Raw genomic sequence first — 72,089 nt, 5'->3', positions numbered from 1 at the left:
GCCTTTTGCAACCGGACTTGCCTATCCCGCATCGGCCTTTTTAGCCATCAGTGCACTTGTAGCAAGCGTGGGTAGAGCCCTTCCCATATCTTCATTCACGAAGCCTAGCCATGATGATGATGATAGAGGAGTTTGCTATCCTGCAGATCAAGGGATAATTTTGCTTTTCAGAGTAGGTGCTGTAATAGTTTTCAGAAAAAAATAAATTTGCTCTTAAAAGCCAAGTTCTGTTTTCCAGTAGAATTAAAGTTTTGTTTCTTCTTTTAGTATTTGTCCCTTATAAGGTAATATTTAAATCACAGCATAAATTCAGAGCAACATCCACTGGTTATGTTAGGTCATATTTCTTCTTTGGTCTTTGAACTGAGAGAATTCTGTTGAAGTACAACTAGAAGAATTAGCCTTTCCAGTTGCTTTTCACATGTCTACATCAAACTGCCATTCTAGGAAACAATTCATTGGCCTGGCATGTTGGATCCTGGAAACTTAACTTTGTTTTTGTTTGCTAACAGATTACTTTGTGAATTCCAAAGGTTTAGCAATCACCTTGGTTTTTTTTCCAGCAGAGCTTCATTCCTCTCTTCTATTTCTATATGAATAGATGTCACTGGTCACTGAGAGATAGGACTTTGCTTTCACATTCATACATTTTCTTCTGGCTAATTGTTGGAAATGCTTGATGCCTCGGAGGTACAACAGTCATTGCCTTCTGTGGAGTTTGTGAGACTGCCCATTGGCAATGGATTTAAAAAGTTGATTTAGACATGTTTTGAATTGGTAAAATGGTGTATTCACTGTGGTACATTGGATCTGTTCTCTACTGCCCTTCACAGCCATTCACATCGGCACCAAAATCAGAGCTGACTTCCATCAGTAAAGAAACAGGCTATTAAGGGGAAAAAAATCATAATGCATACTGGACAGATGGAATTCCAGTTTGTGTTCTCAGAGTTATCATGATTTGTTTTTCTGGTTTTTTGTTTTTGTTTTTGTTTTTTTTTACTTTTCTATTGGCTAGATTCTTTTCTTAAAAAGCTGCAGTGCTACTGGCAATCTCAACATTGGGAAGTCAGGTCCCCAGAAGACCAGAAGATTGTCTTGAATATGGTTTATTTTGACTGTTGTCTGAAATAATCAAAGAGATAAGGGAGTTGAGGCAATGACAAGAACAAGTGAGAATCTGGCTTTGTGAGTATGCTTATGAAACTACTTTGAGAGGCAAAAAGATCTCTTCATTAACTCCAACCTACAGCGTATTTGGAGCAAATAGAGAAGGAGGTGCCACAGCAGGGGCTGCGTTTCAGACTTCCCTCCTTGCAGGAAGCCGCCCCTTCTCGCTGGTCTGTAGGAACATAAAATACCTAGTTAAGCTCTTGCTGACTGTGTGTTGTGTAGCTTTTCAGTACAGAGGGAGACAGCTGCAGCAGGAAGCTCAGCATGCCTGGGAAGCATCCCATGACCTACTTGGTGGTGCATCTTCTTTCATACTGAGGTTCAACTCTTTGAAATTGGTAGAAACAAAATTCTGATTTTTAATTTAAATAAAAACACATCAAAAATAACACTATATTTTTCAGCTTTAAGGTACAGTAGGTTTACCTAAGTCTCTATGGTTGTGATGCACAGTAGTCATCAAGCTGGCTGCTGAATTATTTCCTTATAAGATCATTTAACTTCAAAACTTCATATTATACAGGTCACATGTTCTGGTGATATTCAGAAGGGAATTGTCGCTTTCAAACAACTAATATCAGTCATTCTTCTATCTATATTTGGATTGCAGGCTCAGGAAAGTGTGATGGCAGTTATTAACTGCTTTCAAGAAATCCACTTGCAAGATGGATTTATTTCTTGATTAATGATGGAGATTATTCAAGTATTAATTCCAGTTTTTTATATCACAAACTTGATATCATCCTTGTTCTCTCCACCCTTAAAATTACTATGATTACTCTAATTGTTAGAAAGCTATTATTTGATTCAGATTTGCAAAGTAATTATCAGCTAGTAGCACATCTGCCATTTCTTACTAAATTTTGGTATGTATTGTTGTATCTCAATTAACAAAAGATCTACTAACTGAAGCATTGCTGTATGAATTCTAGCAAGGCTTTCAAGCATGACATAAATTTCGTCCTGATTGATTCTGACTCTTACTGTGTGCTGTTTAATTTGTTGCTTTACATTTCAGAATTGTTCTGTGAACCCAGCACTTGATGTTTTATACAATGATTTTTTCATCTGCAGCAATCAGATGTACATCAAGAGGTTTAAACTGTTGGAGGCTCCTTTATGACATTATTTTTACTTCTGCTTTGTGAGTTGTGCTCTCACTACCTTTTTTCTTTGACTCTGTTACAGGCTACAGGGATTAAACAGAATTTCAATTTCTAATCTCATCTTTGAGATAGTACTACTAACGTAATGGGATAATTTTCTCCACGTCTAGCTTCTCTGCCATGAATATGAGGAGCAGTGAAGGCAGCAAACATCCCAGCTATTAATAGTGGAGCATCGTTGATTTGTTTTTTCCACTAGCTGTGCTTCTTGTATAAAGTTGTCCAACTTGTTACGAAGTTATAAACCACTTAAAGGTGAGATTTTGAGAATTCATAAATATGCACAGGTGCTTATGTGCACACCCAGACACACACTGCAAATGTCTCTGAACATTTCTATATGAGATAAAATATTTCAAATTACTACTGAGCTGTTTAAAATGTATCTTGTACTGAAAATATAATAATAGTTCTGCTTATGTGCAATATTGCTTTTTTAACGCTGTAAACTCTTCTGGAATATGGAGTTCATCTTATGTATGTTTTCTGTAAAAATACTTTCATGACACTTTTTAGAAGCTATTATCAGACAAAATCCATTTCAATTTGTCTGCAGGCAAACTGATTACTCTGATTACAGAGGTTTTCTTTAAAACTTATTTCAGAATTTTTTCTTGCTGGGTTTACACATAAGGTTAGCCATGAAAATATTCTTAGAAAGCTGAAAGTTAGAAAAAAAATTAATTCATTTTGTGGAATCCGTATCTTGGTTTTTGTGGAATGTATGCTGTTTCAATTGCATATAATGTCTGCTTTACTTGATTAGTTAGATATTTTCATTCTACATATATTACTGTCATATGAGGAACACCAGAATATTGCTTGTGTATTAGAATATTGCTTGTGTATTAGAATTACTAAATAATTCCATAAGCCATGAAAAGACCGAATTGTGTTCCACAGCTTTAGAATTTTTATGGAAGAGGAGCAAAGAAGGATAATAGATTTTTCTTCTATAGTGGAGCTGTATATCCCCAGCTATAGAGGTTTTGCTTTTTTTGAATCATTATCAAGACTTTTTATAATTTACTGGGTTTTGAAGCAATATGTTATTCTAATTACATATTTTTGATTTAAAAAGCTTATAATTCTGGTCTGAGCACATATGGCTAAGTCTAATCTATTTACAGGAAGGGGGACTACAGGAAAGCTGGGGAGGAACTGTTTACAAGGGTGTGTGGTGATAGGACAATGGGCAAAGGTTTTAAGCTAGAGCAGGGTAGATTTAGATTAGACATTAGGAGGAAGTTTTTCACTAGTTCTCATGTCCAAAATTCCTGTGCATCCCTAGAAAAGCTATTTGGGAGCAGAACTACGCTTTCCTGGGCATGGAGATCTGTTTTTTTCTTAGAGAATGTGAGCACTGGAAAGAGCACTGAGGGTCAGGAGGCTTCAATGTCTCAGTCCTGAATGCCATTTGAGAACTGCAGCTTCTGATACAGTTTGGGTAGTGCTCTCTGTTCCCTTCCTTCTCTAATTGCAAAATTAAATATATAGTAAGTGATGAATAGAGCTTTCCTTCTTTTTTTAAAAAAATAAATAAATCTGACTTTATTGTGTTGTATCTTTACTAAGGCTTTCCCTTACACCCAGTTGGGCAACATAGAAGCATGAAAACAGTTTCCTGGCAGGCAGATTAATGTTTTTTTCCTCACTAATGGAAATTGCAACTCACTGCTTAAAAAGGCAGACTTCTCCTTCCCTAAATAAAACCGATACTCTCTAAAAGAAGACTACTCTCAGGGTATTTTTTGCAACAAATTCAAATGTACCTAATGTGGGTTCTTTTTCCTGATGCTGAGGATTCCTCCATTACTTTTCTACTTCTTCTCTTGGAGATAGGCAGCCATTTAAAATCCATCAGGCCCAGCGCTTTGTCTTGCTCTTACCTGATCGGATGTTCATTCTCAGTTCTAGACATACCAAACCTTAGATGCACTAAGACTTCACAAGGATAAATCACCTGGGGTCTTCAAAGGACACTGGTGGTTAAATTCTGTGTGTGGAACACACACTACTAAAATTAGTTCTTCTTTCCATGGCTGTTGGTAGGATCAGAATCAGGCCCCATGTGACCTTTCTACATTGTTCTTACAGGAGTTGTGAAAGTCTTATTCCACTATGTTGACATAAGCTTCACTCTGTCTCTGAACTGGAAATATTGGGATCCAGTGTTCTGCTTTGGTGGTGTTGGCTGAACCACATATAAGAAGGTAACAGAGCAGGGCCACAGGAAAACCTGAAGTGGGTGGGAACTGGAAGACAGCAAAGTGAATGCAGATGCAGAAAGACAGAGTAAAAGCTGGAGGAGGAGGAGGAAGAGAGGACTCCTCCAACCTAAACAATTCTATGATTCTATGAAATAATTAATGCAGCTGGCCAGGTCCTCAGTTGTACTGAGTACAGATAAGATACAGAGGAGCCTTTCATGGATGTTATATTCAATTTCCTACCTAAACATAGTGTAAACACAGACTAAAACAGCCTTAAAAGGAGAGACTGACCTCCAGCTTTCAGCCATGTCCTTCATGCCAATGTACCACTGATGCAAGGTGGTACATGGGCACTAAGATGGCTTCAGCTGTTTGAAGTGGCCCTTCCAGGGTATTCCTCCAGTGCTTGCATGCCACTGGGCAGGAACCTGTGTTGGCAAAAAGGTTTATAGTACAAACATTGCATGATTTGTCCCATGTCCACATGATAGATTTGGCACATCACTAAACTTTACTAACAGAGATGGAATTAAATTTCTTAGTAAGTATCACCATTTGGCAAACGATATAGATTAAGGATGTTAGATTTTTTTCATTGTTTTAACAAACACAGACCAAATAATACAAACCTGAGATGGTCCTGGTTAAAATTATGCCTCAAAGAAATACAAATGTTTAGTTACAGGAGGGCACATTTAGATCAATCAAACATAGCTGTGTCCTACAGTGTTGCTATATTGCTCCTGCATGACGGTGGTTGGGATGTTTTCATTTTTATAATCACCTTTCTGATTACACTAACTCCTGACGTTGAGTGGTTTTGAGCGTTTCCTTTTTTACTTTTTTCGCTCGCAATGTCACTACAGGCCAAGCCTGGCATACCCTCATGCATCCATGTACACAAACCTTTGAGAAATGGAAAACTGTTGGGTAAGCGTTAATCAATATGCATAAGTTTGACTGGCTATACAGCTTGGAGGCTTCTTTTTCTACAAAACTTTTATTTGTGCCCTGGACAGTGGTTATTTTCAATAAGAAAGAAGATAAGTCTCAGAGTCAGCAGTTGTGCCGGGCAGAAAATGTATCAGAAATTAAGCTGTATACTAACTTTCTGGGCTTTATAGCTTGAGACTTTTTATTGAACTTTTAGAATAAATATTTGTATAAGCTGGTGAAGGTCAACTGCAAAACCAACACTATGATTTGGCTTAAAATTATTACCTGTAAATTGTTGTTAATAAAAGGTTCTCATGTTCAGGCCTAGTTGTCTTACTGCTCATCATGAAGTTAGAGTTTATTGAAAGTCTTAGTAAATGTATGTCTCAGATATAATTTCTTTATGTAGAAGTGATTTTCTTCAATGTAAGAAGAAGATGAGAGCAATTGGCAGCATTTGTTTATGAGAGCATATGTGACCTCCATTCCAGCTATTTATGTCATACACTGGCATTTCATCTGTGTACTCCCAAAGTAGATCTGCTGTAAAAAGATGACCTCTGTCTTATATATGGGCAGAATGGAGGTGGCAATGGTCAAAATGCTGAGATTCTGACTTCCTGTCTTTTTTTTATCAATCCCGGTAACACATTTCAGCTGGAAAATGCTGAAGTTGTCTACATATAGATTTTGGATACTGTGTTCATGTCAGATTTTATGTAATTCTGGTTTTGTAACCATTGTTTTTGCTTCCAAAGGAGTCTCTTACACCACATATACTGTCTTAGACACTCCTGTACAAGCATGTAATTAATCCATTTAATTTTCAAGAGCCTTCCTCTCTTCTTATTAAATGACAATTTCCTGTATCAGAAATTTGCACACTTGGAATTTGGGTAAAACATATAACTTGATTTTTTTTTCTTACTGCTTTAAAATTTTTACTTCAGGTTGTTTGCAGATTAGTACATTGACATTTTCAACACAAAATGACATACTAACCCTACCCCTTCAGCTGTGATGAAAAATATTATTAAGACTGCAATGTCAAGCTTTCAGAAGCTAAGGGGGAAAAAATGGCATCTTGTCTAAATTGTGCATTCCTAACTTGGCGCTAATCTCAGGTGAAGACATAAAAATACTGCCTTCAATTGTATGAAGTGTGTTTTTCCCTTGCCTTATTTAATAGCCAAAGTAGACCTGTTTTATAGATTAATTAAAATCGCATAATGAAGAAATGCTGGGTTTTATTGCAGAAGTTGGAAGGTATTTAGCAAACTCGGCTGAGGTTTACAGGAAGAAAAAAGTTTTTCTATATTGTGGCAGTTGAAGTTTGCCTTAAAGAGATGTATTCCTCTCACTGGCTGTGGTATTTCTGGACAAGTTATCAAAGCCAAACTTTTCACAGATAGTTACTGGTTTCCTTGTTGCTTGGAATAACTGCAAATGTTCTGAACACTCGGCATTGAAAGCCAGGACAGCAGGAGCTGGGCTTTGAGCACATAAAATGTTGCACATGATGTCTAAAGTGAACATTTGACCTCAGTCGTTTTTAAGCCTATCTTTCAGGATGTTCCTCATCTCTCAGGATATTTTGACAATAAATTATATTATGGCTTTCAAGGATGATAATGAAATAGTGATTGGGTAATTTTGTGAAGTGTTTGAACTGTGCACAGTAAGAAATCTATGGATACGTGCTGAAATAAGAAGACAAAATAAATAGTTGCTCATTACACGAAAAGAATCCTCCTCCCCTGCGGCATGCAGGTGCTGTACAAACAAACAAGAAGTTAAAACACATCAAAAAAAAACATAAGAAAGCATACTGACAGCTACATAGTCAGATTGGAAATATCTAAGATGGGAGTTCTCAGGCTATGGTATGTGTACAACTAGTGGTATGAAAACTATTTCAAAGTGGTCTTCAAATAAAATCTGAGCATCTGATCAGAAGAATGTCTCCTGCATGTGAGTTCCTCTTACCACATTCTCACAGGAAACTGGGACTAAGATCTAGAAGCATGTGTATGGTTTGGTACATGCCACAGTCCCACCACCGTCACTCACCTGGTAAAATGCCTTTTTTTTTATTTTTAATTTTTTTTTCAGATAAAACTAAAATGTTTACTCCAGGCTTAAAGGATATCCAGTTAAGCAATAGGTAACATTAGCTCAAGTGAAGTGCCATGTTATACACTTACTGCCCTCCTTCAGCTCTTAGTTAGCGGAGAAGACGAAGTCGAATGGCGCTGTGTCCTTCTAGGAATATCCTCAGGTGCACTTCACAGGCTCTTGCCAAGTAAGCTACTGGAGCCAGTGAGAACAGACAGGAGTAACTTGGTGTCTTCATAGAATAATAGAATGGCCTAGGCTGGAAGGGACCTTAGAGATTGTTTATCCAACCTCCCTGTCATGGGCAGGGATGCCTCTCAACTAGATCAGGTGACACATGGGGACCGAACAGGAAACACATGGGGACCAAACGGGAACTTGTGTAATTTTAAAGTAATTTGCTGACACCTGAAGAACTGTGAATATTAAATTCCATCCCAGACATTCTAGTACATAAACTGTAGAAGGCAGAGACTTTCCTGCCCACTATTCCTCAAACCTGCCCTCTTATCCCTCACTTTCGTTCTCATCTGATTATAATGGCCTGACATTCACAGTTTGAATTCCTCAAGCTCCTCAGAGTTCCTTGCTCAGCAGGTCTGGGCAGCTTGTCCCAACCCCGGTTCACTCTGTTGTGTCCTCAGCCCGCTCTCCCCATCCAGCCCGTGAACACCACCCACCCCCAGCTTTGTCCAAGTCTCAAGTTTGGTCCACATGATAGGGCTCTTCATGACTAAGGCCCAAAGGCATCTTCAGGGCTTTATTACCCAAATCTACGTTTTCAGTGAGCAAATATTTCAAACCAAATTTTCCTGAAAGTTTGTAACTTAGCAAAAGCTGTGTGTTTTCACTGTAATCTTTGTGACACTTTCCTGGTTAAAATTTCCTGTTATAACGAGGTTGCTGGCGAGATACACACATTTGAAAAGTATATTTAAATGAGTATTTTATATCATCATAAATTCTATAGCTACATAAGGAGCCATGTACATACATATGACTATTTAATCTGAAAGTATAGTTACAAGACTAAGCAATTTTATCTAGGTGACATTATTAGAAAAATGAATCAATACAATCCATCAGAATTAATACTGATGAGTGAGTCCTAACTCATGTATAAAATTAAATGAATAGAAGAATATCTCAGTATTTCCAACAGTATGGAAGGCAAAAAGTAGCATTTCGAAGACTTTCACAACCAACAAAGGAAAAATGCATTAATGCTTCCTACTCAGTATAATATAAAAGTAAATATATGGGCGTACGTGTTTGAATATATGGTCATAAAAACATATATATATGTATTAATTTTAATTTAATAGAGAATTGTTATACTGTTATATGATTAATACAAGACAATTTAAAAATAATTTTATTGGGCAGTCAGTGATAATGCATTTACTCTTATAGCGAGTAATCTATACATAGTCAGTAATTCTAGTAATTCTAGTAGAATTACTAGAAACAATATTCATTGTTACCATTTCAAAGCTGATACACCTAGGTCATAGTCATCGGTAGCTACTGGGTTATGGAAGGAGGTGAGCTTTTCTGCTGTCTTTAAACACACACAAATGTTCAAAACTGCGCAATACATATTAATACATTGGATCGTGACAGAGTCCCAAGCTGCCTGCAAAGCAACTGCACTTCAGCTACCTTCTAGTACTTACAGATGTGTCTGAATGCTTCACTTTTCTGCTGCTTTTGAGAAGAGAAGGGAATTAGGGGAAGCCTGTTGAATATTTAGGAAAATATTCTGCTGTGCAACTGAAGTTGCAGGAGATCCGTAAAACCAGTCCACAGAAATGCTGTGTGGTTTATCAGACTGCAGTGGAGGTGAAAACTTCCCGGTGATTAAATCACTGTTTACATTCCATTTTTGGTATTCGTGCACAAACTGCAGTCTGTCAGCGTACAGCATTTTCCACAGAGGATCCAGAAAATAACGTGTTTGGTAAAGCCAGTTTGGTGCTGGGTAGGGAGGATAGTGTCCCCATGGCATGAAATAGTTCACAGCAAGGCAATGCTCTAGCTCCTTTTGACGCCCTCGCTTTCGTGACCTTCGATGTTGCCTGAAATCCCCGTGAACAAAGTCATTTAAGTTTGATGGGTGGATACTCCAGTAGTTTCCTTTGCCGTCCTCACATCTTCCCACCTTAATGAAACAATCATTTAGTGAAAGGTTGTGCCTTATACTGTTCCGCCAGCCTCGACCTTTGTTCCTGTAGAAAGGAAAATTATCTTCAATGTATTTGTAGATAGCGGCTAAATTCAGTTTATTTGTAGGGGAGGAAAGAATTGCCTTTGCAATTAAGGCTATGTAAGACAGAGGTGGCTTTTCCAGAAATCTTGCTTCATCCACAGTCACAGAAAGACTCTTTTCGGCATGTATGTGAGAGCTGGGAATCTGGTGTGGAATCCTGTGAACCAGTTTTCCTTCTTCTTCTCCTCCTACCGTATGAATGTCCAGACTTCCTTCATCGTTTTCAGTAAAGTCTTCACTCATTATAGCAGCACGAAGTCCAGCATTTATTTTAAGTGTCCTGATATTTTACTGCAAGTAGCTGAATAGTTGATACACTGAATATAACCAGCAGGAGAAATGCAAGTTGGAGTTTAAATGTGCTGCTCTCACGTACCTAGATTCCTATTTTATACTCTGCTAAGTCAACATCCTTAACAATGAAAACTGAACTGCCTATGTTTACAAAAGTCAAGGTGCAAGTCCTAGCTGAATGAAAAAAAAAAATACAAAATAATTATGCTATGTTAAGTATGAAGATAAGCAGACCATGACTGTTGGCCTCTCACTTCATTACAATCTGAGAAAACACCCTTCAGTGTTCCCCATTGAAACATAATGATTAATGAGAAATTGATGGTGGCTAGATAGAGTTGTGAACGGATTAGACCCTCCAGTGATACGCAGAACAAATTGAAACCAACATGTTGGTTCCTGTGTCCTACACTTAGTCAAACATGTTGCATATAGTACAACAAACATTTGTTTTACGCTCTAGAAGAAAGTACTCTGTGAAACGAAACCTGCTATCAAATTTTGTAGCTGCAGGGTATCTATTCTTGGTGAGGTGGAATTAAAGCACAACCCCCCCAACAAATTGCTCCCCATTTGTATTCTTAACTCTCTGATGCCAGTTGTGCAACTTTTCCTGCCAAGTACTCATGTGGTGGGTCCTGCTGACCTGGGAAACCACTTGAGGGAGCAAGTACCACTCAGAGCCAGTGAGCGCTGTGCTCTGGGACCCTCAAAGCATGAACTATGGCTTGAACTTTGATGTTGTCCTCAGCATCCTGAGGTCTCACACTGTTAAGGACAAGATACTCATCTCACAATTAGTCAGGGAAGGCAATCAAATCTTTAAATATGTTCTAAAGCAAAATAAAACAAAATGATAGAAGCTTTGAAAGAAAAAATATTTTAAGAAATGTTGTCTTGTTTTGGGTTATTTTTGATGTTCAAAGTATGTATTCCCAAATGAGGTCTATGTTTCAAAGCATTAACAGCAGCCTCAAGGATTCAATCTTTTGAGGCTGAAGTTGTTGTTGCTGAGACTCTGATGGATTCTGAGGATAAACTGTGGTTGCTTCTTTCAGATGTTAATTCTGGGAGAATGGTGAAGAGAGAGAGGGACTAAGGGCACATATTAAACTGATTCCTTGCCCCCTGAGCTTCAAGTTCACATTCCAGGTGATTGTTTGGATTAGGCACCTGCAAGATTTTTCTCATGCTTTCAAATCATTTCAGTCAGTAGTCACAATGTTTGTAGATCAAGAAACAAGACCCATGATGTAATGCTATAGTTCCCATGGGTAGATTGTTAGTTATCCACCGTTTCTGTGTCAGAGCAGAATTGCCACCTACTTGGGGGCAAGATTCAATAGAGGACTTTTCCACTAATCGTTGTGAAAGGGATACACCTGGTGTTGCAATAACCTTGGCTGTGCAAAAATTCTAGTGGTGATATGATGAGCTACTAATCATTTTTCCTGGATCTGAAGTCTCAGCAATCACTTCTTTAGAATGCATTCATTTGACCTGCTTTATTCCCACCAGAAATTCTCCCCAGAACATCCCAGTGTTGCCATAATCTTCCAGGTACTGGTGGCTTTTCTTAACCTTCTGCTGATTAATTTACACAGTTTGTGCTCCTCATCTCTTTATTTGCAGCTGAACAGTTGCTAGATCATAGCAGAAATTGAGGAGATTAGCTCTTGGCACTTTAGACTGTTAATTACTAGTAATCCCATTTCTGTTCCTGCACCTGTACACAGGTCATGTCTAAAGGAGTTCCTACAATAAAAACATAAAAAAAATGTGTTCAATTCAAAATACCAGTTTTGCTACAGGTTATTAGGCTATTTTTACTGAGATTTGTGTTTTTATGGAATACTGCAGTTGCAGACTGAAAAACAAATGCCACTCAGTGTAACAAGGATTATGTGTTCCTTCTTCCATGTCTCCAACAAGGAAATAGAATCAACCACATGTTCTGCTATTTTAGTGCCGACTTCATAAATGGAGAGGATTTTAAAGAAGCACTCAGCACAAAGACTAGACTTAGCCTGCAAACACCCACATTAAATCAAGAATGTCCAAGACTATCTTATTAAGGTTTTCGATTTTAAGGGCAGATTTTCCAAAACTGAGGAAACTGAGATTATTAAAGGGAGCTAGACTGAAGAGTTCAGAAATTTAAATGTAGTAATGGCCCAAAAGTTGAAAGCACCAAACTTGAACTCAAATCCTAAGCAAGAAGAAAGAAATGTGTGGGAAAAGGCTCTATACCTGAACAGATTGAACAATCCTTTCAGTAAGTAAAGGAACATTCTATAGGGAATGAAAGATAAAAGGATGAGCAAAAGAGCTACATTTGGAAGGGCTGAAAGCCCCGATCTCCAAGATATTTTATTCTTTTCAGATATGCCCTCAAGGAAAGTACTCATCCCATACTTCTAGGCATTTTCATTGTTCCTCTTTTCTCTGCATTATTTATGGAATTAGCATTTACTTTCCTGGCTTTAAAACTGACAGGGTGAAATTCTTTCTCTAAAAATGTAATGTTAATTACCTGTTTCTTCCTTATTCTTTGTGGGAATCTTCTTGTCAGTGTCTGAAATGTCTGCAAAGCTTTCACATTAGAGGGAGAACCACTTTCACTGGTTCAATGTCCAGTTTTATCTGAAAAGGAGAATCAGAGGCAGGGAAAGCATACTGTCTTCTCTTGCTATACAGACTTTTTCCAACCCAGGGAAGCAGATTCTTCTTCCAATATCCACACATACCTTACTAAAGCAATATTTTTATAACTTCATTTTCTATGGTGCTGCTAAAACCTTGTAGGAGTAGAGATCTGAGATTTCCCGCAAAACACCACAACAAGGATGGGACTAGCTTTATTAGACAGACGGTTAAATTCTTTTTCATTTTGATTTGTCAATGAATGAAATGTTCTTGAAAAATTAATGAGGAAACAAGAATATTTGTAAATTCTGTTAATGTAATCTGTTCTGAATTTTCATTGTGCAAAGATTGTCTTCTGTCAGTATTTGGTTTCCTGACATCAATTTATGTTAAAAAAAGTTTTGTCAGTGACTTAGCTGAAATTGTGTGAGTGTGGGCTATTCCCTTACAGTAATACTAATGTTTCCTTTTTTCTATTTACAGCCTGCAATTTTTCCAATTGACTCTGTGGAAACAGCATAAATTTTAAAGAGTGAGCTGGTTTCTACTCTGGGTCACAGAATAGACCAGTTGCAGTTATACGGCAAAGTTTCTTAAAAAAATACTCTGACGATGCATACAATCTGTAAATAAAAGCAGAAAACAACTGAGGCTAGATTGGCCCTCACTTAGTCTTTGCTACCAATATTCAACTTCAATCATGTGGTATTTAGAGAGAATATCTTCCTTCAGTGAAATGCTATGCTTTCTTCTTTTAACTCTACACATACTTTAAAAAGGAATTGTTGTTTCAAATTCCTCTTGTAATATGCTAACAATTTTTTTTCCTAAAAACCCATTTTTTCTACCTCTTGGTCAGGACTTTGGACCATTCAACAGTTAACTAGAATAGTGTTCTCTGCAAGAAGAAAATGTTTTTGTACCTTATCCTAATAGATTTACTTAATAGTAGTGAAGTTTGTAATACATCTTATACTCTCAGCTGAAGTGCAGTGTTCTAGGACACTAAGGAATACACCGTTAGGAAGTCAAGTGGAACCAGATTTTCTACTACTCATCTTTGGCCCATGCTTAAAACATGATTATTTTTATTCTATCTCCTTCCAGTTAAGGCCAAGGAAGATCAGCTGGCCAGTACTAATAATAGACATACCAAAAACATAGGCAGGTGCAAGTATTTTTTAATTAAAGGTCTATTTGGTTATTGCTTTTTTTTCCTCTCCTGTCTGTTTAATTAAGTCCCAAGCCTGCTAACTCTGTGATATTCTTCTCTATCATGTTTACTGTGCTGTTCAGTAGAGGAGCTATCCCGTATAGACCTTTCTTATTTTCTAGTCTTCCTCATTCATACCTGTTTTTTCCACTGTTACTCAGTCTTTGAGAACACCTGGAAACCATTTGTCTTGATTCAACGTTTGAATTTGGTGTGTTCAAAAAGAATAAGAAAGAGGAGTCTTTAGAAAAGAAGTGGTTAGAGTTGTTCCCCCATTAAAATGTTCTAAAATTGTTATTATTACAGTCTGAAAGGAAAGTTACTCTCTTGTCTCATTTAGGTATTTTGGGGCACTATTTTGCAAGCCACAGAGAGCAAACTATTATTTTTTTTATGACAATATTTTCACAGTGTTAATACAAATCTTGTATGTATAGCTATGCTTGCTTTGGTGTAACTATGTATACAGATTTCATAAAATACTGGCACTGTCATGAAAAGTTTAACGCAGCACAAACTGTCCAGGCAAGTCCTAAATCAGGTGGACAGCGGACATAAACCTCTACCCTTTTGCACTGAGGAAGATGAAGCTTATGGACAAGAAATTGGTTTCCACAAAATGTGGCCTTCCTCTGTTCTCAGCTATCCTTGTTGGTCCAGCGTTATAACTTATGATATTTCTTTTTTATGTGAAGGCAGGGTCTTTTCCCTCTTTTATATTGTTTATTTCTTATATAACATTTTCCAATTCCTTATTTTAACTCATCCTACTAAGTACATGCTGCTTGTCTCTAGATAATGGCATGAGACTGAAGACTTTCTGTCACTCAGTGGTAGCACTTAGACTAAACTGCTAAATAACCCTTTGGTTTCCAGCTCCTGTGTTTCTTTACATCCAAGAGAGAAATAAAGGATTTGAACTCAATGCATGGCAAGACAGTTAAAGGTGCATAGAATAATCTGACTCAATTAAAGTCACTAATATTACTTGGTTAAAAAAATAAATAGTTGAATACCTCTTTGTTTTCAGAACATTGTGCAGCTCTTATCATGGTATGTAGTCATTTGCTTGATGGCTTGGGTAGAATATCTAATCTAGTACTTGCTGAAGCCAATGGAAAGAGTCTCCTTGACTGAACTGGTGCTGAACTGGGCCAAGACAAAACATCGTTCAGTTTCAGCAATCATTAAGAAAACAAAAATGACAATAAAAAAAAACAAAAGATCAAAACCCTCTTTAACTGAACTTTAGTCTATTTTCATATGATCTAACAGCAATACTAGTTTCCATGGGTTTTATTTTTCTACATTTCTCCTTCCATTTTTAATTGGAAATGAACTCATTGTTAATGCTCTCCTCAGTCTGAAAACCATCCTTCATTCACCCATGAGCAGCCGATGGACAGCCCTCCTCCTGCCTGCACCTCTTACCTCCCTGACCCACCAGAGTCTGCTAGGGAACTTACCTTCCCATTTGCATTTATCTCCACAGAGATTTTGTAAAGAAAAATACAGCATGAAAAAGGGGAAATGGCTTTTCACAGAAACAGGTGTAGCCATTAGGGAAATAGCATCATAAATAAGTTCATCTTGTTTGCATAATTGCTACAGTAATATTTTCTTAGATTATGTTGACAGAAGAAATTGAGTTGCCATTAGAGCAAAAAGCCTCATTTCCCAAACTGTACCTAATTCACACGACATAAAGCCAAAATGTGCATGCGGTGAATCAGCTCTGCAGCTATGTGCAGAACATGAAGTGGGAGCAGGCAGAAATGGTCCTTCTGGGATCCCACTGAGAAGAAAACCTGCCCTCTTCCAGAGGGGAAGCTCTGAAGATCTCATCCCTTTCCTAGACACTCATGAATACATGGCCAGATAGCACTACCATCTATATTTAAACAAAAAATCTTGAATGCTTTTACTGTTGGTGCGTGTTGAAAAATACAACACTGTACAGTATTAGTTCAAACTCTGTAAGATCCCCGAAGTTTATGAGCTGTGGTAGGGGTCATGTAGTTTATCGTAGAAAGCTATTTTATAAATCTCTTCTTGTATGTTGTTGTCTTGACATTTTATGTTACTGGGGAACAGCAGGTGGACAACTATTGAAAGGTTAAGATGGAGAAGCACTGGTAAGACTTGGAGATGCTCTCATGATGTGAGAGGATGCCTCATTAGAAAAGAGGATTCACGGTAAGGTGTGGTTTGCCTTGTTGTCAACATACCCAGATGAGCTTTAAAATTACTAGTGACACTACAGCAACAGGGAGAAGGATTCAAACTGGCTTATAAGACCCAAGCAATTTCAAAAAGCAAATGAAGAATTAGGTTTCTAGCCTGCACTGAGATCTGTGATGATGTCACTAATGCTATCAGCTTCTGAGATGGCTAATTCCAAGACAGCCTTATTTCTTAGCTCATATTGCACCATTATATTGTAGTGTAGGCTTACTCTTTGAGAGAGACACAGGGAAAATCATAGAATCACAGAATGTTTGGGATTGGAAGGGACCTCAGAAGATCATCTCGCCCACGTCCCCTGCCAGAGCAGGATCACAGGAATGCATCCAGGTGGGTTTTGAAAGTCTCCAGGGAAGGAGACTCCACAATCACTCTGGGCCACCTGTGCCAGTGCTCTGTCACCCTCACAGTGAAGAAGCTTCTCCTCATGTTGAGATGGAACTTCCTATGTTCTAACTTAAACTCATTATTTCTTGTTCTATTGCTGGACACCAGTAAAGAGAGATTGTTCCCTTCCTCTTGACACTCACCCTTCAGATATTTATATACATTAAATAATATGGAGGAAGAAGGTGATATTTTGAGTTCATTATATTTGTCTTATAAGACTGCAGCTTTTCATGCATGGAATGTCATGAAAATTGTCATGGTTCAAGCTGACTGGGACAGAGAACCACACGATCTCCAGCTCACTCCTTCTCCCACCCTCATTTCCACAGTAATGTGGTAGGAGACAATTTCAGGTAAAAAGACTCAAGGATTTGAGATTAAGGATAAGGAGGGTAATAATCTACCATTTAAGATGACAAATAAAGAACCAGAGCAACTTGGGGAGAAAAACATAGATTTAATGCATCACCACCATTTATGAGGTAGGAAAGTAAGAGGAATACATCAGTAAATAGGACTCAATCTCAAATATCTTTTGCCCCCTCCCCACCCTTCCTATCTTCCTGGCTACTTCCTTCCTCCCAGTCAGTGCAAGGGGGGCAGGTGATGAGGGGTGCAGTCCATCCGGCCATTACTCAGTGTCCATGGCAGCTCCTCCTTGAGAAAGAGGGCTCCTTGCAGTCTCTCCTTCCTGCCACGTGGTGTCCACCTCACAGGAGGCAATCCTCTTCCTCCTCAGGAGTCCTTCAGGGCCACGGATCACCTCGAGCACATCCCCTGCTGATGCTTGGTCCCTCTACCCTCTCGCATGGGGCTCTGCATGTACCGATGCATCCTGGGTGTTCTCACCACCGTCGATTCCCCTAGCTGGCAGGCAGTCACCTTCCTGCCATCTCAACCACCACGGGCTCCAGGGAAAGGCCCTGCTCTGGCAGCCTTCTCCCTCTCCTTCTCCTCTGGGAATCTTCTATGCCTCTTTCTTCTCAGGGTGATGTTCCTTTGTTCTCCTCTCACCTCCCCCTCCTCCAACAGAAAAAAACTCCCCAACATTAAAGACAGGACAGCACAACACAAGACAAAACCAATAGAGAGAAAGATAGAACAATGAGGTCACCTCTTAAATACCTTGCTGGCAGAGGTGCTGATTGTTCTGACTCTGGCCAGAGGCAGGTCCAACTCTACCTGGAAGTGGGGGAGGCTCTTGAAGTTTCACATGAGTCTACCCCTATCTTTTTTACAAAAAAACCCCATCAGACTCAAACCCATGACAAAAGTAAAAGCGAAATGCTAACTGATTAATTAGATTGAGAAGCCATGGTTTCATCTCATATCATGGGTATATGTCCTGCCCAAAGGTTGAAAACCCTTTAAACAATGCAGTGGGTTTCTTCCTCCTGTCTAATATCTGTGTGGCACAGGTTTTGTGTTTCAGGGTTGGCTGCACAGGTTAATTCTGCATGTTGCTTTTCTCTCCATTTGGCTGGATGATGCTAAATGCACTTTAGCACTAGATGATTTCATAATCTAATTAGTGATGAATTCAGTCATATTTACAACGGTGAATTACAAGTACATCTCCAGTGATCTCACTTCAATGTTTTATAGCATTTCTGGTTCATTTAAGTTACGATGGCTAATCCTTACCTAGACAAAAACTGTCGTAGTCCTAGGATCTGGCCCGCTGAGCTAGCATGGTATAAATCCAGGGCAGAATGTGACATTGCACTTTTATATTTGAAAAGATTGTGCAAAAATGGCCTTGAAAATATACGCAGGAATAGTTTACAATATAGAAAGGATTTACCTGATGAAGTGAACATCCTAATCAGAGATTAATTGCTTCTCATTTGTGCAATGTAATGAATTTGTTGGGCAACAGAAGTTGATAATCTAAACCCAGCTCCATTGGTGCAGTTTAACAATGCAAAGAAGTAGGTTTTAAAATATGATTTCTCTTCTTAGCACATAAAAGTAGGGAATGCAATATTTGAATTGTATCATTGAAGTTATAACACCTAATACTCTCAGATGGCGAACAGGCCAGCATAGCTCACACACCATAGCGTCTATTAATAGGCTTGACTCCCTTTTGCAATGTCAACTGCAACATTAATCCTTGTTTTAAATCACAGTGTCTCAAATATCAGCTGCTACTAGTTGTACAGTTCTCTTTCAGTTTATATCAGAGAGCCCAATGGAGTCTTTTGAAGGACTTAGTCGGGTTAGCAGGGCTAACTTATTAGACGTCCCCACTGTAAATGATTTCTCTTCAGAGGACGAAGATGTTAAACCTGACATTAAACCTCGTTTCTCTCCACTTCCCCGAAGAAGGAATTCTGATTCTTCAGAGGAAGAGGAGGCAGATATCCCCCCCACTACCAGAAGAAAAGTTTCATTTGCTGATGCATTTGGGTTTGATCTTGTGTCTGTTAAAGAGTTTGATACCTGGGAAATTCCAAATACAGGACAAAACGATGACATAGAAGATGAAATTTTCCCTCAGGAGGAATATTTTTTCTCTCAACAGTTTACATTACCTGCTTCACAAGAAGAACTTTTGCAAAAAGTGCGAGAGCAGAAAGTACAGCTGGAGTCAATCGTGTTCCTGCCCGGTGTTACCTGTATGAACGGCATCATACGAGTCCTCAATGTGTCCTTTCAAAAAATGGTGTATGTTCGAATGACACTGAATAACTGGCTCAGTTATTATGATATTCTCGCAGATTTCATGCCTAATTCTTGTGGTAGTGAAACCGATCAGTTCTGCTTTAAGATAACTTTGGTGCCTCCTTACCAGAAAGATGGAGTTAAGGTGGAGTTCTGTATACGCTACGAGACATCGGTTGGGACCTTCTGGGCAAACAACAACAACAAAAATTACACACTGATTTGTCACAAGAAAGAAACTGTGCCCAAAGTGGATAATAAACCACACAAAGAGGTTACTGACAAACACCTTAAAGGCTGCTTAAAGACTACACAAAGCAGGTGAGATTACACTTTAACTTAGCTGGCTAATTCTAACTTTCTATATTTACTTGCTGGAGCTAAAATTGCGCATGCTGTTTTCTTCTATTGCCGTTTTTAAATGGTAAATTAGACCAAGACTTGTTTTCAGTAAAGCTCTTGTCTATATCAGACAGTAGTTTCCCACAGACAGATTGGCTTGAATCTTAGTTTTAATATATAGTATGCATGCCATTCAGTTGAAAAGTAATGCGAGGGTCTGTAAGTTGTGGGCTGTGTACCAATTTTGATCTCTGTAGATATAAACTGAGCTGACACCAGTGAGCTTTGCTCTAGACTGAGGTAGCTATGCAGTTAAAACACTTTACATCCACCTTCTTCGTAAGTCAACCAAAATTTAGAAGCAAAACAAATCCTGGGTTTTCACATGCTTTATTTCATGGTTCATTCTCTACCTGCAATTATCAAAACAGAAATGACACTGGTGGCTCAGGGAAGGATCCTATTGCAATTAGAATAGTTGGTACAAACTTTTCTGCAAGTGGTTAAGCTATTCTGAAAGTTGTATATTGTGGTAATAATTTGTTTTTCCTCTTACTGGTTGATGTTTCTGTCTCACAAATAGTGAAAGGGATAATGATTTATAAGGCAGGATGGGTAATATGTTAAAGGAAAAAGATATGTAGAATTTATCTTATATATATTATTCTAATTAAATGTGGGCAAGCACTACGTTAGTTATGGAATAACATATCTGTAGTTAACTCACAACTTAACCCTACATAAAGAAAGACACTCAGGAATAATATCTTTGACTTCCTACTCTGTTTTTAAATCCTTTCTGTAAGCAAAGATATGTTGCCTGTCAAAATCTAATTCTCATCTTTTCACTCATCAAATTTTCTGTAAATCAATTGGAGTTCTGCAGAACCAAATTTTGCCTGCAGCACCCTTTGTAAAATTTAGACTCCAGGACCAAATTCATACTGGGTTTTTAGTTCCTATACTCTTTCCAATCAAGTCAGTGCTGTTTGATTTCTCTGCTCTTGCACTAGTCTGAACTGATGTGGAACGGGAGAACAAAACCACGGCACTGGTGGGAGCTTAAGGAGTAAGAAGACAGCTGGGGCTTTCCCTGTGCTGAACCTCCCTTCTTAAAACCCAGACTCCCTTCTTAAAACCCTCTGACAGCCCTAATCGCACATCAGCCCTCTCAAGAGAGGAGTGCAATATGGATTAGTGCCCCCATCAGTGCTGTGGTGTTGGCCAGATCTGGGGTCACCACGATGATGCTTCCGAGGAGGAATATCCCAGTACGTCAGAGGGAATGATACCTTTACGAGCTGTGTGGTCAGATCCTGACATTTGTGCCTGATTTTGTACGTCGTTGCTGTCCTTCAAGAAGTGTCACACGACCTATTCTGGGTAAATAAGATAGTCTCAGATCTCCTGCAGAAGGGCCGTCGTATCAAATAGCACAGCCATATGCAGGCAGTGTGACATCAGCCTGAGTTCAGGTAGCCCACACAGAGCAGGTGATGGACACGGAGAGCTGAGTCTTAATTTGGTGAACCCTAGCTTCCAGATGCTTTCAGGACTCGCCTGCAAATTTAGATAAGATTGGTCATCTAAGGCTGAATGGCTCCTAAGAGTTTAATTCCCTGACCTCTCCTGTGACATGCCTAGCACTGGTGTAAGTTGTAGAAGCATTTCTTCTGGGAGAGTCTCTTTCATATGTATATGTTAAATGTGTTATATTTAAGTTAGAGATTTATCATAAAAAACAGGAAAGAAGATAACATGTCTATTCCTTAGCATAAAATTACCTTATCTCTAATCAGAGTGTAAAATTGTCTCTCTCTGTATCAGGCTACATATATATGTGTGTGCGTGTCTATGTGTATGTGTACATATATGTGCATATATACATATATGTGCATATTTCTCCATATATACAAAAACACACACATATATTTGTGATATTTAAACTGAAGTGGTCAGATTCTTGTTTACATTAAGATCTGTTACATATTTTTGGCGAATAGGTAACTAATGTGCACTTTCAAGATCCTCTTTAGTGGCAGAAGGATGTGAAGAGACCTTACAGTAAATGCAAAAATGAACCAAAAGTATTTTTGTAATATGGTTTCGGTGGTCACCAAGGTTTCAGAAAGAGTTCTGGCAGATTTTAATCCAGGACCAACTTTATACTACAGGGACTTTACCGATTTCACAGGGGTTACAGCTTTCACCAGTGTAAATGAGGTCAGCATCAGGGCCTTTCCTTTCAAAAGAACTGAGATGCCAACCTCCATTGCTCACTTGTTTTTCAAAGTGTCTTTGTACAATGTTGCCCCTTTTAGTGAGGAGGAACACCCTGCAGACATCTGCAAAAGTACCTCATTATTCTCCTTCAGACCCTCATTAAAACTCCTTTGCTTTGATGCCTGGAAAAAAGCACAAGAAAAACAGCCCCCCCCCCCCCCAAAAAAAAAATTGGCTAAGTGAGGCTGCTGATGTGCTGTGACTTCTTCATATCACGTTGAACAGTGCTGCCTGTTTCCTGGGCTCCTCCGCCAGCCTGTCTCTCTTTCACCTCTTCTTTTACATCCAGATGATAAACTCTGCAACGTTTATATACGCTGGGCTGGACGTTTATAGAACATTTAGCAAAGGGGGGGTTCTGAACTGTAATTGGCTTGTCTTAGGACCTACAGCAATGCACACAGATATACACAGAAGTAACAACAATCTTACTTGTGGTTCACACAATAAACAGGCAAGTGAGGAATATTGCTTTCCATACCCTTGATTTCCTTATAGCAGCCTGAATAGAAGGATGTTTTAACAGGACAGTTATTTAGGCACCTATTTCAAATTTAGAAACCTGCTATAATTTTTTTCTTAAAAAAAAATAGCTCTGAGATATTTATACTTTCTCTTAAAATGTGCAGTTTACCTCTTCATTTAAAAAATAGGACTGTTAAAAATTTATTTTTTTTTTAAGCAGAGACTCTGATCCACTCTAGGGCATACTTGTGTGCCTCATTAAATGTCATTAGTGGGGATTAGTTATGTTAGTTAAGTGGAAGGGATAATACGCATTTTCAGAGGAAGTTACTGAGGAAACACAATATGACTATATCATGTTATTTTAAAGAATACAAGCCAGTACAAAGTTGTGTGAACGAATGCAGTGGTGTGGCTTCTGACAACATTATTAAGAAATAAATTTAAAATGGACTTAACTATCAAAAGTTGCACCTGAAAAAAGCGATAGTGAAAAGCAGAACTGCACGGAATAATTAGTGCTGTCTAGATTTGTATATTCAGAATCACATGATTTAAAAACCTGCCTATTCATTCCATGGTTCATTTCCTTTTGCTTCTATGACTAAGCATGAACAAGTAGTCTTCTTTTAAAGTTTCGTAAAGTATTTACTTCTAATTGTATTTTTCCAAGCTAAAAGTCTTTCTAACATAAATTTTAATGATTTTTGTGTTTTCCAAAAATCTTGAAATGATTCATATGCATAAAATATAATCTGAAAAAAAAATGTTTGAATTAATGAGTTTATATTTTAGTCTATCTGAAACTGTACATTTAACTTAGACATACTCATAAATATACTTTCCATAAAATACAAAGACTGCTAAAGCTTTAAGGAAAACTGGAAAAGAGAGAGCTTCTGTCAGCAAACAGCCCTGTTTTCTATCATATATGCAAAAATGTAAATGAACAGTATCAGCTCTGGTTTTTTCTCTTTTTGTTTGATTTCCGAGCTTTTGGAACATGGATAATGATTCTGAACACAAATTTCTCGTGGTCCTCAGGTTTGGACCACATGATTTTGCTGTGGAGCCCAGGCTCCTGCCTCGGTATGATCGGACAGGGACTGGTTGTGTGTTGCAGGAGGCAAACTCCTGTAGATCATGCTGCACCGCACAGTGACAGCAACCTGCAAACTGTTTCCCTCACCCCTCTGTCACTGGTGGGGCTGCACCCCATTTCTGTGCAGGAGAACAGCGGGAGCAAGAGCACAAGGAAAATGGTTGATGAGCATGAGAATTGTTTTACGAAAGGGTAAAATGTGTATTTGGACTCCTGTCCTCTGACAAGGAAGTGTGAGGCTAGTATGTTTATCACAACTGTTAGAGTTACCCCCACCTGAGCTCTCTGAGCCCACAGGGTTATCACTCTGAACTGATGCTGGTCCTGTGCTGTTTTTCCTGATTGCCAGACTGTACCTTTCTTTGAATGGCAGAGCATCAATTCACCTCCCTCCGTGACACCACTTTAAAACACAAAATAGGGCAATGTCTCATACAGGAACAGCTCTGTGCAGAATGAACTATGAGAGGGAAAAAGATTAAACCCCCCAGGTCTATGGGCCACCAGTGCCAACTTCAGCGGTGTAAATACTGAATGGTCTTAAAGCAATTGCCAATGAGAAAACTTCTGTGCATGGATAGTCTCCTGATTTCAGCTGCTGTCTCATCTCCTTTCCAATAGAAGGCAAAGGGAGTAAACTGCTGGAGATCCAGACTGCAAGGACTGCACTGTGCTCAGTCAGCCTTCCCCAGACAGATGTCAGACCAGTGCCTATGTTGCCCCAAGAAACACGATTCTGCACAAGCTCCTCTTGGCCTTTCCCACAAACCCATAAAGTGAATAAAAAAAATCAAAAGACTTTTGAGGAAGATGTTTGGAAGTAGCTTTGCATGTACTTTGCTGTGAGGAACTACCATATTATTCCCAGCTGGTCCATTTAAAATATGGCATTTAAATTACGTTCCTTTTAATCCTTGTTCTTTTGATTATTGCACATCATAATCGGAAAGGCAAAAGGAGAGCAGAAAAGGTGTTAAAACACACATCTTCTTCGTGTACTGCTATTTAATCTCAAGGTTGTTTCTGGCATCACAATTCACAAGCTACACCTTGATCAGCATACAGATATGGGATTTGACTAAAGTTTATTACTATTATTAGGAAGTGACTGCAGTCGCTGTTTTTACCAGGAGAGCAGCTGCTAGAGAAATTATCCATTCACAGGGAGCCAGCTAAAAGAGGCGCTCCTCTGTTGTTCAGTCTGACCTGGTATTCCCAGCCCTTTTCTTGCCTCCTGGTCATTGCCAGTCTTTGCCAGTTGTAGAAGTAGGTAGCACTGGCACCAAAATAAGATTTCTCCAGGTACTTGAGGAATGTGATTATCAAGGACAAGTGATAATTATTTCAGGCAACTAGGCTAAAAGCAAGCTGTATTAGGAATGATTCTTAAGAGTGATATTAGAGTTATCTTTTCAGGAAATTTCTCCAGATTTACACTTCAAAGTAAATTAAAATAAGCTAAGATAAACTGCTTGAGAAATGTTCTACTTGGTCAAATCCTACTTTGCCAGGAACTACATGCAATGGTCTTTTTTTCTATCTGTCTGATCAGAGTATTTAAAAATACTGAGCATAATTGCTACTTGAACTATTAGATATATTAAAGACCCTAAACATAGATATGTAAATTAATGGCTATCACAGAAATGCCAGAGAAACAAGGAAGTTATGGATGAGAGCATGTGCAGAGCAAACAGACACCTGCTAACCATACTTGTGATGTCCTAATTGGAGAGATCAAAGTCTGAAAAACTGTCTTATTTTTGCTTTCTGGTGATTGTGAGCCTCATGTGCACACTATTTATTGCACTGGAAATATTAAAAGAAGCTTTTAAACTTTTAAGTAATGCCATATGAAAATAACACATTGCTTTACTGGCAATCTTAGCATAGCATTTACTCTGAATCTTATTGGTATCAGTGGTTCCTCATTAATTCCATGATCTACATAAGAATAGAAATTTGTGCTCTAATGTATGGGAAATATTGGTTGCTATAAAGCTTTATCATTTGTTTGCATAAAACCACGTAAAAGTCATGCCTTGTAATCTGAGAATCATTTCTCAACCTTATGACAAGTAAGTACTTGTAATTATACATGCATTGCTTGGCTTTACACTTGCAAGATTTTTTGCAGTTACTACAATTTCATCAGCTTATTTAATTATGCCAATACTGTAACTCTATTACAACTGACTCTTAGAGCTCTTTAGTGCAGCAACTGGCTTGATCCTGCAATAGGCACACTGAATAATTGAGGGAACATCAGGAGTCTCATTGAACTTTGTAGAACTCTGCATGTTTAAAAGTATCCTTGTATGTTAATATTTACAGGACCAGAGCTTATTTCCATGCTCTTTCAGATCACTGATTAAGGACCTTCAGACAAACAGAAATATATTGCTAAATGAACTCCGGTATTCCATTGTTCAATGACTCTTTTGTTTAGGGAGATATCTGCTTTGCAAATTGAACCCGGCTGGTAATGACCATTTCAGTACTCTCTCTCCTGCCCACTGCTCATGCACTGCCGCTCATAAATGTTCAGCTGGAAAAAAAATGTTCCATTGCATTCACCTTGACTTGGCTAAATGTTAGTCTTGAAAAGGTGTTTAACGGCAGCGAAACATTAACTGAGAGCACTGGAGTCATATTTAATCAATGGATTCACTATCAGTGTCATTTGAGCTGTTTATTCTGATTATGAACTTTAAGCCATGATCCAGCCACAACATGGCAGCTCTGAAATTGAAGCAATTGATTCAGATGCAGCCTAAGTCCAGAGAACTGATTGACCATCATAAAATGTGGATTATCTTCTCAGTTATGAAAGGTAGAAAGAAGGGTCCAAACAAATACTTTGCAAGTTAAATGCAGTCCCTGCCTTAGGGCAAAGGAAGAGATAAGACCTTTTAAACACCGTGGGAGCATGGTAGAAGTGGCTATTTGATCCCTAGGCCTTCAGTGACACACAAGAAAATATTAGTTGATATGCCAGAGCGTAATGGGGGGCTTGGCTTTCTGGCTGTCTCTCCACTCTCCTCCTGACCTGTGGAACCAGCTGACACCCTAACACTAAACCCAAAGATTTATTACTGCTGGTTACTAACAGCAGTCCTAAAAAGTACTGAAGAGCACTGACCTGCACAATGGAATGTGAACTCGGTAAAGCTGGCAGGTGTTTCTTCCCTTGCACTTAGGTCCACTAAGTGGATTTGCATTTGCATTTTTCTTTGATGCGTAGTTATTGTCCCTGCAATAATGATTATGGCATAAGATGTTCAAGTCCAGATCACTTCATGTTGTGGTACAGAACTGGGGAGTTTGACAGTCTTTCTCTCTCATTATGTAGTGAATCTGCACCAACGTCCCCTAGGTTATATTCAAGGTCTTCCTGATAGAAATATTGATACTATTACACAGCTGCCTTCTTGCTGTGTGGTAGCAAGACAGTACAGAAAAAAAAGTTTAAAAAGTCTCTTCTTGCCTGAATAACACCTGGGAATTTTATCCTCTTGAGTCACTTACTGAATTTACAATTCTTTCCAAGATTTAGATCATAGTTGTCCTCTGTCAAGAACAACTGGCTAAGGCTTTTTGTGGTCACCCATTCTGTTGTCCTCCCCAGGGGTGGTGTCTGTGTCTCAGTTTCACCTGACTGCCATCTATCTATCTACAGTCTCTCTAAGGCATCTGTCACCTTCTCGCAGACGTGCCTCAGCATACTGCAGGCAGCCTCTAGGAAATGGCTCTCTCCTGCAGGGCACTGCTCCTTCTCTACTTTTTCCACATGAGACCCAGGGAAAGACCAAGGGCCACACAGGCTAAGGTCTTTTTCCTCTCAAACATATCCAAAACTGGCACAACTCAAGAGAAGTGCAAGACCTGCTGAAGGCACTTGCATTTCTCCTCTTCCATTTTTTAAAACAGTGAGAGAAGGAAGCAAAAGAAGAACAGAGGAGCGCTACCTTCGACTCCGTTCTGCAACGCCATTTTGATGTTTGATCATGCCCCTTCCAGGCAAAATATCAATCTAAGGAGAATATCCTCTGACCTTCCAAGTCTAGCCCTCAGGAAACTTGACTCCCAACTCACTTTTTCCTCTTTTTCAACAGCTTGGCCCTGGACTTAGGCACCCCAGCAATAAGGTCCCGTTTTACTAATTTACAAAGGAGTTGTCAATAGATCTTCTATCTCTATGCAGGGAAATCTTTCCTAAAGAAACTCTCTGTTTCTGATGTAGCTAGCCCATTTTGTCAAAGAACAAAATTTTCTGACCAATCCACGTGCAGAACAGCTGTGCAACAAGGCTTCTGAACGGGTCTCTTTCCGACATTGCTATGTGGGTATCATAATAAGGTACAACAATCGTGACAGAGCTATAAACAGAACTGAAAAATGTTGCAATCTTCCTGTTCATAATTGCTGTAGCTTCATTTGAGGCATAGCTGACTTATTATTCATGGGGTTTTCTGCAGTCATCATACCTATAGCCATGAGATTTGGGGATAGACAAGGCTATATTAAAAGTTTGAGCCTGGCACCAAATTGGTGTTGGGGTCCTGGTTCAAACTCTATGTTACTAAAATCTTCAAATGTACGGATATGTACATATATTAAAAAAAATTGTATGAATGTTTTGCCATTAAAACTCAAGGTCTTTTTTAATGAGCTAGAAAATAAAGACTAATTTCTTGGGACTCTGTTTGCTTTGAGGCTATGATTATTCTCATCCCAAACCAGGCCAATGCATTTTGTTCTGTGCCACCTATGTCCCTGCTTCAATCATAAACTAAGACTGAAAAATGAAAATATTAGTAATTGGAAAATATAATCCCCTGGATAACACCAATCCAATAATCTTAATAAAAATAGGTTTATTACAAACATTGCCTGAACCCTACTGGGAATTATCTTTTCAGAAAAAACACTTGAATTCCCTTACAGCTGCTCTCTTGATCAATTGTCCCCCTCGATACTATTAATCATCAGACTATATACTGCTGATTCTGAGCGTCTTTTTCCACTTCGCTTTTCAAACTTCCTTTCCAATTTCTCCTTTTTTAGAGGCTACTGACAGTCCTTCACCATCCTTTTGCCGGCCCACCTTTTCTCCTCTTGTGATGTCAGCCCCTTTTCTTAGATGAAATGACCAAAACTAGGGGATATTTCGTCAAGGAAGGGAAATACTATAAATGAATATTCTCTTCCTCAGATATCAAACATTTAAGCAGAGGTAGCTGCAGTGCAAGCCTCCATTGCCATGCCAGCATGCAAATATCCTCACCTACTGCTCTAATGACGAGTGGGTCACTCCATCTCCGTGCCTCTATTCCCTGCATCCTGACTATCAACGAGGGAGCTAATTAGTGTCAGTCCTTTTTGTTTGGTGACACCTATTTACTAAGAACTAGACTGAGACTTTTCTAACACTGCTGGTAATTGAAGGTCATATAAGAAAATCAGTCTTGCCTAGATTTGTAATAAGGACTCTGATTTTACACCTTCATTCTAATAGGAACACTTATAATGGCATAATATTTAAAAATATGATTCATTAATTTCTACTTAGTGTTCACACAGGTATTCATTAATGACTGTTGGTTTTCTTTGTGTTTTTTTTTTATGCTTTAATTTCTGAATCTTTTCCTGGGTAGTCTCAATCATTTTGGAATCTAACAATGTAATTTAAATAATTGTTTTCTGCATTGTTTCAATTAAATAATTTTTCTGTTGTGCTACTATTTTTAAAATGTTTTCTGAAAAAATTAAACATATACACAGAAGGCAATGATACTGTCACACAGGGACATGTATAGCAATGTTGTGGCTCGGGCATGTGTAACATGATGTCTTGACAAGGAGGGATTGTTTGAAGCCGAAATGCTCTTAGGTAGGAACTGGCCACATTTTCAGGTAAAGCCATCTGGCAAGCACAAATTCAGGTGTGTGCATTAGGAGCCCAGAACTGAAGAACAGTACTGGCTCATCTTCTGCCTCCCTCTGCTCTGTTGTCAGCACAGACAGCAATGCTCACACTGCTCTCACACCGCTTTTTGCAGCCTTGGTCTGTCTGTAATTTCTGCAGCTCTTGGTTTCTGCTCCCCAGCACCTCCTTGAACCTCAGCCTGGCACCATCTCAACTTACAGCATTTCCCTGAAAGGTGGTACAGCTGAGTACTTACTTTCCTTGCAACTTTCTTTCAAAGCCATTTCTCTGCTTCCCCCAACCTACCACGCCCTGTACTAATGGACTTGGTCCTTCAGAGCTCCTGCATGCTGCGGCGTTGACACTGACTGCCTTCTGCTGGTTGCTGTCTTTGCTCTCGCTTTGTCCTCTCCTCACAAACCCTGAGCAGACACTCCCCAGTTCTGATTTTACATGCCAAGCACCTCTGCCTTCTTGGCCAGTCATAGGTCTGTGTCTTGTTGTTTAGTGCTCTCCCTGGAGGCTGTCTGAATTTTATTTCGTTGGGGTTTACCCCTATGTCTTATCTTAACGGAGCAGAGGACCATTTAATTTTCTCACACAGTAGTGTCACTTTTCTTATATTTTCTTCATACCATAGTCTATCACAACATGTCTCCTTGCAGGGTGCACATTGTTTTTTATTCACCCTGATTTTCATATGCTGCAAATCTGATTTGAATAATTGAAATTTCTTTAGCAATCATAAAAACCCCTTCATTCTCTATTTAGATGATTCTTATGAAAAAAAATTTCCCGTAATTTCTATCAAATTCTTATCAATATCTTTATATACAAATTGTTATAAAGATAAGCTATTCTTATCTCATGGTTTCTAGAAGTTTAAGACTCTCAACAGGAGTTGCTGAGGGATGAAAGTTCTAATGATGATTTAAAGCAGTGAAGTGTGTAGGCTGAAACTGAAATAATTATTGCTGTAACCCTCTAAGCACTTTAAGTTCCTCAAGAGAAAATACTTTGTTCAGAACAGATCCTGAACAACAAAATGCTAAAAAAGTAAAATAATAATAATAAAAAAACCCCCTTGGAGCAGGATGATAATTTAGAACTAGAATCAGTATAATGTGAGGATGTTCTCAACAACTGCTCACAAATGCATCAGACATCACAATTAAAAAGGAATAATAATTATGGCCCCATTCGAAAGTATGTAATATTCTATTCCATTCAATAAGCCCTGAACACTTTAAAACCATCAGTGTGATCCACAAACCTATATTTACAACATTAAACTGGATGTTCTGCCTTTTCAATAACTGTCATCTCATCTCTATTATTTTCACCTCAGACTCTAATTGTTTCTTTTATAGGAGCTAACCTACCAGTGTCCTTGGCAGTACAGTTTATGGCTCATACATTTACAGTAATTGTTTGGGCAATTTGCCACACAGTATAACAATCTTCACATCACAATCAGTTTTTATAATAAACAGCATTAGTTGTGAAAAATACAAGTGATGCATGATTCTTATGGTAGATAAAGGGCACTGAAGATGCCCTTTAGAAAAAGAAAGGAAAATGCTCAAGCCTTGAACTGCTTGAGAAAAATACTGATGTCACAATAGAGCTAATTAATTTGATGGTACAAACAAGAGGGGGAAAGGGCCTTGCATTCATTAGTGCCAATTCCGAATGAAAGCATACCCTTCATAAAAATAATATTCTGCCTTTGTTTAGACAAAATGTGCAGGTAAACAAATCAGAAATAAGCGCCGATTCCTGCAACAACAATGATTTTGCTCCTTAGCTTTATCAAGGCTCTTTCTCTTCTTTCACCTCAGGGAGCTCAAAGCCTGGTTAGGTACAGCTTGCAGGTAGACCTCTGGATGAGGTTAGATCCTACTGCCCACCAGCCTGGCTCTCGGGTGCTCCTGGGCTCTGGAGCCCTTGTACCTGGTACCCGCCTGCTCCTGGGAGGCTGAGCATTTAGTAAACAGCTTCTCTCCACAACACACAAGTGGTTGCACATAAAGATCTCCCACCGCACGTGGTTCAACTTTGTAGCCTCTCAATTTACAAACACGCAGAAGTAAGAGGTCAAGCATTGCTTGGTGAGGAGACTGTTGGACACGACTCCAGCAGGCACAGTCTCTCACGTTAGAAGTTGTTCACTGGGGGAATAAGATATATGCCCTCTTACACCAGTGCACAGACAGGTAATCCTCAGCCTTTTTGTCATCTCCATGCCACCTTACAGACTGTGGCTTCTGCTGAGATGCAATGAGGCAAAGCCCCAGGAAGCACAAAGGTGGCTTCAAGCCAAGATTTCACCTCCTCTTCTTGAGCTAGGCTGTGAATTCCCTGGCAGCATCAGGGCTTGAGACTAATATTTGTAGGATGTTGGAACCACGTGTGATAAGAAATCATGGACTGGTTGTATTGTAAGACTTTAATTTCAACGGTCGATGTCATAGGCATCAGTGTAAATCAGTGGGTGACATCACCATAGTAAGTTTTGGTCTGAGTCTTATGGAAGCAAGGAATTAGTTTATCTTTACTTGTTAAATATTTAGTTCAAATATTCAGTGAGGGAGAAAAAAATGATATTAACTACAGAGACCCCAGCTCAATAGAAGTCAAAATCTGCACTTTGGAGATCCACACACCAAAATCCTTGGCAGCTCCCAAACCCATTATGTGAATTGTCATACAAAGACAGAGAGGTCAGGATGTGACTTGAATCTGGATCCCAGAAGGTGAGTGGGATGCATCTTCAGTGGCAGTCTCACCATGATAATGACACCAGAATCAAGCTTATGTTTTAAACTATTTTTCGTTTTTTACATGGTCTTCTCTCCATGGATTGATTTTGCTAATATTTTTCTCTCCTATCCCACTGGTATTCTAAGACCAGTATAAACAGAGCAATTATTTTAAATGTAATTTTCCAGTGAGCCAACTGTTCAGGGAGGGTTATGTTAGTAAAAAAAAAAAGTGTTGAATTCTCACTTTACTGTGTCTTGGAAACAATTTAATAGCACTTTAAACTCTATCTAGAACTTCATACATACACAGTCTTTCTTATTGCCTTCCAAAATTCCTTCTTCCATAAAAGAATATTTTATTGTACGTTCATGAGTTTTGAATGACATTGCGTTATGTTACTACTGAGGTTCAGAATTACATATGGAAAATCCTTTATTTAGTTTCTCCTTGATTTTCTTTTAACCCAATAATTCCAAACATTTTATAGACTTTCTGCTTCCTATGTGCAGGCAAAATTTTTAAAATATTTTTTGTTATTTCTTGGATTTTCTTAAATAAATGTAGATATTTCCTTCTCTACTTCCTTGTGACATTATATATCTGCTGCTAATGGTACAAAAATAACCAAAGCAAATTGCCAGTCCTTCCTTCCCCACGTGTCTCTCCTCTCCCCAGCGTCGTGAGGTCACAGTTCTGTGCAGGATTCCTGTTTGGCTCGAGTGACATCTCAAACCTAAGTACTTACCTGCACTAATTTACTTTTTGCTCTTCTGCTTCTCAGTAAAACTACTTCATTTCAAGGTTCTTGTATGTTGTTTACATCCCAGTGGCAGCATTCTTCAGCAGGGCTGGCTATTTTTGGCACTAGATCCAAAAGTGTTAGTTGAATTGAAGGTTGCTGCTGTATTAGGCTCCTCTTGAGATTAGAAATCTGACCTGATATTAAAATAGAATTACTATTTGGCTAGCAAATTCAATCTTCTGAACTCCTTTCATGAAGACATTTTAGCTTCGTCTCAAATTCAGGGTAGAAGAGGATTGTTTTTGTTTTGAGCCCACCTTGAAGTAAAAAGCAGAAGCACTAAAAATTCTGTGAGAGCCTAAGACTATCTGGATTTTAAAATAAAATCGTATTAAAACATTTTTCCTCCTCTTACAAGTTTGTACTAAATATTTGAGAAATAAATTCTTTAAATACCTTAACGTTCCCATACCTCTTTAAATTTCAGACTAAATAAGATATTCCCACATTTTCTTTTAAATATGAAACAGTATTAAATTGTTCAGGCTGCATTAATTTCAAGACTTTTACAGGTACATTTTAATTTTTCCATACTCTGTACTCCAACAATTTTAGCCTTTTCCCACATTCTGTAAAATAAATATCTTGTGATTTATGTATTAAAATCTAGCAGAAGTGAATCTAACACAGAGCAAAGTGAATAGTGCTGCAGGTTACACAAACATACAGACACAGCTTCTGCCGAATAATAGTGTGTGAATTAAAACTATGATAAGCTATAACAATCTCACCCGTTATGAAGAGATTAGTAGCTCCTGGCTATAGTCCCAAACCTATTTCAAACTGGACCAAAGCACCTGCTGTTCCACGTTGAAATGTGGGCTTCTGAAAGCATAACTCTCAGGGCATGAGCTGCGTAGGAGCGTTTGAAATAGGGCTGGACCTGGATTATGGGACAATGAAGTCTTATCCCTTGGGAAATCACCATCTAAGGGTGGTGAAACACTGCAATGGGTTGCCTAAAGAGGTGGCAGAAGCCCCATCCCTGGGAACACTTAAGATCGTGTTGGACATGTGTCTGAGCAATCTGATACAGTTGAAGATGTCCCTGCTTATTGCGGGAGGTTTGGACTAGGTGACCTTTAAAGGTCCCTTCCAATCCAAAACATTCTATGGTTCTATGACTCTATGATTCTAATATTCCATGATTCTATGATTCTGTGATTTTATGATTCTATGAAAATGTGTTGCATAATCCAATTCACAAAAATATATCCATGTTTCCATACCAAGAACTTCTCAGTTTCTTGTGCCTGGTACTTGTACTGAAAAATTATAGTATATACTTTTCTAATGCTTACAGATCTTCTTTTAATTTTTCACAATGAATGTTTTTATGAACAATTCTATTAATACATTGAAAGAGTCTTGCTGCTTAATATATTTTCTGCTTTCCCAGTACATATCGCTTTGTGATATTAATAGAGGACATTTATTTCTCCTCTCAGACTTTATTTTCTAGGCTGAAAACATAAATAAGCAATTTCTTTTCTTGGTTAATATAGACTTTTCATTCTGCCAGTCTTCTTGTAGTTCTTTTCTGCACCTGTTACAGTTTGAATTAATCTTTCTTGAATATTGTATATAAGAAATTTTCCAAAAGAGTTCTTAGTAATGCCTGGTGCCACAACATGAATATTTCTCGAAAATCTTTTATTGCTGGGAATACCTTCTCCAACTCATTACTGCAGAACTCTGCTTTGTTGCTATGACCATCTCATACCCATGGCTTGTTTTCTGCCAGAAACAAACTTAGATTTTTCTTGTTTGTCTGTTTCTGCCAATTTCTGAGCCCTCATTTTGTGGCAGAAACTCTTTCTAGTCCCTAAATGTATAACCTGACACTTCATAATTTTGGAAGACATCCCTTATCTATTATCCTGATCCTCCAGGCCACTGATTTCTCTCAGTCCTCCTCTGTGTTGGTGATATCTCCCCACTTCCTATCTGCCACTGATTTAATTTAACTTTGACTTTTTGTGCCTTGATCTGTAATAGCACGACTGCTTAAGTCTGATGATTACACGACTGGTCCTCTCCAATTCCCTGGCAATGTCTGCCAGCTCCGTGCAGCTGAGATCCCGGGGCCCTGCCTGGCACTGAGCCCCTTTCCCACCACCCAGCTCTTGTACTTGTCTCCCTCTTCTCCAGTTTAATTAATAAATTTCCCATGTGGCTGCACAACAAATGCTTTAATGAAATCCAGATAGATTAGATAGCTGATTTTCAGACAAGGGAAATACAGTAATCTTGTGAAAGACAAATATTATCAGATGAGTCTGACATTTTTATGTCATTTTCCATTTATTTGTATTTATTCTCTCATTTAAGTTTTGTTCTAAATCTATAGTGAAAACCTTTTGAAGACACTTGGGCTTGTAGTTGCCCTGACACTACAGCTCTTCTGTTTCTTAAAGATAGCTACTACTTTTCCTACTCTTCTGCTACTGTTAAAGTAGTATCAGGATCAGCCTGATAGACTTGAACCATAAAGATTTTAAACCAATGTGTGACTTCCTCTGCTGGGTCTCTTAGTGTTTTAGATTGAACGTTATCTGCTCCTCTGAATTTGGAGCATATTTAAACACCAAGTTCTGAACTCCTTCACATAATTTCCAGCAAATTTTCAGTCCTCTCTGTCCTAGTAACTAATCTCTGAATTTCCAATTCTTTCTAAATGCAAAATTACAGTAATAATGTGTTTCCATTCCTGGTTTCTTTTTATCACTGAGTCCAAGTGAATGATACTTCAACCAGGAATGAATCTTATGAGCATAAGTATTTTTTTTTGAAGTAGGTAGAAATTCTTAAGTTACTGAAGTACCTTAAGAAGATCTGCCATATTCAGTTGAAGAAGAAAAAGCTACTGTGCTTCTGTCAGTATACAGGTACTTACGCTGGAGAGAACTGCATCAGCTAATATATTGGATTTTTCTAGCTCACTTTGTTACAATGCCTGAGTCACTCAAATATAAAAGTAAATATTTTTGAACAGAACACAAATTTTATGTCTCTCATTACACAATATTGGCACTTTTGGACCACCCACCACAACACAGTGGGATAATTAATGTATAAAACAAAAGCTTAATTAATATTATAGTTAAAAATGTGCTAATGTAATTCTTATACTGAGATAGGAACTTTTCAGAGAAATATGGAGAAAAAACAGTCAGTCAAAAAATTTAACTAAAAAACCACCGTCTAATTGTTTGATGAAGGGGCTAATTTTTATTGGGTTTTGGGAAGTATTTCAGTCTTTAGCGGGTACATTCATGTTTGAGATTGTTCTGCAGCTGCATGCACCCGTAGTCTCAGCATCTTTGTATCACTTCTTAAATTAAAGTAGTGCTGTTAAATCATTACTGGTTTATGTTCCTTGTGATCCTCAAAGACTGCAACATTGATATTCTCAACTTAGGTTAATTTTAGATTTCCCACTAGGATAGTTATATGAGGACAGATATTTCTGATGTAGAAGTACATAAGGAAAATAGCTGTTACACTGACTTTCCCTGTACTCAGGTATTTGCAAGACAGGTGCACAAATAATGGGCTATAAACCAGCAATCTTTATAAAATTCAACGCAACATGTAAGAAGTCATGTTACAAGCCCTCCAGTGTGGAGCCAGGCTGTGAGACTGTACTATCATTGCTATTTATTACCTGTGCTGCAGCTGTGAAAAGAAACTTGCCGACCAGGACTCCAGATATTACTAGAACAAGAGTTAAGGACGAATTCAGCTCTAATCACAGCAAAAGTAAAACTGAGGGAGTCAGGTCACACATGGTGTTCTACAGCCCCACCCACTAAAACTCAGTAGCTATGCTCCAATTTGAATTCAGAGCTATAAGGTGAGATTCACTCAGATAATTTAAATTATCTAAAACCTGTGGCTTCAACCTAAGGAATTCTCTGTAGATTCCCTTTATGGTCAGTCTCTTCCAGAGGCGGAGGAGATCCTTCAAAGGCTAAGTCACTTAATCTTATTTGTGACGTCCATGATGGAGGGAATGAATCTTCCTCCGAAAGTGTTAATCTCTCACTGCTCATGTTAGGGGTGACATACACAACTGCCTGAGTGCAGTGCTTGGAAAACTAAGCCTAGACAAGGTAACCCCCAAACTGGCACGTGCCCATAGGTATCAAGCTTGAAGCAACTTTATACTTATTCATTTAAGGGTTCAGAAAATCAGTACTCCTCCTTAGCGTCCTTATTCAAAGACTGCATCTGTATTTTACACTGAAAAGTTTGTAAGCAAAACCAAAAATAATCACTGGATAGAGATCAGGAGACAGAATCCAGTTTCTCTTTTCTCCATGGAATGAAGAGTAAGCTAAAGAGTGAGGATCTTGTTTGTCCATCCAACTTCAAGAACAATATGCGAATCTACCCTCTAGTTTCTCCTAAAAGAGTCTGCAATTTGGGTACTTTTTGAATATGTGTGCAGTGTGGTTTTTGATCTAATCAGGCAGTGACAGAAGCTAAAAGTGCCATTGTAACCCAGGTGAGAGAGAACTCTGCTTGTCAATGGACGATTACATTAGATATGGGCAGCAACATGTCTCCTTCTGGGAATGCCTCTTGACAGAAAAAAGTGTTAAACTCCATTCCTTTAAGAAGTAGATGAGGGCCCCTTCTAGCAGCAAAGGATGTTATTCCTATTTCCCCGGTGTTGCATCCACATGGCTGAACGCTGCAGATCGCCAGCAACATTGATGCAAAAGATTTGAGACATTTTTTTTTCCCCCACTGCATAGCAGTAGAAGGTTCCCTGCTGTGCCCATGTGGTTTTGGGGTCATTATTTCGGGGTGACTGACTCAGCTCATGCGTTATACGTGTTTTGCTTCCTATTTTGGGGCTTTTTTTGCAGATGCCCTATTAACACCTAAATGCTTTAATGCATCTGTGTCATGGTTAAGCCCCAACCTATGCAGCATCTGGGCTTATGGAAAGAGGTGGGTGAAAAAGATGCTAAAGGGCAGAAGAAATTGGGAACAAGAAGTAACACTAAGACAACCATTTGAACAGTTAAAGAAAAAAAAAAGGATGTATAATTAATAAACAGTAGTGATTTACCTTAAAAAGCTCACAGATCTACTGAAAATAAGGGCGTAGCTCTGCATTTCAGGATGAAATGCAGATTACAGCAACTGTTGGCAGGAGAAATCTAACTCGATAAGAGTAGAGGAGTGAGAAATGTGCAGAGGCTGTGCATGCACCAGAATTCAAGAGTGACATGACATTAATGCAGATAGTAAGAATATTCAGCATTACTGCAATTATTGGTGAAAAAGAATTGTTCAGAGAGTGTTGCACCCTGTGCTTCAAGGACAGCTTCTACAACAAAAGCCCAAGAGGAAGTTTAATAGGGCAGTGCAAATTACTCCAAGTATTTTCCTACATGTATTCTACATCTTCCCCTTGTTGCTGTCAGAATAGCAGAATAATTTTTACTGCCTTAAGAGGGGTAAGTATCTGGTGGGGCCCAGTGTCAGAGATCAGGTGCTAGACTGGCAGAATCTTCTGTCTGCTTTAGTCTGGCAATCTCTATGAAGACTGGATTTTAAAAAGTTGGTGACAGCCGATGTCTAGGTTCTTTTAACAGAGTATAAATTTAGCATCCTCCTTCTGAATTAGGCATTTAGGTGGCAGAGTTAATGTTATATCAATTCATATGAAAGACGCTAGGAGAAAACAGAAGGGGAAAGGATTAATATTTGAAAATTAGAAAGCAATTTTCAGTAACAGAGGTGGACGACTAGTTGAAAATCGCATAAATTAAGACCTACAAAAAAATTACTTCTCACAGAGAAGTCATTAGGATTGATATAATAATTTATGTTTTACGTAAGTGATATTCTTTGTACATTCTTTCCCCTCCTTTTCCACTAAAGGTTACATCCTTATAAGCACACAATTCAAACTGCTATCACTTTTTTATTGATATTGATGAGGACTGCAGGCACTCAGCATCTTTCTGTAGGTGCTTGTCATGTTGGACTTGACCTTTGTTTTCACAGCCAGCAAAGCAGCAGCAAAAATCACACCAGCTGCAGGGAATCAGAATTCGCTCCTGCTGGCCAGGCATAGCTTAGCAACAGGATTTGTACTGTACACATGCTGGGAGAATCTTTTGATTTATTCCAGGTAGCAAAGATGTCTTTATCCAGTGATCTCGGTATACATACAAATACTTGAAAAATATAAGCAAGAGAGAGGCCCGATCTCCTAAACACATGTATCCTTACAGACCCTTGCCTGACCTCAAAGTTATGCTCTCCTGCCACTGACCCATCTAATCACCTTTGTGCTGCTTTCTCAGAAAAGGCCTGGGAAAACCCGTCAGCTTTGCAATATAATCTGAAGGTCAACACATTTTTATTTTCTTGGCCAATTTTTTTTTGAGCAAGACTTAATATCAGATCACTCAAAAAAGCTACATTTTATAAAGCTCTTATTTTCACAATTTCAAGGAGCCTTCAAAATCTTATGTAATTAGTCTTTACAACTGAGTCTGAGAGGAATTGCAGTGATAATTTTTGCAGAATAACAGAGGAAATTTCTTTTTGTTTAACAGCAAAGAAGAAATATTGGGAACATCTGATGATGACACATGGAATAATTCAAGGACTTCAGGTACAACATCCAGTTTAATTAGTTCTTTCTTACTGCACATGTTAATTAAAAAAATAGTGTGACAAACAGCCTCATGGAAATTAGTCAAGTATGTTTTTGTTAACTCTTCAGACAGAAACATCCCAGAGATTGTTTATTCAGAAGTAGAAGACAAAGACACCAAACTAGCTAATGAAAATTTAAAAGATAAAAATGCAGAATACAGCCGAGATGATCATGGAGATGATGAAAAGGAATTAGAGTTGCTGGTAAGTGTTATACAATTATATCTACAGTATTAAATTATTTGAATCCATTTACGCTTCAAAGCTCGTGAAATGCCCCCTTTTAACAGAGCTGACTGATGTATTAATTTACAAATGTAGAGCCTTGGTCTGTACTTTGATTGAATCTCTAACTGATTCGGCAATTGAAGGTGCTTTGATTTCAGTGTAGTGCATCAACTTTTTCTGGTCTTAAATTAATGACTTCTTCCATTTACTTCTTTACCAGAGGCTCTAAATGACAGTTTGAAGGAATTAGAAGAGTGCCATTTCAAAAACCTTCCCTCCTAGTCTCTAGGATGGGAATATTCTTAAATAAATGCTTTACATTTGGTAAAATTTTTATATTTATGGTACTGTTTGCATTTGGGGCTTTCAAAGAATAACTATGTAATATGCTATATGAGCAAAATAAATATAATTTTTTTATTAGCAGATTTTTCTACATCAGTATTTGACCTTACATTTTTTATAATAAATTTCACACTCAATGAACATTCAATCTATTTGGATTTGTGTGTGTGCATGTGCGTGTGTGGTTTGGCTTGCATTTTTCAGTATTAAAGAAAAAATGGCAATAAATGAGACACATACAGCAATCTATTATTCTCAGTGTCTGTTCTCAGCTCATATCATTTGGGTGCATAGATTCATAATCATAGATTATAATAGCTATCACCTGTGAAAATGTGAATGCTGAATCAGACAGGAGAGGAAGATGAGAACCATTCTTTTTTTTTCTTAATGATAGAGAATGAATTCCTCTTATTTGAATATAAATTTTGCTTGTCTTTTACCTAAAAAAAGTTGAAAATTGTTGCCTATTGTGGGACCTTTCACTGCTTGAAAGTCAACGCCTCCTTTTTTTTTTTTTTTGTGGTGGAACATAGAAAGGATGACTTATAAAATCCCTTGTTGTTCTCAGTCCACCCTGCTGCAAAAAAGCAGGATCAAATATAACCGTTTGTTTATCAATTGCCAGGATTGTCCATACAATAAATGAAAGGGGAACTATAATTTAGATGTTAATTTGCGCTATGCGCTCTTTAATGAATTAAACAATGAAGGCTTATAATAGATGAAAATACAACCAAATCTTTGAAACGCACAGGCATTGGCTCACAAGACAGCTGTGCAGTTGACAAGTAACATGAGCCGTATGTGAGAAGAAGGGGAAATCGTAAGATTTGCATATAATTATTGAGATCATGCAAATGTCAGTTATGAGGAGGGAAAAAAACCACAGGCATCTCACTGTTAAATCCTGACAGTTGGCATCACCGAAGAACTCAAATACACTTGAGCACTGGTTGGCAGAGGGTCATTAAAACAGAATTTGCAGAGACATTAGCTCCCTCACTTTTCTTTGAGTGACGTTTTACTATTAATAGTTTGCAGAGGCCTTGCAGAAAACATATTAATAAGAGAAACTGTAATGGGGGTATCTACAGCAAGTGCAAATGCGTAAAGGGGTGCCCAAGCAGCTAGCCTCTAATTGATCAGCTAGTGCTATCAGTGTGACTATGCTAAAGTGAGAAGAGAGTGCAATGACAAGCAGGCATAGCTGCATAATACAATATGATATTTGGGATCTGGGAGGGAGAGTGATTAGTTTCTGGCCTTTTACTTCACTAATCTCATTTCCAACTCATGTCTTACCAGATTGTCTAAAAACAGTCTGGTTTGAAGCCTGTAAAATGGTCCCTGAGAGAAATGAAGCACAGATAATCCTTACAGTATTTGTCAGTGTGAAATGTGTCTTTGTTTTACTGGACAATACTGTACATTGCCAGGCTTTGATGTACTGTATCAATGCCCTCATTTAGGCGCCAGTCCTCCTCCCTTGCCACATACCTCCCTCTCCCCAAACCTAGAACTGAATGTATAGAGAATGAATTAGCCTCCCTTTAAGGGAATATTCTCTTCAGATTTAATTTGTAAAAATGCACTAGCAGCTTACTGAACTCATGAATAAAGAGAGAGGATTCTGAATGCTATTTTATTTCCTGCTCCTTTCAGCACCACTATAAAGCTCATTACCTATGTTAAAAAATACATACAATGCAAATTTTGCAAATGGTTTGGAACACGTTTCCATAAAAGCTTTGTTACTGAAAACAAAACTTTCCACGACAAAATCCTGCCTCCTTCATTTGGCATATTTTTACAAAGCGCTTTCTGATCATTCTTTTCTATTCTATTGTTTCAGCTAAATCAGCACTTCACAGGAGATAGAGGTACCTCTTCCAGAGATGAAAGGAATTTATACACAGCAGAAACAGTTAATTTTCCAACTGAAACTGAAAGATTGGAGAAAATGCTAACCTGTATAGAAAGCAGCAGTGACTTACACCTTGTGCCTATCAATTCCTCATCTAAAAATATTTTACAAGACATAGGAGGAGAATTGAAAGATGAAGTTAAATATTCCCTAAGAGGTTATAATAGTCAGCTATCAGGGAAGGAAGTCACTGCTGGCTCAGTAAACAGTGGTGAGCGGTCTTTGGAACGTACTGGTACCAGTGAAAGCCTTTTGTCGGCAAAACATTTTCCTGGGACAAAGCAGAATGAGGCTATTGATATTACAGCTACTGTCTCGAGCCGACAAGGAGAGAGCCACACAGATATTTCAAAAGGTGAAACAGAGAGTGCCTTGGGAAGTAAGATGATGGAGAGGTTATTCGTCAGTGAGGATGCTGCTGATACCTTGAAAGAGGCCTGTGAAATGAAACCAGGAACCGTTTCTCAAGAGCATGATGAATCCATGCAATTAAATGCACTCATAGCAGGGTCGCTGGATGGCAATGCTAATCCAGCTCCAGAGCACCAGGCACCTCAAATGTCTCACCAAACTCTGGATTCATTGTTGTCAGATGCTGACAAAAATGAAGGAAAAATCAAGATGATTGAAAGCAAAGTTCGGATACATTTAAGAGGAGATTTATATGCCGACACTTTTGCCCGTGCTGATGTCTCAATAGATTCCACAAAAAGCCAATATACGCAGAAAAAAGGAGTTGGTGAAATGTCAGGAAAGAACCATAACACTGATGCCAAGAAGGAGAAGGAAGTCATTGAAGTAGCAGACTTAGCTCTAATCGGCGAGGAGGAAGAACCCAAACCCTTCAAGTTGCATCGGAAGGCGTTGAACACAACATCTCTGCCAGCTGAAAACAACAAACAGGCACCCAAGCCAGCCCAAGCAGATCCCCTGGCATCCTCGACGGTGGATGCAAGGAGAGCTGGAGACAGCCGGGAACACAGGGGATTCACGAGGTTGAAAGACAGAGGAAAGTCAGACAGCACAAATCAAGTGGGACTATTAGGAAAAGAAAGTGAAGAAGCAAATGCTGCAGAGCAGAGGTGGCAAGAAAGAGGTGGCGAGGTTCAGTGGGGAGTGAGGGGGAACATGGGGCCTCGGAGCATGGCTCCCACAAAGGAGTTGTTTACCTGCCAGGAGGCAGAGAGTTGTGAAAAGTCTTCTGTCTCCAAGCAGGGTATTACCGAGGAAGCAGAGGCAGGTACAGCTTATATAATTAAAACAACATCAGAAAGTGCTCCAGAAAAAATGTCTGCCAGTGAAAAAGCAGTAATTGCTAAGCTACCTCAAGAGACTGCACTAAGTGACAGGCCCACAGAGGAAAAGGAAACAGCGTTTGATACACATGAAGGGAGAAATGATGGTTCACATTATGCTCTTTGTCAACTCAACACAGTGGGTGTATTATATGACACTGAATTTGAAAAGGAATCAGTTTTAGATATTTATAATGCACACGTACATGAAACACTGCAAGGAGAAACGATGTCTATATGCAATAGCAGGGAAAAACGTGCCAAAGCACAACCAGACATCGGCAATATCTTATCTGCAGCAGAAGCAGTAAAGGCTTCTGCTACAGGAAAGAAAGAAAGTTTGGGACAGATTTTGTATCCAGAAGTATCTAAATGTCCCCCAAGCACCCAGAAGCATCCATACGGTGAGGAAGCAGAAGAGCTTTGTAGGGAAGAAAGCCATGTTGGTACACTTTCCTATTTACATGCTAAATCTGAAACAAAAATGCCACCTTCTGGTACAAACACTGTGCCCAGCTATTATTATGAAAGCTCTTCAGTGGCATCTTTTAAAGGGTCCGCTGTGGCAGGAGGTGTGGAGCACCTGTATAGACACTGTGAATTCAGTGTCATTGACAAGGTTGCTGCTGAGTCAAAGTACGATTTAATTCTACCAAATGAAGTGACATGTATCAACAAAAAACACTCTCCTGAAAAAAAAGTACCTTCCACTTCAGACACAGAAATTTCTAGAGAAGGAAGAGGAAAGAATATAGGTCAATGTTTCCATCAAGCAGAGTTCAAGCAAGAGAAGTCATTGAGGCCAGAGGTTTTAATTAGTAAGCCTACCAAGGAAGTTGGAGGGACAGGCTCTCAGTTGGGCCATTTAATAACTGAGGGGAAAACACTAAACTGGCTTGATGACTCAGAGAAGGAAGGCCAGCACATTTCTGATTCTGCAGATATTTCTAACCAGAAAAGTGAAACACTTAAGTTACCTGGTGAATCTCCAGGTTTAAAACATATTGCTTGCAAAGCCCTTTATTTCTTCTTCTTTCTTCTACTTGCTGCAACACTCTACCACTATGATTTGATGGTTTGTCTTGCACTCTATGTGTTCTCCTTGTACTGGCTATACTGGGAAGGAAGAAGAAACAAGGAGCCTATCAAGAAGGAATAACATTGTTTGATTATCAACTGTGCTCAAGACCTGTGGTCAATAGTCTCCAATCCCTCTAAAGCATTTTCACTGTTAAAGAGCTTATTCACTGTCAGAACCAAAGCAAGGTTTCCACTGAAACATCTTCTATAAAAGATTACATATGAAGTGGAGTCTTCATATAAGTAATTATACTATATAGGACCATTATGTTTGGATCATTAAATACCTATATGAATATGAGTTCTGAAGCACATCAAGTTAAAATTAAGTACAGCTGTTGCTCCTTAGCAGGATAGGAAGAAGTAATGCTTCATATCTCTCAAGTACTTAAAGATGCCATTTTCTTGCATTAATTTCTTTTGCAGTAAAGCTTCATATTTTTCTGGTTTTTTTTTTCTAAAATTTTGTGCAGTACATAACAACACAAGGAACAATATAAAAACTAATTCAGTATTTTGGTACTGACATTGCAGTTCATAATCTGCTAGTGTAATTAGGCAATGCTTTAAGAAATACGACATCTGTCAATAGGCTAATATTTTTTTCCAATTTTTTTTCCCATTGTTTTGATTCCAGTGGTACCCCTGTTTGAAAAACGTAAAGCTTTGACTTCATTAGCATCATGTAACTTTCAGGATGTAACTACATAGCAGAATAGATGTAGTTTTGATCTTGAAAAGAGTGAAGGCCAGAGCCACAGGCCTCTTGCCATTCACTCATGTGCATGAATGTTTTGGCTTTTGTAAAGGAGAACAGTGTAAAATGACTGAGAATTTAACTGAACTGTTATTCCAGACAAAGTCTTTGAATGATATTTTGTCATCAGTGTTGCTTAAGCATATCTACAAAGCATTAAATAAATTTTACAAAGGAGTGCTATGACCGTGTTGAGCATTTCTGAATTAGATTTACTGCTTTTTTCTAGGGCTTATTGCCTAGAGCTAATCAAACAACAACAGAAAACACAAGTCATAGCCCTGTTGTTCAGTGAGGCTGCCTTGTGTGGTTTGCGTGAGGCAGAAAAGCCTGATATCTCTGCTAAGGAGGACCCAGGTTGATTCCTTATGGAAAGAGTCCCATGGGGCAGCAACGATGGTGGCTCCACTGTTCCAGCATCTTGGGGCTTCCACATGAGATCATGCCCAAAGTTTGTGCATAAAGAAAAGAATGGACAGATTATGTTTTGCTGCAGCCATTTTCTATATGGTAAAAGATGCACTAAAGCTGCATAATGTTACTGGACCACTAGAATTTAAGAAGGAAAAAAGGTGGTTTTAAGCGGTGTTTATTTCTCTCTCCTTACTGTCTCTACAAAATACCACATCAGCTGTGAAAGTCTTAGTTGTAATATATGGCTGAAGACACATAATAGTGAAGTTATTTAGTTGCTAGTTTTGCTCTGAAATAAATCTTTTAAAGTCTATTTAAAACTTATTCACATTTTTCAGGATGTTAGGAGACCCTGCTACAGGAGGACCTTGTTGTTTCTGTTCTCCAGGAGGGGAAAGCCTTCAGAGCATTGTGGGAGCAGTGCATTCAGTGGGGTGAGCAAGTGTGTGGGTCAACTATATCTGATGTGTGTGCTGACGGCAGGGCACCTGACAACTTTTGAAAGCAATCCATGAGTGAGTTATAGTGATAGGCTAGAGGCATTAAGGAGTGACATGGAAGGCTGAGTCCAGATATTCAAAGGTATATAGGAGAAAAATGTTCATTGAGATAAAGAAATTAATTCAATAGGTATTAGGAGCTAGATCCAATAAAAAGCTTAGGCTCAGACTTAAAGCAGGATTGAAACTGTGTAAGTCCGAAATAATGATCGTAAACCCTTCTTTACCTGGAGACCACAAATGATGAAAAAACCTAGCCTTTTAATGATGTTTATAGGCACTTTAAAAAAAAAGCATGACATTCCCACGAGCAAACAGTATGCTGCAGCAGCAAAGAAAGCCAACATGATGCAGGATTGCATCAGCAAAGGCTTTACCAACAGAGAGAAAGAAGTCATTATTCCAGTCTGCTCAGCGCTTATCAGGCCATACCCAGGATACTGCATTCAGTTTTGATTCCTGCTACACAGAAAAGACACGGACAGGCTGGAGAGGGTTCAGAGGAGGGCCACAGAGATGATCGAAGGCCTAGGAAGACTAGGAAAGACTGAGAGAACTGCACTCCTTCAGCCTTGAGAAAAGAAGGCTTAGGGGAGATCTTTTCATCATGTTGCAGTATATAGAATCACAGAATCATAGAATGGCATAGGCTGGAAGGGACCTTAGAGATCATCTAGTCCAACCTTCCTGTTGTGGGCAGGGACGCCATCTCTCGACTAGATCAGGCCACACATGGGGACCGAGCAGGAATATAAAGGAGATGGAGACTCTCTTTTTACAAGGAGTCACATAGGAAAGACAAGGGGTGGGTACAAGTTACTCCTGTGGAGATTCCAACTGGACCCAAGAGGAAAATGTTTTACAATGAGAACTATCAGGCATTGGAATAATGTCCCCAGTGAAGTGGGGATTACGCAACACTGGACAGTTTTTAAGATTCAGCTGGACAGGGTGCTGGACCATCTTCTCTAGACTATACTTTTGCCAATAAAAGTTGTGGCCTCCTGTCCTGGTGTTCTATGATTCAACAATTCTGTGATTCTACGACTCCTTTACTTTTGGCGGTTTGCTTTTGGCAGGTGACAACTCCCTAGTCTAAGTGGTTCAGAATTTCAGCCTCACTGGGATAAAGATGTCAGGTATGGCTTTGCTTCCCAATACAGTGAGGGCTCTCAAGTAGTGTCTAACATATTCTGACAGGATCAAGGTACTCAGTCAGAGGGCTAAAAACGTCAACAAAGAACCCTGCATCTATCCTGCCTAAACTGTCACCATGCAGTGAATACCAGACTCTTGGGGTGAGAGAGAACAAGCACATACATAAGACACGTTTTAGTAAAACAGTTAGAACTGCCATGCCAGAAAGAAGAATCTTTAGATTCAGTTCCCAGTTCAAAGCCTTCTTCAATCTAATTTACCCTTTAACTCTTTAAAGCAAAATTCATAAAAGCAGGGCAAGGACTAAACTCCGGGTTCCTGTCCTTTCAGATAAATGCTCCATTCACTAAACCACAGGATCCAAACCCAAGTTTGAATATCTTCAGCTTTACCAAAGCTAGTCCTTCCATTCAGCAGAATGTACGGTAACCATTGGACTACTATTGTTGAAGGAGGATTCCGGTCCCAGGGTTTTGGAGTACCTCTGTGTATAGGTGAGTTCCTACTTTCTCAAATGAGTTACGCTGAAAGTGGTTTTCTAGTCAAAATAATAGCTACTTTGTTTTCCATTGAAGGGTACAGACTTTCATTTGCAGCTCACATCCCAGGCTAATTTTCTTCTCCCAGAGCTTTGGTCCTAAGAGAAAGGTGTAATGTCCATTCCTTGGAGAAATCTAAATCAGACATGGTCCAATTGCATAAATATCTGAGGTAGCTAAACAACTTTAAATATCCTGGACACAGGTCTTAGTGCAAGCAGAGCTGAGCAGTTTAGCCACCATGGAAGCGGGAAGGCGTAGCAGTGTCTTTTATTGAATCTTGAGGACTCCAAGGACTGTTTACTTTGAGGAATCTTTTGCTCTTCTACCTGAAAGCCGTGACATCCTGGAGCCATGGAATCTTTGTGTGATGGTCTTCTGTATGTAATGTGCAAGTCAAAAGTGATTTCTCTCATATATTTCAACATGAAATACTTGGTTGGTTGTCAAAAATTCAGCTCAGCAGGTTAAACAGTAAGAAAAGGGGTCAGGGATAATTGATGGGCCCAGGACTATGGGAGAAAGAAAGTCACTGGATTGAGTCAGTCTCAGCAGAAAAATGTTACAGAGAGCCCAGGAGAGTCAATATGACCTGTGAAAAGAATGCAGGAGATAAATAGAAAGGATCTATTAATACAGATATTAATTAAAAATTAGTGGGCTTTTAGTGTGTGTCATAATATTTTTAAAGCAGTTCCTAAATATTAGATAAAATGTAACTAAGTTACTTCAATTCCTACAGAAAGCTAGCTTCAGACAGCTGTATTCCTGTGTCAAGTTAAACATCTGGGTCTGCAATTTTAACACTTACAGTCATTCAGAGTTGGAATTTAGGGTAAATATTTGAATGTTCAGGTAAGCATATTTCATCTACATATAAGTGGAATACTGTTAGCATTTCTCAGATTTGGAATGGGATTCTATGTTTTATATTTAAGATATTTAGTCAGCGTATCATACTTTAAGATTGCAAAACAGGACTCTAAGACTGATATGTGAACACAGGTGCCTGAACTTTTAAGTACTTATGTACTTAAAACAACAAAGCAAGTAATTTTATCTTTTTTATTTATCATTTGATAACCTATCTTTTGAAAATCCTCTTACTTTTGTTTGCAGTATGGAATCAACACCTTTATAACATTGGCAAAAGATTCGTTTTTCAGTTACTTCAGGAAATACGTGATCTGTTGCATTTCTGCGGTGATTCATATTTAGCTTGCCTACTAGGCATCAATTCTAGCTGATACTTTCATTTCTAGTAGTTTCTAGTTAGTTCTTCAGGCTATACAAAGAAAGAAGTTATGATCCTATGTGGCAGGCCTGTTGCCATGAAAGACTCAACTCTGATATAATACAGAGATCAAAAATAACAGAAAAAGGCTTGCTTTCATTACTACAGATATATGAGGTATACACATACCATACCATGGAAAGTATGTTCCATGGCTCTTATCTGAACAGCACATGTAACAAATAAGTTAATTTTCATATTGTAGCATTTATAATATGTTGAATTTTCTTAAATCTATATTCAAGGCAGAGGGAGAGGAGTGGGGAAGAATTTCTGTACCAGATACTTTGCTAGGAGGTAGTGAGAACAAGCTATGTCATTAAGGTTCCAAATATTTGTTGTTGCTGTTTGCTGCTTATTATCCATCAGTGCCTTTCGGGTCAATGGTAGATAGGTTACAGACACAAACTACAGCCTTTAAAAGCCTATTTAGTATTGAAAATGAAAAATAAGGAGGACAGGGTATGAATTAGGTCCCTAAAGGAAGGTTAATATGGTAACATTCAGAGTTATTATACTAAATTTTAAGTGCCTAGTGGTATCTACACTTCCGAATAAAACACGTAAGCTCTGTAGTCATTCAGCCTGTGAATGAGAATCGAAATAGACAACACACAGCTGCCAAAGTTATCTAATAGGAAACCCTGATGGCAGATTTGGGTCTTACACCCTCACCCTCTCAGAGGGATTTGATATTTAATGCTAAGTCACAAGGACATGTTTTTATCAGATCAGCTTTCATATCCTGCAGCCCTTTTGTGTGCTGAGGCATCTAAGCTGCTGCTTCCACAAACAGAGCACCTTGCAGGAAGCAATCCCAGAGTTTTGGCACTGCAGAATGGAAAGGTTTAAGCCCTTAAAGCATGGATTGGGACATTCATCTGTGAGGGAATATTTTGATATAATCCTTGTTCCAAGAACAACTTGTGCATTTTATGTGAAATTCTAGCTAGATAAAATACAAAACTCACCAGGAGCTTCATGTCTCCTCAGTGAGGTCAACTTCTTCCTTAGTCTATGAAGTCCCTCCTCCAGGCCTACGCCAGTGCTTCAGGAACCAGGGCTGAAGAATTGTTATAGCCATGAAATTGTCACAGGGAAAGGAGTAACATTTCCAATGTCAGAGCCCACTGTACTTTCTGAAGAGCTTGACCTTGAAACTGTTCTTTAAGGTCAGGCCCCTCCTAATCAAGTACAGTCACGATTGCTCTGCTCAGTTACATAGGCTGGACCAAGGAACTGTAGAATATGTAAATGTCTAAAGATGTGTAGAATTTGTGTATTTCTCTCTTAGACCTACAGCTTAAATCCCAACATAGTCCCACTTCAGGCAGCCATGTCCTTTTGTGAATCTCAGCTGAGCTTTCTAAGACTTGCAGACCTTCTAAGGGCACTGTCTGTGAAGGAGACCATAGAGCTACCTGGATAACGATGAGACTTGGGATGTTTTGCTGAGCTAGGAGGTGTTGATTCTGTTGAGGATTCAGGTGGTAATCCAGAGCACTGCTCTTTGGATATCAGGGGAGAATTTTTGACCAAAACCGACATATGCTAGAGTAAGGACAATATTTGCGAAAAAGGCTCGGTAGGTTGGAGGGAACTGATAATTTCTGCATTCTGAGCAGACATGAACTAGGTGAGCCGAGTCATTTAAGGAGTGAGGTATGCATGACTTAGTGGTACACACGAGATGTGTGTGTGCATGTGTATGGGTGACCTTAGAATAAGTGGGTGGAAAGGTGAGAACTAGATTTCATGGGTGAATGGAGAAGAAATAATAAACAGCATGGCTAACTGGCAAGTTTCTGAGCAGCCTTCTCTAGAAACGTGATAGTTAAATAAATTCTGCATAGGTTGGACAGATACGGTATTAGCTATATAATGTAGTAAGAATTTAAGTATATGCTTTTTGTAACTTATCAATTACCACTTAATGGAATTATAGTGGAGAATATCTTGCCCTTGACCTTAATGTTCAATGGTTCAAAATCAGAGTGTAGCGCTAGGACCAGAAACACAAGCTCCTTCTCAGGATGTTATAACTCTCCAGGGAGGGACAGCCTCCAGCTGGACCCACAGACCTGACTCATGACCATTTATATAGATCAATCCCCAGTGACATGAAGCTTTGTACATCAGAAGAAAACAAGAGTACGTGTCAGCCTGTGGTTATTAGTCCGGAAATATAAAATTATCTGTAAATAGTTAAGCTCCCACGATCCCTGTGTTGTCTAGTAGAGTTCAGAGCTACCTAGGAGCTTCTCTAATTTCTTTTTAGTGTATGTGGCTGCAGGAGGACATTCAGATTCCCAGGGACCATGGGGCATGAGTGTGCCTCTCACGTGTATGATAGCAGGGAGATCATAGTACATATGAGCCACTATATCGGTTGTATTTATGTGGAAATTTTTTCTCCTCTTCACCAGGGGATCTTTTTCGTCCAAGTGTGCCAACCTCTTGTGCTTTTGGCACTACCTTCTCCAGGGGAGGTCAGAAGACAGCTCCATAATATGATCCTTCCCTGGTGTCTCCGACAGGGGAGTGAGAACTGTGAAGGGACAGACAGTGAAAGAGCCAGCTTACTAATTAAAGCCTCTTATTAGTGAGGAATACTTTCTACTCCCCAGGCAATCAGGGACGATTAGGTGCAGCCTGAATTTAAATAAAACAACAGCAACCAGTTTGAGGGAAAGTCCTGATTGAACTCCTCAGAAACTCCTTATTTCTTCATACAAGCTACATGTCTGTTTATCCCTCTGTTACCGATGAGTCAAGATCCATGACTGATAAGATGACAAAGGTATGAGGCCTCTTGTGTAGGTTTTTTACATCCTTGTGTGATCTAGGCTCTTGAGTTGCTTGAGGCAGTTAGACACACTAAGCAGTGCCTTGCCCATCATCAGAATTAGGTAAACCTACGGGAAATTAGCCAGCAATCACAGAGGCACTTGGCTCATACCCATCATGATTTCACGTTATGAGGGACAGAAGTTAGCCTTTATAATAGACTATGTGTGAAAGAGAAGTACTGGACGGTAAACTACTAGTTTATCCTTAGCAAATTATTTGCCTTATAAAAGGATCTTCTAAGTACTAAATGGAACTCTTTTACACAATTTTGTGATGTAATTTTAGTTTGTCATAATTTGATAAAATGCAGTATTTTTGTAGAATTATGTCAGAATTACTAATAAAACTTTCAAAACATAGGGAAGAAAGGAAGAGAGAGATGAAAAAGGGAAAGAAAAGGCAAAGAAGCATGCATCTGCATTGTTGCATAGTAGGCAAGAGACTCGGAAGCAGGAGAATCATCTTCCTCTAAGTTCAGATTGAACTTGTGATCAACATATCACTGTTCCCTAAGACAGGCTGCACTCTAGGAAAGGGCACAAACTCAGACAGCAAGCCTTTTCATTTCTCTCTCGTATATTAGGAATAACAAAATCAACAGTAATAGAAAGCCAATCAATGAAGTCTTTATTCCTGGGGGCAAAGGCAATGCCTCTGTTAGCCTTGCAGGCGAGGGGGGCAGGCTGCTATAAATGAAGAGTGTTTGGACAGTGTGGCCAGTACATGCTTTACTGGGACTCTGCGTCCACCTTTCACATACACCCACTCATGTGACCATTGTCAGTCACTTAAGCCACCTGTGTATTGGAGCACAGACCCTTTCCTTCAGTCTTACGCTAACATGCACAGAGTGCACATAGAGTAATGTACTATTTTATTTATTACATGATACAAAATTTGGTGTAAAGAAATGTTTAAATAAGCTGTTATTGTCTTGAAATTCACAAACATTGCAAGACATACAGTGCAAGAAACTCAACACTAGCAACTGTGGCTGTGACCTTTTAGAGTAGCTGATCTGGACAGACTTACAGCTGTAGCTGTACATCATCTGTTGGTGTAGACGTATCAAGTGAGAAGCAAACATCGTGATTTTTCGAAAGTGTGTCTGATACTGTGTAAGGCAACAGCACGACTTGCCATGTACTTTCCTTTTGATTCTACAAAAATCAAGAACTTACACATTCAATAAACATTGATTATAAATTAGATTAATGACAAATGTAATATCATTAATTATATTTTTAATAAACTAATGCTAAACTATGTTCTATTATGTGTATACTAAGTTACATTTTTTGCTATGCACTAGGCATCACAATTTGCACAGTTTTTTTGTTCCGTGGGATGTTTAAGTCAGTCACACTGTCATGGCCAAGATTTCTTCGCAGTTCCGCAGGGCTTGACCCAATGGAAGGCTCAGGTGCCCACTAGCTGGGAATGCAACCCAGTGCCATTGGTAAGGCTTCTGTACTTGCTATCCAGTGCAATGGAAAGTTAACCATTTCAGAAGGACATCTCAGAAACATGCTGACTGTAGGCCCATCTCTCCTTTGAACAGAAAGGCACCTGGTAAGTCTACATAAATCCAGAACTAGGTAGAAGCCATGGCTGAATGTAAGCAGTGGGGAAGAGACACTAGTACTCATGAGAACCCTACCCTTCCTGCTCCAAACTTCAGGCTAGGGAAGACTGGGCTGCCCCGCAACTCCTCTGCACATCTGTTATTCTTTTTCCGGGGTTGGTGAGAGGAAGGGACATCAGATATATGTCAGGTCTCCCAGTGGAGATGACCACAAAACCATAACTTGAAGCACGCTGTGGACCCTGCCTTACAATGAAAAACCACCATGAGTCTCTAGATTATGATGACTTGGGCTTTACATAACTCAACTTCTTCTAAATCTTATTTTAAGCACCTGAGACCTTTATTAGATATAGACTAGCATCATCCAGCCTCATTGCATGAGGAGAGGCAGTACTTTATAATAGAATTTAATGTTACTCAATTAAATTAATAAAAATTTGCAGTTCCCCTTCAATACTTAAGTTGTTTCTTTCTTGACAATATTTTGCCTCCTGTCTGGCATCACAGCTATAATTAGAAGAACTTTTTTTTTTAGGTGCCAAGTTTTTTCATACTTATGTCTTTTTAGAGGTTCATATTCCACAGGCACTCCCATTCGGTTTGACATTATGGAGACTGCATTTGTCTTTTCTTGCTTCTGCTTAGCACAAAGGTATATTTATGCAAAGGTATAGCAGATACTTTACTCATATGCAGATAAAACCTGTAGGGTTATTTAATTTATTACCATTACATTAGTGGTAAAGAAATCACGACCAAACCGGACAGATGCCAGATAGGATGTTGCTGGCAGTCAAGCAGGTGGAGGTCTGCTGTGGTGAATCTAGATAGAAGTGACTGCGAAAGGAGAGAGATCAAACTCCTGACCCTGCAATATATTTTGAATGGATTCTCTTCTAAAAGGACAGGAACTCCTCCAGTATTATAGATGCTGAAAATTTCAGGGAGAACCCCTGCATCTGAAACATGAAAAATTGGAATCCCCCTTCAAATACCTACCTTGCTGTGCTCAAAATATTTTTCCTCCTCTTTGGCATCTAAAGAAAAACTGTTTATTAATAATGCCAATTCATTAATAATTCCTCCTCCTGACATGAAGGCTCCTGCAGAAGCTGTGCTGTCGCTGTATGAATGAATGAATCATAGAGTGAATCACAGAATGATTTGGCTTGGAAGGGACTTCAAAGGTCATCTAGTTCCAACCTCCCTGCCATGGCTGTAGGCATGTCTAAATGGAGAGTTGCAGGCAGGTGGAGGTTTGGTCAGCTCGTACTCTGGAGCAGGATGTGGTTGGTCTCTTGCTAGGCAAAAATGGTTGAGCATGCTGCCAAGTGTGACCAATGAGCCCTCCCTGGGTTAAACTACTCCAAACTACTGAGATGGGAAAGTGGTCTTTGGTTGGTGCAAAGTATGGCACAAGGAGCTCACATCTGCTTGGAGGAAGGGAAGAAGTAGCTCATACATAGAGTGGGTAATGCTGAAGGTGTTGAGGAACTGAAGGTGACTGGAAAGGCTTAAAGTCATGCCAGGAAATTGTTCCACAAATCCCTATCTGAAATAGATGCACTTGAAGCAAATGCTTCATATAGATTGGCTTGTAAAATCTTATTGACTCCACATAAGTGAAAAAATGTACAAATTGTAAGTTTCATTGAGTTATTTTGCTTTCATTGTGTCATTTTACAATGACACAATTGCAATTTCTAGACATAGATGAAAAATTCACAGTGATAATTACGGTGATAATTACTCCCAAATCATTAGTGGAGAATCTTTCCGGTAAAAAACTGATCATTGGACAACACTGAAAAAATATACTTATTTAAAAGCTGCATACCTAGGACACAACCTGTGGACCAGGTCTGTTTTACCTGGAGGTATCTGGAAGGTCTAACAAATAGCACTGTATGACTTTTGGGGGAATTTTGGCCACAGTGTTTCTTATATAGTATAGCGATAATCTCTTTCCTTGCACCATATTAACAGTATATCCTTGCTATTATTACCTGTGCTCTGTATTATGAAGACTGTGTATTTTGGGCTGAATATTTTCCTCTGACAAGATACTTAAGACTGCAGCTACATTTTTATACCTTGAAACTTAGTGGAAATTAAAACCACTGAATAAAATTACAGATACAACAAAGACATTTTCTGAGGATCTTGCCTGCTGCCTGGGAGCCGCAGACACCTCCATAGAGTAATCCCACTGAGCTTGGGTGGATTTCCCAAAAGAAATCCCTACCTGACTTAGAAACACTGCTTAGGGCAGCAGCAGCTCCCATACTTAGGATCTATCCTCCTGCAGTGCCTGGAGGATAGGACTAAGGTAGGCTGGAATTTGGTGGCAAATCCTCAGTTGTCTGTCTCTGTGCTTTAGTGAGTGCAGGGACATCCTCTGGGCTCCTGGACTCCATGGTTATTTTAGTGAGAGGCAGGTCCTAGTCTACTCCTCAGCCAAAACAGCAGGGGTGGGAAATACTTAGGGTAGAAATGGGGAAAATTTTGTGTCGGAGTGGAATTTGGCTCAGTGCTTTGCAGCAGGTATGTAAGCTATTCATGCCTGGGACAGTGTTTAATTCAGTGTTTGAACAACTCTTGGCACAACAAGGTCCAAATATTTAAGTCTAAGAAGAAACAGCTGTGCTTTTAAAGGTATTAGGGTAATGAAATGAATGAAAGATGGCTGAAACACCTCTTAATTGGGCTCTTACATCTTTATAAAAGACGCAGGATAACTTTTTCTTTTGTAAAACATTTTCAGAGCAATTGCTATGCTATTTTCATTCTAACAAGTAATGAGATTTCAAGGCCAGGTGGAGAGGTGTAATAAGTGTAATGTGAGAGATGCAGAGCAAGTGGGGCCAAATATCTTTAAACCTTGCTGGCTGTTTCATCTGCAGGAGAGAGGGGTTGCAGGCTGATGGTAGCTGACAGGGGCCAGAGCTCAGGGATGTGGTATGTGAGTGTCCCAGGAGCCAAAATGTTCTTTGACATCTCTGGCAAGAAATTACCATCATTATTATGGTCTTCTGCATAACACAGATTGAGGAACTTCAAATAACGATCCCAGGATAAGGCAAGATGTCTTTTAAAAATGGACTCACTCTTGTTTTAAAGAGGGAGAATGAGAATGCATTGTATCCCTTGGTAGTTTGTTCCAGTAGTTAATTATTCTCACTGTCAAAATGAATGCCTTTTCTTCGTGTTAGGATGAATGCTAATTTCAAGCAGGTGTTTGGTTTTGACTGTGCAATTAAAAAAATGGTGCAGAAACCTACAAGGCGCTTTAGACAAATGGAAATTCTGAAATACTTCTTTATTATGAAACTTTGCAATTGTATAATGATGATAAAAGTGTTTTTCACCTTTCCCTTTGGCTGGCTTGTAACAATTTTTGAAAGAATTTGGCACTTTAAAGCTGTAATTAGGAAGTGAAGTTGCAAGACTTTTATTTCTATGAAACAAATGTGGATTTCATTTTAATTGGGAAAAATGCTTTAAGTTTGCAGTTTATTACCAGCTTAACTGTTATAAGGCCACAGCTTTTGCCAATCAAAATGGGACTTCACTAAGTGCAAGATGTGTGCAGCTGCATCCAGCCCTAGCGGAAGCAGCAGTTGACAGGGATGCTACCTAAAGGTCACAAATAGGTGTGATGGTGGCCAGGTGTGATGGTGATGGTGGTGGTTCGGGCTAGAGCCTGCACACAGCTGGAGTAACGTGAGTCCAGGTGCTGGGAAACACATCTGTCAGCAGTGGCACGGTGCGGGAGGACAGCACTGCAGCATCAGCCCCTGCCTTCCCACAGGCTACAGGTGGGGAGATGCTGCAGTTCAGAGTGTTGTTTGATGTCCATATTGTTGTGGATTCTCTCACCAAAGCCCAGCCTTATGTCCTCACGTGTATACCCTAGCATATCTCACATAAAAGGTCTGTGTGTATTTCCTTTGCTCTTCACATGAATTATTAGTGATGAGAGCCTGCAGCATCTCAGAGCAGAGCAGAACTCTGTGAATGTACCAGAATCTTCCTTTCTGGATTAAAATCAGTTCTAGACATACAGGACATGTAGTTTGGCTTAAATATAGTTCGTACTGCTTATCTTTTTCCTTACAGTTTCTCAAGAGACAGCAAAGAAACAACCTGCAGAATGGGAAGCAAGAACCAACATGGCCAGGTGTATTTCTTTAGTTTCTTAAGCTCCCATGGCAGCTCAGATATGCAGCAGCGCAATCTCTTCCAGCAAGCTGCCAGGTCACTGTGTGACTTTAAGCTAGCCAGTGAGGACAAACAACCGGGGAGCTCGCAAGTGCAATGTCAGACAAGAGACATAACATTTGGCAGCTTTGGGAAGGTGCCCTGTGATTTTGGGTGCTCATCTGAAAGAGAATATGGGCCAGGTATCTTTGATGGGCACACAAGTTGCTTTTGGAAATATTAGCTGCAATGTCACACACATGATGCGATCAGGCCGTACTCATCAGGCACTGGGAGTCATGACATAGCACAGAATTCACACCTGCAGTGTTTGCACAGAAGGGCCCACCTCTCACACCTGTGTAAGTTAAGATCCTCTCCAAGAGGCAGAGCATTGACTTGTAAAAAATTAGAACAAATAAAATCACGTAGTGAATTATTGAATTAGTCAATTCTTGAATTACTACATTTTGCAGAAAGACGTAGCAACGTAAATTGAAGTTTGCGTCACTGTTGTCAAAGCAGTTTAATCTTAAAGATTATAATTGCTGTTAATTCCACAGTGAACCAAGCTAAATGAGAATAAGATTTACAGGTAGTTTGTTTAAACTAATTCTCCATTTATTGTTATTTTTATTTCATGAGTTACTGTTGCATCCTGAAGTGCCCAGAAACTTATTTTGTAGAAGTATTGTCTTGTTACTGTGAGATGTGCTTGTGAGTCACACTGCAGCGAGAAAAACGTTGCTCTATTTGTCAGCCCAGAAGCACTGATGTAGTTGTAAAACAGGACTGTCCCAGGCACTGCATGAATCTTTAACAAGACTACCAATACTCTGCCTAACTGCCATAGTTATGGTCACATTTGGAATAACAGCTAAAACTGCATAGATATGTGGCTTCCAAATCATTGTTGCTGATGCTTATGTACTAGGTTTGGCAGAAAGAACACAGATTGAATTTTAAATGCCCGTCACAGTCAAGCTGAGTTGTGGAAAAAAAAAATGGCTTTGACCTTGTAAAGAGAGTATGTAATTTTCTCATGTGAATTTCTTCAAATTCTGGATTTTAAAATGGCATCTGTGCACCTAAACTCGCAAATTCTAAATGTAAGAGTGTAAGAAGAAACTAAGAATGCTCGATATGTTAAATGCCACAAGCTTCTTACGTCTCATATATTACTTTCACAGTCTCACTACCATTAGCTTTAATCCTTTTTAGTCCACCACACCAGAGAAGTGAGCTAGACAAAATAAGAGAATTCTCCATCATTCACTTCTTTATGTTGTTGTGACAATCAATAAGTGCCCATTCAAAGGAACTGAGGTTAAGCCACTCATTAATCCTGCCTCCCAGAGATTCTAAAATATTATTTTCTTTTCTTTGTCATCACCTTTGAAGTGCGCAAAACGCAGTTTATGGAAAGTGGGAATAACACAGAAAAGAACTTGGTGGAAGATCAAGCAAGTATTTGTATGGGGAAAATTCAGCATTCATTGAACAAGTCTTCTTATAATCTGTGGTTAGGCCACTTGTAGCACTTCTTGCCTTGACAATGTTTTTTTGCTTGAGGATCTGATTTCTCTCTGTGTTCAGTTTTGTTTGCTGGTTTGTTGTTTTTTTTTCTTTCTCAAAGATTTGTGTTGCTTCCCAGACAAAAAAAAGTGCATCCTTGAATATAAATGACATTTGTCAACATATTTGAAATAATAAACTTGGAATATAGACAATGGAATGTTCGATGCATCAGCCCACATTCAATAAAGTTGCTCAGAACAGCTCAGAATGACTTTGTTTATGCATTTCAATATTTTTCACTCTATAGTTTTTATCTTCTTTTAGTTGTCTTTTCAGTAAAGAAGGAATTAGAGTCTAAGGTCCTTGAAACACTGAGGCATAGACCTACTGTTGCAACGCCTTCATCACCTGTGACCGAAGGGCTTTATCCTGTGATGCATATTACAATCCATTTATACTTTCCCACCCAGACTTTCAGCGCTGAGACTCGCAGCAGCAGGTGCTCCAGCTGTTTGAACAGTACTGTACAAACTGGCTATCAGGAAGGTCTGCTTCTGTTTGATTTTGTGTTTACTTTGGCAACCCCCCCCTAGAGTTAATGTTTGTTACTCTAAAACAACTTTAAAACTTGCTTGGGAGTGAACTGTTTCAGGTATGTACAAACAGATATGTATCCGTGCTGGAATACAACTCTGGCTTGGAAACAGGGTAACCACATATGCCTGAGCTACTAACCTACCTCAGAATATGAATAAAGCAAACCTGATTTGGTTTGCACCCCTCTACTCAGATGTGATATAAATTGTCAGTAGGACTAGGGTCCGCCGAATGCCAGAAAAGTAAGTAAGTTGCTAACTGAACCCAGCTGACTACACAAAAGAGTGCTCCAGTATGAAGAGAGGAAGAAATCCGGCAGCTGGGGATGCGGGGAGAAGGCAACCTGCCTTTCCAGAAGAAGTTTGCTCTTAAATCATCCGTCAGCATGCATCCCAACAATTAAATGTAAAGTGAGAGATTTAGTGCAATGTAACATTGTAAAGTGTTTCAAAAAGGAAAGAAGCATAAAAGACTGTAACGAAAAATTATTTTACTTTCCTCAAAATGGATATTTTTAAAACCTTTGGATTCTACTTTCCTGGAGAAAGAATTTAAAGGAGTAACCGTACTGTACATTTCATTTCTGTGGAACGCTGGTGAATTTGTGTGAGTCTAGTCACACACCCTTCATGAGTGATGGAGAAGCATGTATAGAGCTTCTTGTCTAGGTAATTCATTGCAGTACCAACCCTATTCTGTGGTATTAATGGGATACTGTACAAGACTACCACTGTATAGGAAACCACTCTTAAATCCATTCATCTCCTTTCCATCACAACCACAGGAAAAGAAAGACAATAGCAGGATGGATTTTCTGTCTGTTCAGCTACATTTTGTATACAAAGAGAATATAAATATATTGTTAGTCTTGCTCTTTATTAATTGCCTCACTGGCTATTGACTCAAGCTCAGGTGATGTATATTTCAAAAGCATTAATAACCTCTTTGTGTTCTAGGCCAGTCTTCCTCAGTCTTTTCAGGATGAAGATTCCTTCTTTCAAGTCAATATTACAACCACCCTTCCAACATAGATTGTAGAGTAAGAGTAAAAAATGTTTACCCAAGAGAAAAGCAATGAGCTGGTATATCCAGTGTGTTTTTAAAGCATGGCTTCATCCATGTCTAAAAACCAAGCATAAATGCTGTTGCCTTAGGCCTCTGTACCCTGACTGCCTCCATCTGGGACAAGACCCATCTGTGCCCTAGGAGATACTCAGCTTCCCTACCCACATTGGAAGCCAAGACAGATGCAATGCACCCGTAACTTGTCCCATTTGAGACAAAAAAAGGAAATTGGCACCCAGGCTAGGCCAGAAGTGCTACACAGTCCAGCATTTTGTTTTTAGCCAGAAAACACTGGTCTTTTAAAGCTGAAGTTCTATGGTGACTGAAATAGCAAGAACAGGTCACTTCCAGTAGTTGAAAGGAGCAGATCTCAGGTACCTTGATGGTTTTGACAGCCTGAGGTTATTCTGGGACTTCTTTTCTTTGATACGATTCTACTTGTACTTTCAGCTCTTTGCAAACCCACTAATTTTGTGGTCATAAAGTATCACAGGGTAACGATGATCCAGCGCTGCTGCTCCAGGCAGATGGTGGCTGCTGGCTGAAGAGGTCTCTGATGTCCAATTCTGCGTCCTAGTTACAGAGCCCAGCATTTTCTTTGGAAACCACACATACATGCAGGTTCAGTCACGACTGCAGTGCCTTGTTTCTTTGCACCTCAGGCTTCAGCTGGCCTTTTGATTTTGTGGAACCTCACAAATTCTCTTCCTCCAGGCCAATACTTCTGGCACAAATTCAGTTCAGTCACCTTGGCAAGCCAGATTCTATTTCTGCACTTGAATCCTTTTCTGCTTGAAGCCATTACAAGGCAGTTCAGTCACCTGCCAGCCTTTTAAAAGCACAGTAGCATTAATTTAACACAAAAGCATATCAGAGAAGGAATGGCTTTCCATATCTGAAATAGTGGGCCGCTGGTGCTTGAAGCTGTATTAAAACTCAGATAAAACAGCTGAAGAGACTACAGGCACTCCACTGTCTGTCCAAGAAGGCAGTTGTGTCCAGCTGGACTCCCTGATTTTGTTCGTGTTTCTGGAACTCCTCTGGTTCCCACAGAGCTAGGAAGGAGCTCTCTGCTGTCATTTTGTAAAACTAAACTCGCCAGGCTGGGAAAACTGCTGGTCCTGTACCCTAATAGTACTGGATCCAAATTAAAAGTGTCCTTGCAGGGTAAGTAGAAAGCACTGTGGAGCATGAGAAAAATTTGTGGAGCAACCTGGAATTGGTTCAGGTCCTACGTGGCCAGAGCAAATAAACATGATAGAGGCCAGCTTGGTTCCAGGAAGATCAGTTGGGTGTTGCTGTGATGTTTCTAAGTGTTTCCAGCTCTGAAAGTGCTTTGCAAGTTTACATGAGCTCATTGTCTACGGAGCCAGCTAGTTTGTTCATCCCATTTCTGAGCCATATGGAAAGCAGTCAAACCCTTCCCAAACCCTCCAGTCAAATTTGGGAGGGGATGCTCTCCCACACCTGCCAGACCTAAACTGTCACCAGCATCTGGGGCATGGAGAGCCCACAGCCAAAATCATATCATCATGGATACAAATATCTGCAAACAATTTATAAAAAATGTAATTTATTAGACTTGTCTCTTATCTTTTTTTGTCCTCATAGCCCAAAGGGCTTCAGGTATGACGGCGTGGCCTGTTCATCTCGGTCTTGTGTTTACCTGATTTAGGCAGTGTATCTGTGAGGCGGAATACAATTTAATGTCTCTTTAGGCTCCCACATAAGTAAATGTAGGCGTTTCCTCTTCAGGAAGGTGAGTTTCTGTGACCTTTCAAAACGCTTGTTATCATCCATCTTTGGCTGCTGGGGATTTGCCTTTATTTACCTGCTGTTGCCTTTAGAAACTGGAGCAATTGCTGCTGTTGTGACCACTCAGCAACACTGGAACGTGCAAGCCTCTAAAGGTACGTTTGTAAGGCTGTGCTTAAGTAGTCTTGGATTCTGTAACACAGGTTTCATGCCTATTTTTGGGAACATTTCACCCAGGCATCCACGTACTTCAAGCATCTGCTTTAAATTGGAAATACAACTCATGGGGTGTGGCTTTGAAGGTGATTCCAGTTTTTATCAAGTTAGATGTTTAGTTTAGCACTATATTGCTCTCTGTAAGGGAAACTTAATATGGCATAGTATAAAAAAAATTCAGATATGGTGTAAAAGTATATCACTGTTCACGAGATAAGAATTACAGTTTCACATGCAATATTTGTGCTCAGACTTATTTTCTGCCTGTGAAATATCAGTGGGTCAAAAGACTGATAAAATCACTTGAAATGCATAAGTCGCAGTTCCCTTGTGATTGTTACCTTCTGTGCAGAAACACCACCTAAAATTCCTGGTAAAATGTTATGTTATTATGGTGTCTTTGCAGGAAAATTTTGTTGTGTTATACAGAAACACTGAAAATATCCCTTACTGAATTTTTTGCTCACCGTAACTAAGACCTGCAAAGAATGGAGTACCAAAAAATAAAATAAAATTATATGTTACAGCAAATTGCATATCTGGAACCAGTTTGCGACTATAAAGTGTATTATTCTAACAGAGTTTACATAGTTGCCATGTCACAGAGTGACACATTTTAGAAAACATCAAACCAACTGGAGTTTGCATTATATCTCTAGAGAATTTTAGAAAAGGACAATAAAAATAGATTTTTTTTTCTATTTGATAAGCTTCTTCACATTAGCTGATTGAAGCATTCAGAAGTAACGGTGAAAAAACCTAAAATTATTTGGTTTATTTGTCAGTAACCTTTAAGGATCTTTGTCTTAATTAGGCTAACAGAAGCTTTACCATGATGTATTTTCTGTATCCAAAAGGCCTTTGGAATATTTAAAGTCATAATGCAACATAATGAGAAACTAGACCATAGAATATAAATACAGTATGTACAGATGAAACAGTAATATACACGAATAGAGGGGACATAAAATTCACCATAAAATATGATTTAACCCAGTTCTAAGGAAAGTCTCAAAAGTGGTGATTTCATTAGTAAATTATAAGGTTTTCCACATAAGTGACGAAATAATGTGTAATGGTTCTTAATTACATACTCGTTTATTCATAGGGCATCTTTAGAAAAAGTTTTATCCACAGTTAGGTTCAGACTGGTAGAAAAAGAAAAGGCAACCAGAAGTTTTCTCAGAACTTCAGTTTCTTTGATTGTATGAGTTCTTTTCAATAAAATGAAAGTTTGACAGTGCGGAAGTAAAAAAACAAATCCACAACAAAAAAAACCCCTAAACCCCAAAATCTTGTCATCTTTAGCACATAGAGTGGAAGTATACTGATTTTCAAAGTTTCATGATAAGGACAAAAGCAATATATCTGTTTAATGTCTCCGCAAGCTTTTTCAGCATGAAGATTCCAACTTCACAGAGAGATATTTATGGCAGTAAATCCAGGGTATGAATCTATAGTATAACCTGAGCAAAACTGAAACACCTCCTCTCACCTCTTTATATGTGCTAAGAATTATTTTCCAAACAGTAAAACTAAAGAAATAACTAGATCTGTTATTACTTTGGACCTGATGGACAAGGTAAAGGTATAGAAATTCCTGGGAAGAGTTAGAGGCTGTGAAATTTTCTCCCAGCTGTCCTCACACTCTGCTGAATAAAGGCTGCTGAGCAGCAATAGTACAAATGTTGAGTTCACAAATAAGAAGATGCTGGGATATGCCCCATTAGCCTCCTCTTGTCTCATTAACATGAAGCATCTGAAGTTTCCCCCCCTCCACTAGGTTTAGTGGGAACATTTACAAACAAAAAAAGGAGGAATTTACATTTCCATTCCATAGCATTTCTGTGCAATGAAAAGTGCTAAATGAAACTAGTAAAATGTGGAAACTCGTATACTTTTAGAACAATAAAAATGAAATATCAAGACCCAAATTTGATTTTTTGGTACACTCCAGAGCAAAAGACTATTCAAGAAACAAGGAGATTCTTTTTGGAAACATAGTTTTGAACAGTGATGATCAGTGTTTCGTTGTTCTAAGAATTTCCAAAAAATGTCAGGGTAACATTTTTTATATATGCTGGGACAATTTTTCCCTGAATATGGTTTTCTTTTCACTTATAATATCAGTAAAATGAATATTTTTAACAATTTTCTTTCTATTCATATATTCTTTTCCCTTAGTGTGAGTTTCAACAAAATCTACAATGTTTTGATAATGTTTAAACTTGAAGTACAGAGAAACCTTTCATGATAAATCTCACATTATACCCTCACCAGACAGGATATAGTTTGGGCTAGCTCAGGCTACTTCTAATGGAGGGAAATGTTTACTCCATGTAGTCCCTCTTCTCACATATCTGTCTTAAAAATAACAGCAATAAAGATGTGATATGCCAGTAATACTCATTAGGCCAGACCTGGCGCAATTTGTACTGTGGATTAAATTGCTAGATATTGAAAATTAATCTAAAATTCTGACAGTAAGTAACACTCAAAACAGCATGATAATATTTGTATCTGAAATGTCCCAACTAGAAGAAGCGTTATAATTCAACAGCAGATCCCCATTCTGATGGATAAGGTGAAAGCCTTTCTGGTCTGTGAAATGGGTACACAGCGTGGTGGGCTGCTTATATTGCATGTTTTCCAGGCACGGAAAGCCAAAAACTTGATGAAGAAATTCATTCCTAAGGGGAAAAAACCCCACCCCAGAACATGCCTGCTTTCTGCATTCCCACTTTATACGAACAGTCTGGCACATTTTTTTAAATTTTAGTGACATTTTCTGCAATACAGCATGTAGTACAGGGAAAGTAACAGCCTTTTTCATATATAATCGATACTGTACCAACCCGGTTCAAAGACAAGTCAGACTAACAATACTTTGAGATGGCTGGCACATTATGCATTCTGGAAATTCTAATTTTATGTAAATTTGGGAAATGTATGCATGTGCCAGAGTTGCTCTTTGTTCATGTACTGTTTTAGCATGTCTAAGTAGGAGAGGCTGCCATACAACATGGGCTGCAAAATAGCAGATGGGGGTGATTTAGTCTCTGAGGAACTCTAATTTCCTCTGAAAAAGTACTGAGGTTTGTTATTTTATTACTGTGGGGAAATATGTATTTTAAAGTATATTAACAGTTAGTGCTTGTCTAGTTGGAAAATATCTCAGAATACCTTTAAGAAATAGTTCTCTGTGTGGACATTAATGCCTCTGTAGGAGTCCACTGTGAAAATGGATTAGGTTAAACTGGAAAAAACCCTGAAGTCTTAGTGTTGAAGAGCATCGACATAGATACTTAGAGAACAGCAGTTATTGTGCTTGAAATTCATGCCCTGACATATTTTGTTGTAACTTCCCCATACAGACAGATCCACACTTTATTACCTCCAGATGGAGTTATGAAATGCCACTATTTCTTTCTGCATTTACTGATAAAATTCTACACTGAAGACTGATTAGGGGGTGACAAAACTTTGCAGTCAGAGGTTGAATGGTGCAGCCCTGAAATACTCATTTTCTGCAGATTTAGAAAATAAATACATTTACAATGGTTTCCTCTTTGTTCTGCCACTGTTCTAGCATGTCAGATTAGTGGTGGATGCCACACAGCAGGAACTAGGAAATTATGTCTGAAAAAGAGATGAGGTTTAGAGTCACTTTAGTTCCTGTCAAGACCAGAGTTCACAAGTAAAGGGACACAGATTTAATACTGTTGTAATCAGGATATTTTAAACATTTAAAGGGTTCACGTTTGTGTTGTCAGATTATTTGCTGGAGTTTCCACATCCAAACAACTGTGTGTGTGAGGCACAGGGAAGAAAGGAAACTTGTATTTACTGTGCTCTTTTATATTATTTCATCCTCAAAAAGATTTGTGTCTAGCACAACTTTGATGTAGAAAGTCAGATTTATATTCCCCAAATCCTTACTTTAGTTATCACCTTTCAGATATAAAATGCAAAGGTAGCTCTAAGTCTTGCTGGCAGCAGGGTGAGGTCAGTGTGCGCAGGGCTTGACCCACCACTCGTCTGAGTTTGTGCAAAAGTTCCCACTGACTTTAACTGTACAAAATCAGGATATTTAGGACAAATCTATGGTATTTGGGAAAAGTATGCTTAGATTGCGAAGTCTGCAACCTATGAATTTTCTAGAATGCCAAGTTATATTTGCTTGTAGAAATACTATGTCCAACTGAAAATCTGTGATTTGTCTGTATTCAGCTTTTATCTTTCGAACATGTAATTAGGTAGCAAGAATCTGAAAAAAAAAAAGGCTGAAATTTTGTCCATGGAGCAGTTTAAGTAAATATATTTTAAGGAAATTAATTTTACTTTGCAGGCCTCTAGGAACACACATAGGGAGTTAGCTACTACATTTCAAAGAAGTAAATGCATTTCAGAAGAGAATGTCATGCTTAGCAACTATGGAAGTATACCGGACCATTTTTAACTTTCTTTTTATAAACATATGTGTATTAGCAGGATCCTGATCTTAGATTTTACATTCTGATGTATACAAGGACCCCAGTACCCTTACTCTGTTCAGCTATGAGAAAATAACTAAACATAAATTAGATAAGAGAGAGAGAGATTCAACCTGTGGGCTGGGATAGGAAGTCTCTTCATTTTCAGTTTTCATTGGAGAGGATTCTGTTTCATCCTCTCTGTTACTCCTTATAAATCTTATCACAAATTTGAAATCTGAAGCTTGCTGCTGCTGGCATTTGAGCCTAATGTCAAAACGCTTTTGCTACTTTACGTGTGAAGTAGACAATCTATATTGAATGTCCTTGAAATAATTTGGTAGACTCTAACCTTTTTCGTGCAGAGCATTCTCGGTCTAGAAGCGCAAGTACACCAGATATTGTTAACATTCACTAGCCTGCTTTTTCACTCATGAAGTGAGAGCTATGAGTATTAGCTATTAAATTAGCAGTGAGAGAAAAATGGAATAGCCTGACCGCCCTTTCACAACCCAGCACTCTTGGGCCTATAAAAACAGAAGTGCAGAAGCTTTACCTGGCCAGAGGCAGAACTGGCAACTCCTATGTCGGCCTCGTATGGAAAAGCATCACCTATCCCATGGCTATTTTACTAACTAGATCTTCTATGACACTTATAATGCTGGTTTTACATAGCCAGTAAATTACATTTTTGTATTTTCATGGTTGAGATGGTCTTGGATCTAGTTTTGGGTCTGCACCTGATATGTTTACCAGTGTGTAACTTCACTGTGTAGTTTTGCATAGCTCAATATTTTCAACACATTCAGTGGATCTGTGCTTCACATTAATGCAGGAACATGCATGATCCAAATAGACCCTGGAGAGTATGACATCTGACTTTCCAGAATATGCAGATTATATAAAAATTTAAAGTATATCCTAAAGCATAGATGCAAGCTAAGAAGCTAGTATACTGAGATGGCTGAAGCAATGTAAGCATATATAAACAATCTTCCTATTTTAACAAAATGTTTAGTTTTGCCCAAATTAGTAGTATTTCCATAGGGGAATAGCAAATACAAAATAATTACAATTTTATCTCACCACTTACACTTATTTATATCTTGCATTAGTCATACATTCTTTTTTTTCCCGTGCATTTCCTTTTTCTGATGCATTACAATTACATTCTAGCATTTACTTCTTTCAGGCTAGTTCTGCAGCTCACCTCCTTCTTGGATCCACTTATGAAGTGTGTATCCTTCACTGACAAAACTCAGTGCTGTTTTGTATTTGATATTTCAGCCCTTGTAGCCATATCTAGCCTCAAAGATTGACACCTTCACTGCATGTTCTATTGGTGCAGCAAAAGATACACTTTTTTTTAATGCTTGTGTTTAAAATTGCGGTTTATGTTAGGATTCAGCTGAGATTTTGAGCTGTGTTTATACATGTGAAAACTCAGATTTTGAGGAGATAGGCTGTGCTAGAGTTTTTATGCCCAGCACCAAACCATGCTGTATTCAAGCTCTGCTTGTCTCCTCAGATGAAATTTGCAAAGAGGGGGTGATGGGGATGTGTGGGTGTAATTGTATAATTAGGCACGTACTGCTGTATTTTAGCACATACTGTCCCCTGCTGGGAATAATCATATTACTGGTAAAAGTAATCTTCAAGTGCAGGTATGTGTTCATTCCTCCACCTACTACTCAAAAAGGTGACTTCCCTGATCTATGCCTTGATCACTGTGATATCAAAATTTCCATTTTTTGAGGATTTCACCTGATTGGATGGGATTACTGTGCAGAGGATACAGCTGAAGGCACTGCAGAGACTCCCACAGGAGAGGAACGGCATAGTGTGAGCTTTCCATGTGATGGACTGCCATGTGCCCATCAGCATGTCCAGATTGGTTGAACCATCTCATGTCCAGATTGGTTGAACCATCTCATGTCCAGATTGGTTGAACCATCTCATGTCCAGATTGGTTGCCTTAGGAAAAGTCTTCTCATGGTGTTAGTGATTTGCCTGCTGGCTGCTCCACAGAACCCTCATTGAGCTTCAGAACCATTTTACTTTTCCAAAAGATGTCAAATGGAGAGGAGTACCCTCTGCAACAATTCCCTGCTTCATTGCAGTAATGAGAGATGAACGTTTATATTCCCCTCTTCTTCTCCCCAGAGGTCAAAACCTTCCCTCTCCACCACAATGCAGAGCAGGAGGTGATCAGTAGAAAGCAAAGGTCTGGCGCATGAAGGCAGCCTGGCTGCCATGGCCCGGGGTCTGACAAACATAACGGGGGTCCTAGCCTGGCTATCACTCCATGCCCATCCCTGCCCTCTCTCATCTCCAGGTTGCTGAAACTTCCTGGCCCATGGTCTCTGAGGTTATCCCATGCCCACACTCTCAGCAGCTGCACATCAAAACAGCCCTTTGGCGAAGAGCTGGATCGGTGTCACTACTACAAAGCTGACACTGGTGGGAGTCAGAGGTTTTTGATTGGCTAGAAAATACAGTGGGGTTTTTTGGGTGCATCTGACTATTCAGTTTAAAACAGTTCTTCCGGTGCAGCTTTGCTAGACCTCATGAATTTGCTTATACTCCTCTTTTTCCTTTTCAAAATTTGACTCGTTAGCTCTATTTACATGAGGTAAATTCTTGCCATTCATTTCTACTGGGCAGTGATAAGAAGTTTCAGGAACTGAAGACTCATACACCCTTCATCAACAAATTTTCTGTTTTGAAGACTGAATTTCTGACATTCATGTGGCATTTTCTGTAAAACTTAGCAATGCATCAGATAAAATGACTGTCTGGTGAAGGTCTTAAATTTATGTACATCTTCACAATTATGCAGCGTGCGTGTGACTTTCAGAAACAGTTTTTGTTAGCTGCATTTTATGTTGATGTCCGTCTGTTTGTTAATTACCATTTTGTTTTATCTTTCCCAGCAGCTGTTTGTCTTCTCTTTTAGAGGGTAGACTGTATCACAGACTCAGTGTGTTACCAAATATTTGTTTTTCTTGGAACTTCAGAATTGAGTGTTTTGGATAAGAATTTTTTTCACTGTGAACCACTGACCAGATTATTTTTTTTAAATACATTGTATAGATAATATTAATAGACCTATAATATAATGTGTGAGTAGAAATCTCTAGTATTATTTTTCCCTTATTTAAAAATATGGTAGCAAATAGGAAATCCAAATTATCCGTTGCACATAGAGATTAATTTACAATGTCACCCATAGGACATGTTGGCACATTAGATGGACTTTGCATGAGTCCATTACCAGAGGCATGCAAATATGATTTGGGTTTTTTTGTACATTAGTAACTTCAACAATGTGGTCTATAATGCAATGGGAATTGTAGGAGTGAAAATAGTCTAACTCAGAGCAAACTTAAATTCTGGGATATTTTGATTTCGATGTGTATTTTCTTTGTCCTTAATGCCTCATCTCTAATTTTAAAATTATTTAAAATATTCATTTAAATTACTGGCTTCTTGTTAAAACAGAAGCAAGAGAATAAAAAATGAAAGGAAATTATAATAGGAGAAAAATTCAAATTAAGTAAGTGCCACATATGTGCACGTGGAAACTTGGTGCTCTGCAAGATTCTATCCATATGGCAAGTCAATGTATTAGACACAATCTTCATTCAAACCCGCAGATGTTCCTTAACCAAAACTCCTTTAACATTTTTTTTCTTTCTGTAAAATATTAAGGACTTATACAAAGAATTTCAGCATCCAGCAAGTACGCAGGAGAAACCTGAACCACAGATAACTGCTTGTCATGACTAATAACTTCACCCCAGTCTACTTACTTAACTTACTGATTCTTACCCAGCTTGCTTCCAGCTCTCATTGTAAAACAGGTATGAGGTACGGGCTCCCCAAGGACTTGGGGTTGCTGGTGGATGAAAAGCTGGGCATGAGTCAACAGTGCATGCTTGCAGCCCAGAAGGCCGATCTCACCCTGTGCTGCATCAAAAGAAGTGTGGCCAGCAGATCGAGAGAGGTGATTCTGTCCCTCTGCTCTACTCTGGTGAGACCTCACCTGGAGTACTTGTGTCCAGCTGTGGAGCCCTCAATACAGAAAGGACATAGACCTGTTGGAATGATTCCAGATGAGAGCCACAAGAATGATTAGAGGGCTGGAGTAACTCTCCTACAAGGACAGGCTGAGAGAGTTGGGATTGTTCAGCCTGGAGAAGAGAAGACTCCAGGGAGACCTTACAGCAGCCTGCCAGTACCTCGAAGGCAGCCTGTAGGACTGTTCACAAGGGTATATAGTGATAGGATGAGGGGAAATGATTTTAAACTAGAGCAGAGTAGATTTAGATTAGATGTTAGGAAGAAGTTCTTTACTATGAGGGTGGTGAAACATAGGAACAGGTTGCCCAGAGAGGTGGTGGAGGCCCTATCCCTGGAAACATTCAAGATCAGGCTTGATGGGGCTCTGAGCAACCTGATCTGGTTAAAGACGTCCCTGCTCACTGCAGGGGGTTGGACTAGATGACCTTTAAAGGTCCCTTCCAACCCAACACATTCCATGATTCTATGATTCCATCATTCCATGATTCTATGATTCTAATCATATG

General features: G+C 39.0%; 2 protein-coding genes across 2 annotated transcripts; one reads left to right on the top strand and one right to left on the bottom strand.

Annotated features, from left to right (window-relative positions):
- Positions 1 to 9,296: 9,296 nt before the first annotated feature.
- Positions 9,297 to 10,115, bottom strand: LOC104281106 (forkhead box protein D1-like). Its single transcript, XM_009878979.1, has one exon. The coding sequence runs from the start codon at positions 10,113 to 10,115 to the stop codon at positions 9,297 to 9,299; it is 819 nt and encodes a 272-aa protein (XP_009877281.1).
- An 8,738-nt stretch (positions 10,116 to 18,853) lies between these two features.
- Positions 18,854 to 44,656, top strand: PPP1R3A (protein phosphatase 1, regulatory subunit 3A). The gene is made up of 4 exons (XM_009878978.1): positions 18,854 to 19,647; positions 39,600 to 39,658; positions 39,770 to 39,906; positions 42,131 to 44,656. Exons 1-4 carry the CDS (start codon positions 18,854 to 18,856, stop codon positions 44,654 to 44,656), a joined length of 3,516 nt encoding a protein of 1,171 aa, XP_009877280.1.
- Positions 44,657 to 72,089: the final 27,433 nt, after the last annotated feature.

This window comes from Apaloderma vittatum, unplaced genomic scaffold (genome assembly GCF_000703405.1).
Source record: "Apaloderma vittatum isolate BGI_N311 unplaced genomic scaffold, ASM70340v1 scaffold17611, whole genome shotgun sequence".
NCBI classification, from domain to species: domain Eukaryota; kingdom Metazoa; phylum Chordata; class Aves; order Trogoniformes; family Trogonidae; genus Apaloderma; species Apaloderma vittatum.
The sequence above is the reverse complement of the archived record's forward strand: the minus strand, read 5'-3'. Positions and strand labels throughout refer to the sequence as shown.

What these genes read in the sequence shown, in the direction of transcription:
- PPP1R3A (XM_009878978.1), top strand. Translation starts at nt 18,854, where the DNA reads ATGGAGTCTTTTGAAGGACTTAGTCGGGTTAGCAGGGCTAACTTATTA. An exon ending in TTAAAGACTACACAAAGCAG is followed by an intron (nt 19,648 to 39,599) that starts GTGAGATTACAC and finishes TTTGTTTAACAG; the next exon opens with CAAAGAAGAAATATTGGGAA. An exon ending in GAATAATTCAAGGACTTCAG is followed by an intron (nt 39,659 to 39,769) that starts GTACAACATCCA and finishes TTAACTCTTCAG; the next exon opens with ACAGAAACATCCCAGAGATT.
- LOC104281106 (XM_009878979.1), bottom strand. Translation starts at nt 10,115, where the DNA reads ATGAGTGAAGACTTTACTGAAAACGATGAAGGAAGTCTGGACATTCAT.